The sequence below is a fragment of the Pollicipes pollicipes genome, unplaced genomic scaffold, assembly GCF_011947565.3.
Source record: "Pollicipes pollicipes isolate AB1234 unplaced genomic scaffold, Ppol_2.1 Scaffold_3087;HRSCAF=3621_pilon_pilon_pilon, whole genome shotgun sequence".
NCBI lineage: Eukaryota > Metazoa > Arthropoda > Thecostraca > Pollicipedomorpha > Pollicipedidae > Pollicipes > Pollicipes pollicipes.
In genome coordinates, this window is record NW_023596225.1 from 4,965,187 (window position 1) to 5,037,065 (window position 71,879).

General features: G+C 50.3%; 2 protein-coding genes and 1 long non-coding RNA gene across 5 annotated transcripts; 2 read left to right on the forward strand and 1 right to left on the reverse strand.

Moving 5' to 3' along the window:
• Positions 1-1,363: 1,363 nt before the first annotated feature.
• LOC119089600 (calcium and integrin-binding protein 1) lies at positions 1,364-14,314 on the reverse strand. The gene is made up of 6 exons (XM_037212362.1): positions 14,268-14,314; positions 11,550-11,662; positions 5,193-5,295; positions 4,643-4,790; positions 4,055-4,170; positions 1,364-3,314 (listed from the first exon to the last, which is right to left on the reverse strand). Exons 2-6 carry the CDS (start codon positions 11,636-11,638, stop codon positions 3,201-3,203), a joined length of 570 nt encoding a protein of 189 aa, XP_037068257.1. The 5' UTR covers positions 11,639-11,662; positions 14,268-14,314; the 3' UTR covers positions 1,364-3,200.
• Positions 14,315-25,303: 10,989 nt separating this feature from the next.
• LOC119089711 (uncharacterized) lies at positions 25,304-31,233 on the forward strand. 2 transcript variants are annotated; one of them, XR_005093185.1, is made up of 5 exons: positions 25,304-25,392; positions 27,031-27,267; positions 28,187-28,359; positions 29,025-29,125; positions 29,980-31,233. It is a non-coding gene; the product is annotated as an uncharacterized LOC119089711 (long non-coding RNA). The 2 variants fall into 2 exon arrangements; XR_005093184.1 differs by lacking the exon at positions 29,980-31,233 and having other exon boundaries at positions 29,025-29,430.
• Positions 31,234-44,220: 12,987 nt separating this feature from the next.
• On the forward strand, positions 44,221-70,829 carry Tdh (L-threonine dehydrogenase). 2 transcript variants are annotated; one of them, XM_037212219.1, is made up of 9 exons: positions 44,221-44,285; positions 54,615-54,770; positions 58,552-58,665; positions 59,092-59,241; positions 64,201-64,349; positions 64,651-64,765; positions 65,055-65,160; positions 69,657-69,817; positions 70,453-70,829. In XM_037212219.1, exons 1-9 carry the CDS (start codon positions 44,276-44,278, stop codon positions 70,617-70,619), a joined length of 1,128 nt encoding a protein of 375 aa, XP_037068114.1. In that variant the 5' UTR covers positions 44,221-44,275; the 3' UTR covers positions 70,620-70,829. The 2 variants fall into 2 exon arrangements, with proteins under 2 accessions (XP_037068114.1, XP_037068115.1); XM_037212220.1 differs by lacking the exon at positions 44,221-44,285 and adding an exon at positions 49,209-49,470.
• The last annotated feature ends 1,050 nt before the right edge of the window (positions 70,830-71,879 follow it).

Below are 71,879 nucleotides of genomic sequence, written 5' to 3' on the forward strand. Positions count from 1 at the left end.
TGCCGGCGAGGGACGGTCGGTCTGGGTGAACTCGTAGGTGGAGTCGCTGTTTTGTGAAGCATTTTCGCGGGAGGCGTCTGCTTTCCGGTCGGGTGTCTGTGAACGCCACGTGCTGCGAGCGGGCAGTGCAGTCCAAGAGTCTTGATCGGCACAATCAAACCAGAGTGAGACCTAATCGCCAGTGACATCCAACCGACGAAGCAGGACATAATTCTTCGTTTCAGCCACTAAAGTCAGATTGGCCGGGCGTGCTGGGGCGACGAACTCACGCGCAGAGTTCGCCCTATGAGCTGATCAGTGCTGGGTCTCCGTGACCCAGCGTCTTCATCGATCGGGCGGTGACTGAGCCAGGCGAAAGGTGGCCCGTTAGCGATAATGTACCTGCTACTGCGTCGCAGTTATGCCAATTTTCCAACATGGGGAGGTACAAACTCACCGCTGTTATATTGGGCGCGTAGTGACTGCGACTGTGGATTTGCCCATAAGCCAAAATAAAAGCAGCAATCTTTGTCGTGTGCCTAAATCTTGACACAGTTACAACAAGCAAGCTTAATGCAAGCCTCTAGACTAATTGTAACTTTTTGGAGCATGAACTTTTATGAATAAAAAATGTACGCAACAGTAAACAAGAATCAGGGTTTGGCAATCAAAAGTTATCCATATCCGAATCACGTGTGATTGATGTGTATCTGATTCGTATGCCTTGACTCAAGGAATGAAAGAGAGAAAATTATGAAAATAAGAACTTTCAGCATGGAAACCAGTTCAACTGTTCTTAATACTAAGTTGGGCCCTTAATTGTACCAGTTGGACTGTGTTTCTGTCAGAAACCTGCGGTCCCGAGTTCGACTACACATTCGAATTTAACCATTTTGAAACCAAGTTGGACTTAATTGTTTTTGTTCAATTGGTTAACCTGAGCATTGGTTTAATTCTTCCGTAGCATGAGTCGACTCACTCTGGTCCGGGACTTAAGCGTGATGAGTTTGGGATTGGTTCCGCGCCCGGCAGACCTCAGACCTGGTATGTCGGCGACTAAGCGAGCCACCTAGCGGCCGGCACTGCCCCGCCATCTGTGGTCACTTTCAGACTTTTGTCACCGGGGTGGCGAGCCACAGGGGCCACGATGTTCTGCAGCCGAAGACCAATAAGATTGCAGTATGGTGTTGAGACCATCGCCACCACCAAATTCTGGGCGCTGTTTCAAAAATCAGCACTAATCTATAGCTGTGTAGAACACAAATAGCGGTTTGCGGAAAGGCGAAGAACAGAGAACCATCAAGGAACGTTTTAGCGGTTGGCCTTCGTGTCTGAACTCAGACGGCCTTGGACTTTTCCCTGCCTGATAGGCAGTAAGCGGACAATCGAGACTTTCATATTTATATAACAAAGGTATCACGCACCAACACACATGCAAATATATATGGGTAAGAGTGTAGACATTTACTATACGTCAGTCTTCGACATGTGAAACCTTGTGACCAGTTATTATCATGCATCTAAACGACACGTGCGAAACAATAAAAACGACACTGGATTTCACTCTCTGGATTTAACAATCGAACGTTGCTACTATGCATGTCGTGACGGCACAAACGTACGCCGACGCCGAGGCACGTAGCATGCCGTGACGACACCGAAGCACGGATCCTAGCCGCGCGGACCGCAAACGGGCAGTTCGTTGACATTCTAAGCAGCTTATTCGTCAGGGGCACGCCGCATAAAAACATCAAACCCCCGCCCCTAAAAATGCAGCACGTGAAAATGTTCTTAATATAGTACTCGCGGCAACCCGGCTCTATGGTACACATTGCGCACGGGTTTCATATGACACTAGTTTCACCCGACTGAAAACGGATAAGTGCTATGTTTTCGGACAGTGTTTAAATATTTGTGGGCGGCAACTTTTGCGTGGCACAGAAACAAAAATCACCAAAAACAAACAAGCTGTGTGTTAGGTAAATCACGATCAGATCAATGCTACGGAGCTGCGGCGCTACCTCCCGAGGTGCACGTGCGCGACCACCTCCTACCTGATCTTGAGCGGCACCTCCGGGCTATGATCGCGGATGATTTGTGCGGATCCGGACCATCAGATGTTTGTCCGATCGTGCTTGCTTGCCTGCCGCATACAGTGCCTGCTTGATCAGACCCCACGTGTCCTCTGCTGATGGGGGCGGGGGAGTGAGGGATGGGTTTATCACTTAAGGTACAAACTGCACGCTAGTGTCTTTAAACAGCTCCAGCGTCTTACATGCGTTTGTCTCCTCCCTTGAATCTTATATCAGGAAGGACATCTCGTCAAGCGAGTGTGTGAGAGCCTGAATTTCGCGGCGCTTCAATACCAGTATAGGTGTAGTAGGACTCGCCGTCCACTACGACGTCCGTGGCCTGTCTGCTGAACACCGGCCTTCGGCACAAGCCACAGACGTCAGCCTTTTGAAACCTTCTTTGATGTCCAGAGACCTTCAGTGCCTTTGCTCGCTTTCTGTTCTTCAGTTCCTTAGTACCTTTTTGGTTCTTTAGTTGTTTTTTTTTTTGTTCTTTAGTTCCTTTGTTATTTTCTTGACTTATGGCTGCGATTTGGGAAGACGTTTTACTTTCAGCCGCCGTGATATGCCAACATTGCCATTAGCAGCCTTCACTAGCTTTCTCCTTTGTCCTTGTGTCATTTTCACTGGTTTTCAGCCAACTTTCTGGCATACTTAACATGCTCTCTAGTTTCTTCATTCTTTGCGATATGGCAGCACTTGTTCGGGCCAACCCAATGTCTTGAAAGAGGCGGGCAACAACAGCTTTGGAAACACCGTAATTTTCTTGCACACGTCTTGAGATATCATCACAAACCACGTGCTCATTAAATGACGCGATTTTCTTCATATGAAGAGGACAAAGTGGCATGCCACACAAGCAACTTGTCCATAGTTTATCCGCCGTCGCACATAACAAAAATGGTGATCCTGCGAGGCATACAGCTTCTGCTTGAGGAAGTCAAAATGTTCCCAAAAGCATAATGCTCCCCCATTTTTAGTATGAACTTGGACAATGAAAGCATAACGGATGACTTTAGCTTCGTGCTTGGACATCATAACGCAGCCACAACGATACAGTCCCACGTAGTTGACAGGCTTTCATCTGCGCTCTGATACCTCAAGTTATGTGAAGGGCTTGCCGTGATCACCAGTGTGCGCGCTTAGTGCTCAGATTATCTCGAAGGAGAACGCCTGCGCGAATTCTGGACAGCGGGTGACCACATGTTGGAACTCCTGAGCGCTGATCGTGCCGTTTCTGTCGATGTCGGACTCTTCTAGAATCTGAGGGTACACATAATTTGTCGGGAGTCACTTCACCGAACATTGGTGGGGTCTTAAGAAGAGGTACCTGGATAGAATGTGGGGCAACGTAAGTCTAAATTGAAAATCAACAGTGGTCGAATGTGGGGTTGATCAATGTCGACAGTCGCATCCGTTTAACCATGACTCCCTGTGCCTTCCAGGGATTTCTCAGCAACATCATCGTCGCACATTTACTCGATCTGATGAATGTTAGACATGAACATATGCCCAAATATTCGCAATTAGACCACAGGCATTGGTGTAAAATCTCCATCATAAATTTATGCACCTCTTCACCTATTTTCTCTCAAATCTTGCTTGTACCTGTAGAAGTAAGATTTGCAAGATTCTGCCCGTTGGAAATGTAGTATCAGTGGCATATAATGTCATTTCTACTTTGCTGCAGTGGGTATAAAGTGTCGTACAAGTAAAAAATATCATCTTGTAGGGGGCGTGTATGCCATGCAGTCTCCAGTGTCGGACGCCTGTTGTGTTTTGTAAAATAAGTCACCTGACGCTGTGTACCGCAACCCCCGCCCTTTAGTCGCATCCAAGGTGTTGTCGTTCGCTTAACAAGCAATTTCCTTGCTTCTATCCTGGGCCAACCCAACAAAACAGTCTTGAGCGCATTGCCGCGTTTAGATCGCAAGGGCTACCACGGCCAAGGTCACCGCGGACCGTCTGCCGTCACTGCGCGAGCCGCGACACAGTGCGCTCACCTTATCGATGACGGCGGCCTTCTCGCTGCTGGCCATGCTGGACGTCTGGGTGCGTGTCAGCCGGTCGAGCACGTAACTTAGATCGGACCTGTCCAGCACGGAATCGCCGTCGAAGTCTGGAAGGAAGAGCAACGGTCTTCCCGGCGGCTCGCCACTGGATGTATCTTTGACCGTATTATGCGCATGTTGACAAACTAATTGTTGACATGTTGACATTGTTGTCAACATATTGGCACTCATGTTGATAAACTTGGATGATGGCCACGTCACACGTGGCTATCATCCAAGTAGATAGAAAATGTGTGTTTTAGGTCGGTGATAAAAATCGGTGTTTTAGACCGCTACCTTATGGCAAATGGTCAATTTGTTGAAAAGCCCCAAAACGTCAATGTGTTAGTTGGATTATTCGGAATGACAAGATGTTTTATGGACCAGAAATTATATGTAATCCAGCAAACAAAACCTAGCAAACTTTTCAGTGGGCGATTTTCTCTTACTTTCACAATGTGAAACATAACACCGTCTTCAGCTGAATTTCGCTTATGCTAATTAAATGCACGTGGTACATGTGGGGGTATTTATACGGACCATATAGGCGGAAGGCGTAGCTGCTCTTCAGCTCGTCTGGGGCCGAGCGGCTGAACACCGACAGCATGTCCAGGAAGTCCTCGAAGCTGAGACAGTCGTCACCCTCCGAAGAGAACATCTCCAAGATCCTCTCGCCGAAAGGGTTGCACTGGAATCAAAACAGCACAGTGATAGTGCTGCCCTGCAGCCGCGCAGGAGGTTCTCCTACACGACGTAAAACATATGACGTGTGGGCCATTCCATCACGAACTAGCACTGCGCACCTAATTAAAAAGCCAACGTGACAGGCTTGCTGGCATTTGTCTGCCCTCTCCGGGCCTCACACCAGCTGATGTCCCGCGTTCTGATGTCCACGGCGAGCAGACGCCGGTGATGCGCCTGGAACTGGACCAGAGCTCACGCCGCCGCGGCCGCTCACCTGCAGAGCAGACGCCGGTGATGCGCCTGGAACTGGACCAGAGCCCACGCCGCCGCGGCCGCTCACCTGCGGAGCAGACGCCGGCGATGCACCTGGAACTGGACCAGAGCCCACGCCGTCGCGGCCGCTCACCTGTAGCTCCGGCACGCGCTCTCTGATGAGCTGGCTGGGGAGTCGAATCCGACGGTCCGTGTCGACTGATGTCGGGTCCATGTGACGGAACAGAGACGACGCCCTGCGAGCAGAGAGGCAGGACCAGTCTCCGGCACTTTGCAGGGTTCAGTTCACGCCAGGTGTGACGACTGCGACGCGCAGAGGCACTTTGACCTCGCTTCTGTTCGTCATGTTTTTTTCGCCTGTCATGCTTTCAGATTCGCAACGTAATCAGGGTTCCGGATGAGGGTCCAGAATGTTTTCGAAGTTGAAACATCTAGCACATGGACATAAGACAGGCCTGTTTCTTACATCATCTAGGAGCTTTTAACAGTGTAAGCTGGGTGCGAGGTAAGTGGACACTGGTCTTGACTAAAAATGATGCACTGTATTCGCTGACGTGTTTAAAGGCTATGTTATGCCTTATCAAAGCTTTTTTTATAGGACCTAAAAATCCAGCGAAAGGATAACTAAGAAACAACGGCCATGTTCAGCTGAGCGATGTACACTGCACAAAAAGCTTTAGCTACCAGTAAGCAGTGCGTTTGTGAAAGATGCATGGGCACGGGTGCCGATTTTTATTCTTTTGGATTGACCTCTGGCCCCTCAAAGCCCAATTCAAACCCCAACTGATGGGTTTTCCCGCCCCCCCCCCCCAAACCTACTGAAGTAAGAACAAGCAGAACATCAAAAGTGAAACATCAAAATAATGTAAATTCTAGAAGCTTTTTGTCATTGTTTCATAGGTAAAAGGAGCAGAGAAAATACAAGCTGCGATGTGATGTCCACTTGATGGCAGCTGACGGAGAAAGTCATGCTTTTAGACTTCCGCATTCGTCCTGTGTTTACTGGAGTACACTTTATCTTTCTGCTACATGCTGCATGTGTTTAATTATCCCATTCATGTGTTCTGTTGACTGTGGTGTAGTTTTGTGCTGTTGCCTAAGCATTTTATCATTATTTACATATTTTTGAGATTCTGCAGACTCAAACAAGCTCCGTTTGAATAATATTCTGCTATTACACCTTATCGGAGAAATAAAATAAACTGGTCAAATTAGCACCCCAAAACGTGACGAATTTCCTAGCCGCTTTGTTCTGAACAACCATTGCAATGTGCTGACCTCCACTTCGACGTAAATATTTAGCGGACCAGTTACGAATGCTTAATGATCGATACCACCCGACTAAACCGACAGCGGTAATCATTGAATAATGATCCTCAAAACAATACTAGCCTTGTCGAACATGTCCAATGCGAGTGCTACGCTGCAACCTGCAGCCCGCCTCACGGATTCCAGCCGAGGTTTCCGAGGCGGCTTGCAATAGCCACACATAATAACTTACACTCTTTATTCCCGAGACCGTACACATCTAACGACGTCTGAAGCCACAAATATCGACCCTACGTCGATTACTGAACCTTGATTTCAACCACCGAAGCCCAGCAAACTAGTAATGATGCTCGACGACAACATCTCCCGGCGAGATAGAGGGAGAAAACACATTGGTGCAGGGGTTTAGTTTTCTTTTTAGCCATGGGAGCCCAATTTTTGAACTTAGGGAGAAAAGCGGTCAAATCTTGGGAAAACCTGCTTTTGTGTATTTTAGAGGCATATCTAGCCATTTTCACTGCTCAACTTCCAAATGTGCTTTGAAAAACTACACCCCTGTGATGAAGGCTCAATGACGGTGACCTGCCACAAAGTCGCCACCACGTTACTTACTGCCCAGCCACAACACAACTCCAAAGTGAAAGGCGTCAGAGTCAGGAAGCAGATGGATCAAAGTCACTGTAAGATGATCACCAGCTCACACCAACCACGCGGCGGTACCAGATTTCTCGAAGATTTCGACCATATTGAAGACGAGTTGCAAACTACGTCGCATTCTGGTACTGCTCAATGTACAAATTAAGATACCTAATGAAGGGCATTGGGATCTCCACAGCCGCACTTTCGGAGCTAAGAAAAGTTGTATTTCTGGCACATCATTCCGACAACAGCATTTAACAAAAAACAAAAAACAATCACGAAGGATGCATACGTTGCTCAATGTTCAAAACACAAGAACGTACAGCATTCAGACAATAGACAAGCACGCTAATGGCAAATGTCAGGTGCATATCTTTAATCGTCCTGACCACTTCAGCTGTGCAGTCGGTTCATACATATGCCAATCCTGGTGGGAGGTCCGTGAGTCAACCCTGACTTCGGTAGCGCGCTCCTATGTTAGCTCCCCCTCAGGCGATGACGGCCACTGGAGAGTGATCACCTCGGCCAGGATGAGCGCGGCGCCGACCAGCGCCTGCGGCGGTTGGGTAACGGATATGGCCCGTCCTCGCGAGGATCCGTCGGTACGGTCTCCCATTTGGGGGGCACTCCTTCGCTCTGAACCCTCAGAGCAGTCGTATGATCTCCGGGTCCGAGATATCGGTGTAGGCCTCCGTATGCCTGCGTGCTGTGGCAGGCACCCTGACACCAAGCGCGTGGTCGAGACCGTCCCGGAAGGGCACCAAAAGTAGGACCTCTGCTTCGCGCAGTGTTCAGCCTACGCTGGCCGCCGATCTTGAGTGATCTCATCTGTACTTTGCTGCGCGAGGACAGCCATGCTCCTCGTGCGTCGACCTCGTCACGTGCTGGGACATTTTATTTTTACTCACCCGAATTGTATTAGCACCAACGCTTAAGTTACCCAGTGGCTACGAGCAACTCTGGACGTGGTTGTCACCAACTCTCCTTCTTGGTTCCCCAGTGGGACTAGTTCCTGACCATCGCGAAACCTCTGCTTGCCAAGCTTGTACCATCTCAGGATGTCCGCATTCCCAACCCGAGAGCTAACGCTGTGTCGGACACGATTAAAGAGATCGCGCCGCAGTCGAGAAATGTTTCAAAAGTAAGCTCGGGTGAAACCTCGGGACCAGAGATGTGCAAAGACAGCACTGGTTACTATCACCGCAGCGCCAACAAGATTCAAGAACCAGCATAGCAAGAGGGGGTATAAACTGCAAAGAAGTGCCAAAACCACACCGTCAAAACATCACATGGCGAGCCAGACGAAGGGGCGTCGCCTACAGAGCGGAGAGTGCCTCGGCTGAACCCCCCCCCCCCCCTCCCCTGGGGGCCGTGGGTGTGTCGGCGATTGATGCGGGCCGCCGTTCTGAGGCAGGGGCGGAAGGTGGTGTCGTCGAACGTAGGGAACGTGATGCAGAGAAGACGACATAGAGACACGGAGATCGCGCACGGGCAGCTCAGAAAATGAGCAATAATGATAGCTTTAGGAAAATAAAATCACAATTAGATTTCAATTAGACAAATGAGATAACGATTACATTTCAATTAAACAAATGAGCAATAACTGACAGCAGATTGGCGTGATAACTTTAACAATGCGCTTTGAACTGAACTGGTTATAAACAAGAAATCCGTACCTTCTAAATGCATACTAACACATATTTTGGCCGCAGGCTATCTCACATATGCTTTGTTATGAAAGTTAGACCACAAGGATATCAAATAGCCTAGATCGACATACGCTGTAAGATTACATCCACAGGCTTGTTTGGCCTTTAGATGGCAGGCGTCATGGTCGGAATGCGTTCCGAACACTCACAACGAACCGTGAAGAGCTCAACTGCAACTGCTACTCCACAGTTCCAACAGCGAGCTAGCAAGCTCTGCAGCTCGAACGTTTGCCCACCACATGCACCGCTATCATTTGGGGCTGTCACCGCTATCGCTGTGACCTCACTCAGCACAGTCGCTTTTGGCACTACCACGCAGCTCTTTACTAGCTTCCGTGAACGGAGCCCAGATAATGTCCGCAGCTTTTCCAACTAGGTCGCGAGTGGAGCTTGCTGCGCAAATCCTGTGCCAGACATGCAACCTGAGACGAAGCGGAGGGGACGGGCCGCTGCGATGACTCCGGAGAGAGGTCTGAATGACGGTGTGCCGGTACGCCTGGTGACCCCGCGGCGGCACGGACAACAGGCGTCGGCAGAGCGGTTCTCGAGAATGCTGGCAGGTGAGGCAAGGAGTCCCGATAGGACCACACTTATGAGCATAAAGCGCACTTATTCCGGTGAATTTGCCGCCGTTGAATTGGGTGAAATGTTTTCAAGGGGCGGTTTCAACACCAGAGCCTGGCTACGAAGAGGCTAAAATTCCCAACTGCGGACAGTTGAAGTATTTATTTACAATGGTGCCGCGATGACCACGTCCAGCCTCTGGCGAAATCTTGTCAAATTTTTCTTTGGTTGTTGGTTTAGATATCCCCTTCTGCAGGAATTTAAATATCGTCTCTCTCGAGGCGAAACCAATCGAGAGCATTTGCTGGCATGCTGCTTGCACATGATTAAGCAGACACATTCTCTAATTTCACAGAAAGTTCGCCCGACAGAGCAACAACTGTTTTCATTAACAATGAATCAGCGCTTAAAAACCATAAGTCAATTCGTAGCGAAAAGGCCTTAACTCTGCTTTCTGTATGACGAGAGTGGGGGTAATCGATTCCTTCCCACTTCGTGTCGAGAATGTCTACAGTTGCGGAAAGATCACAATCAAATTTACATGGTTTTCCTTGCTTTTGTTCTCACATGTTGTTCCGAATTTTAACATTTTTCTTGATCGGCTTCGTTTCTGCCTCCCTGTAAGGCATGTTTTTAGAAGCCAGTCTCGAAAATTTTTGATGCTTTAGTAAAGACGAGAACTGACGTGAAATTTATGAAATGAACTCGCCTTCGAGGATATTTCTAGTGCTATTTGAGTATTAATGTTCACAATCAACATGATGGTGCTATACATTCATATGGATGCTATACATGGTATTGTATAATGCATGTAAATGGCAGAGACGGTTTCAGGGTTAGGGACATGGAGGAGGTAAGCAGTGGCTTCAAAACTGGCAAGACATTTCATATTGATTTATCGCATTTTCAATTTGGCGTACACATCGCCTACCGATGCTTATCTACGAGAGAGCCAGGCCCGGTTTCGGACAGAGCTAAATGTACGGCTGGACGTTAGCGAGACTTCGGGTCAGTTCGGCACGCTGTGCAAACAGCATAGTCTTAACCGATGTACACAACTTGGAACTGGTGTTTGGTTGCAATAGCTGCTTCCAACTGGAAGGCCCATGCGTTGCATTGGTAGTAACACTAGATATACATAGGAATGACGGTGGCGGTTTCAGGACGAAGAAAATGGGAGGGAATAGTTACATGAGAATAGCATGTGTCGGGACGGAAGCACACTTTCTAATACAGGATTTACATATTTATTCCATGCACAGGTTTCGATAGCCAGCATACCACGTATTGACTGCAGGGGAAGGGAGGGGGGGGGGGGGACGGATTCAGGGTAACTGGATTACCTTCACCGGATGACCCAGACATCCTCCGGTGTAGATGCCGGCGGATACTGGATCCCGCTGCAACACCACTGTTGTGGTGGACAAGCAGGAGGGCTAACAAACACAAAGTGCGCCGGCAAGGTCTCTCAGCCAGCGATAGTCGGAGTCATGCGACGGTGGCGGCGCGCCGCGGCCGCCGCCCTGGCAAGGGTTGAGTTACCCTCGGTGGGCCTATGACAAGCTTCCAAGTGGCGGGGATCTTGACAAAGCAGTCAGAGGGAAGCATGCGACCATGCTGGTCTTGAGGTCTATACGGCACCTGCTCCGCTCTCAAAACGACCCGCTATAGCGTGCGAGGCGAAGATGACCTAATCCCCCCCCCCCCAACTGAGCATCTCTTTGCATAAATTTCATGGCGGAACTATCTGGAGTCCAAACTCCAAAATAATACGCGGAAACAGCAAAAGATCTGTCCCCACAGAAAAGAAGAACATGTTTTCCTACATTTTATTTTGGGTATGCAGCCATTTAACAAAACTTGCAATCTCTTTTGGAACATAGCTTTCCTTTTGACCATGATTCCATTGCCCTCGTAAAGGATATCAGTGGCGTTTTAGAAGCGTGAGCCCACAAAGCCTCCCACACGGGATGTCAGACTTCCGAAAGGCGAGCAACGGCTGCTGATTTCAACACATTTCTTTGGTAATGGCACGAGTTTACGTGAGCGGCGAAGGACTAACCACAACGCCCACACCGCTGCGGTGCGTCACATCGGCCTGGCCTAGGAGCGCTGACCAACTCATCCGGTCGTCATGACAATGATTGCTATGCTATCTATTGACACACGTATCTGCTTAGGCCAAGAGCGCGTGGCAATCTGGGGACACCAAATTCGGTATTGGTTTTCCTGGTTAGGAATAAAACCAAAAATATTCATTTGGGGTCCAAATCCGTAACTACTCGAACAACTTGCCCTTGAATTCTCACCTGATCACTTCCCTTTTCTTCAGGTAGGTCAGCTCGGCGTACATATCAACCTCCTCATTCGTGAGAAAGGAGGAACTGGTGCTACCCATGACGCCGCTCGTTGTCCGCCACCTCTGCGAAGTGCCTGCAGTCAGACACCACCTGCCCGGCCCGCACGACTCCTGGAAACAAATATCTCTCCCTGCACTGGCGAGCCTCTGGTGGCGCGGATATCTTCACCGCTCTCTGGACCGCTGCTCGGCTCGGGCGGAGAGGACCAGCCACGTCCTCACTCCTCCGCGGAGTCTTCCCTCTGCTCGCCTCGCTATCAGGGCAGAGGACAGCCAGCGCGATAAATGATTGGCCATATCGCGACCCCAGTGACGTCAGACGCTCTCAGCGACCACCCGGCGCGATGGCCTGTTTACTCTACCGGAGCCGTATGAACCCATTATTTATCACTGGGATAACTGAATACACAGAGACGGGTAGGATATCCACACCAACAATCAAAAGGAGTCGGGCGGAAAGTCTCAGGTTCCGAGACACACACCTTAAGAACGAACATGCTACCCGGTGCACGCGCGCTCAAGAGGAGGCCTTCGAACGCGTGCCGGGAAATCCCCCACATTGTTGAAGCCTCAGACGCAGATGTTAACCATCTTGTCAAGTCTATCCTTGCGCATTTCAAGCGACTGGGCTTGCTGCCTGCTAATTGACGAAAACCTAATAGCACATTCTGTGAATCTCATCTTATCTAAGCTCCGCAGCCAAGACCAAGAATCATTGCGTTCAATCTTGTGCTCTTTCCGTGGTACCCCGTGCCCTTATTCCACCGCACCCACATTAGGACGGCTGTACACAGTAACAACCACCGTAAAAAGTACTCATTTACCGGCAGTTGCGTATGACACATGCCTGCTAAACAAATTAGTGTGAAACGGAGGCGACATGATCGGCGAACGTGCGACACTCACTGTGTGAATGTCTCTCTGCACACATTGTATGAATGCCTCTCTGAATTCACTGTATGAATGTCTCCCTGCACACACTGCATGAGTGTCTCTCTGCACACACTGCATGAATGCCTCTCTGAATTCACTGTATGAATGTCTCCCTGCACACACTGCATGACTATATCTCTGCACACACTGCATGAATGTCTCTCTGCACACACCGCATGAGTGTCTCTCTGCACACACTGTATGAGTGTCTCGCTGCAAACGTATGCTTTCGTACTAAAAAGCCTGCTTAAACTTGGAGCGACCCGCTGCGTTTGTTTGTCCTCGTTATGCCTGCGGTAACATGACATGGGACAACCCAGTGATATGTCGTATTCTGTATCTTATTTCTAACTTATGGATCGCAATTGTTATGGCCAAAACTCCTCACAATGCGAACGCAGTGCTTAACTTGAGCAAACGGAATTTTCTGGACGTCATAGGAGCACGGCTGCCTGGAGTATGAAAATCCCTCTTGCTCCCATTGTAAACAGTGGGTCACCTTCGCGAACACAGTGACTACTATAACATCACCTGAGCGGACAAGGTCGTGACGTGACACTAGCCTTATGTGACGTGACCTGCCACCGTCCGCTGTCCACGGTCAGCGGGTGGGCGGGCGATGGGACAGTCGCATCAGACGGGAGCCGCGGCCTGCTCGGCCTGCGTCGCGGCTGCCTTCATGGTCAGAGCTGGCTGATTGAGAGTGACGCTATGGCTTGACAGCCGGCTCAGACTGGAGCCGCGGCATGCTCGGCCTGCGTCGCGGCTGCCTTCATGGTCAGAGCTGGCTGATTGAGAGCGACGCTATGGCTTGACAGCCGGCTCAGACTGGAGCCGCGGCATGCTCGGCCTGGGTCACGGCTGCAGCCATGGTCAGAGCTGGCTGATTGAGAGTGACGCTATGGCTTGGGAATGTTTACAACAGTGGGTGGTCTTAAACAGTGCGTGGCCGCCTAGTTCTAGGCCACCCAGACGCGTATGACGTACTAGAAATGTCGCACGCATTCCGCCTATTCAATACCCATATTGCGTTTGTCGTTATATAAGTATGACCATTGACTTATCTGTGCCAGTAAGACGTTAACACGAGTCGCTGCGTCAACGGACAGCAGTTGACTCTCAAACACTTAAACGCGTTAAATTGCAAGTTTTAAACACGACCGCGTTTTGTGCTGCATAATGCAGGCATTTGGGTAGCTCTACCAGTTAGACGCAAACAAGGGTGGGAACCGAATAACTTAGAAATAGCTCCGTAAACGAGGAAACCGATGCAAATAAAAAACATTCCACTACAGGAAACATACAAGAACACCGCTATAAAGGGCAAAAACACGCACTCAAGGATCGCCAGTTTAGCTCACACGCATTAATTAACAAGACACCTTGCGGCGAGTTGAAGCACTACAAGAAAGTCAGCCCGTCCGCTACGCAGTTTTGACATGGCCAGTCTGGTAGTGGCTCTGACGTCATACAACCTTCCATGACGTAATCAAACGACGACGTATTAAGGAGTATATTTACTTAATGGTGAAACCGTGTTGTCTTAGGACGCCTTTTGCGCTTAAAAAGCTACCAATAGTTACAGGGGGATTTCATATCTGATCTTTCATATCTATCCCATCACATCTAATGTTCGCCTCAAAATCTTCCAATGCGGAGCATTCCCTTAAACGGGCAAGATACCCCGAATGGATAACAACAGCAGACGGCATAGAGCCGCCCCCGAGCTACCCACCTTGTGCCACGGAGCGGGCCGACCGACCAGCCTCACTTCACGTTGGCCACCTGTTTGTTCGATGCCGCAGGTGTGAAACGACTGAAACGCGACACCAGCGCATGCGCTTGCGCCAAACAATGCTCGACTGGGGGCCGCGAAACAATGCATCATACATGGCCGGGTCAGAGGAGGCCAAAGGCGGAGGAAGAGGGACAAGAGGGGTCTGGCCGGTGTACTCGTCTTCAGCTTAAAATGTCCACAGTTCATTAAGTCCACGATTCATAACGTTCACTGATCGAATCGGACTCATGTAATCTACCAATGCGTGAAAAATGCAAATAGGTGGTATGTTCCTTTTAAGATGCTTATGTATCTTACTTGGTACGCGGGAAGTCATCTTCTTGTGTTCAGCCATAGAAAACTAGGTGTGCTACGTAATTTCGTATGTACATGCGTGAAGCACGTTCATTTTCTTCATATCATGGTGAATCCAGTCATTTTAAGACTAAATACATCGGAGAATAATGAGGTTGAATTACCTGTTAAATGTCGTCATAATTATAGATGACACTTAATTCCAAAAGACATTTTCGGTTAACCCGCTGGTAGATGCGATCAGATGATGGCTGATCGGTAATGCATTGTTTTTGCTTTGACAATCATGAAGGAATTCAAAACATTCTTGCATGCAAAAAACTGTTTAGAATGTGATGAATAAGTGTAACAAGCGTCTCAAATTGAATAATCAATGGAAATGACATATACGACACCGGCGGTGCGACAAATTATGTTCGGAACAAAGCATTGCACGCGGAAGTTCAGCGGCACATGTCCGACTCCTGCTCTAAGGCTAAGGAACGGGGTGAAATCGTCATCGTGTAGAACCCCTTACTTGTGTAAACGGAGCAATTTAGCCAGGCTCGTACACGCGAGCAGGCAAAACACCCTGGCGTTCGCAAACACTTTTGGGGCTTTGCGCAACACAGTAAGGTCCTTCTAACCTCATGGGAAGACCCCACGACCAATGTGGAGGGCCTGAGGCGACCAAGGGTGCCTCGGCCGATAAACAGTGAGGTCCCCGTCAACGGCGCACGCCCTCCGATAAAAAGGGGTAAACCCAAGACCGATAGAGACGGCACTTGAGCGATCGAGGGTGCCGCGGCAGACCATTAAAAAGGCACCGGTCAACGGGGTCGAGTTCTCAGAGCAAGCGAGAAGAACCCAAGGCTAATGTGGTGCGCCCTGAACGATCGGGATTGCCCCGGCAGGCGAACATATGGGACCCGGCCAGAACAGGGGCGCTCTGAACAGACGGGAAAATAACCCAAAACAAGTGTACGTCATTGAATGCCCCCGAGTGATCGCGAGTGTGTTCATGTGTGTTCATGTGCGAGAATACTATCGGCTGAGATGGCGATGACCAATTCCTTGGGTGTGCTGCACAGTTCAATTTCACTCCCCGGAAAGGCCCGCCTGCAGTATTCCCTGGTCAGTATTCCCAGCCGGCGCCCTACGCTGGCGATGTCCACAGTCCAGCTGCAGCTGGCTTGCAGTCCCGACTCCCCAGCCGCGGTGGTTCTCCCGATGGAGCCGACGGCTGGCGATGTCCACAGTCCAGCTGCAGCTGGCTTGCAGTCCCGACTCCCCAGCCGCGGCGGTTCTCCCGATGGAGCCGGTAGCTTTCGCTCGGGCCAGCCAGCCGCCAGACTGCGGCCGCCGGCCGCCTGTTTATTGATAAAGCAGCACGGACCGCGCTCAGATGGGGCGTCGGCTCCTCACGCAAAGCTTCAGGTCACGAGACCGAACCCAGGTCCGGCTGGGAGGCCACAGGCCGATCCAGGGCAGAGGTCCGGGGCGATCGCGTCGTCTATGTGCTCCTGGGTCGGGGCTGGTGTTCTGAGACCCGGTGTGATATGCAGTATTCTGGTGTGAAGCTCGGTGTATTGCGCAAAAGCTGCTATCGTAACCAGTCATGTACACACAATTTGCAAAGGAAATGCCTACACACACACACACACACACACACACACACATACACACACATACACACACACACACACGCACACACACACACACACACACACACACACACACACACACACACACACGCACACACACACACACGTATACATATATATATATATATATATATATATATATATATATATATATATATATATATATATAACTGGAGGATCATCATATAATCATCAAACCTAAATGCAAAGCCAGTCTTAATTTTTGCGTTGATACTGACTGAAGTTTTTTAATTTTTTGCCTTTCCAGGTACCTGGTTGGCTCCTTTTCAACAGCCCTCTGAAGAACTTAGAGGAGTTTGTTTTACACGAAGAGGATTCATACCTGGACCAAGGGGAGACCATGGCACGGCATGTGTTGAGTCTTAAGCAATTTCTTCAAAATGAGCCATGGTCTGTTGATGCAAGCCATGACAAAACATAAGAGAAGAAATTAATATGAGCTACGATTTCTTATAGCCTCTTGTTTTGGTAACATCGTTGTTATAAGGCCGAGAATGTGTATCTGGAATAAAAAAATAAATTTGGCACGCCCATATGGGCTTTTTGGGGGACGCCTGCCTTACGGGGCGGTTGGAGGCTTTCAGATTTGGGTGTGGGGTGGGTGTAGGTATTCCAGATTTCAAAAAAGTGGCAGCTTTAGTGGGTTTAGCTATTTTCCCCCCGCTAGATAAGCTCCACTCATTTTACAAAATTACACCACTGCTATAGTTTTACGCAGCATTGTAAAAGGAATAAAACGAGATTTTCAACAATATGCTCGGACTGCCATTCTCGCCTGACGTGTTAGTATTTACACAGCGTTTTGGTTATTTAGCCATCGAACGCCGCCAGCTGTTATTGAGTCATGAGATGGACTGGACAGTGTTCGGCTTCCAACCACATGCGCGACACAACCCGAATTCTCTCCTTGGAAATAATGAGTCTTGAACCGGGATCTTCCCTTCAAGAGTCCAGCATTATGTGAACTAAGCTAGCCTTAGGTACAAGCCTGCTACTCATATCTCAAATAGATTCACTGGTAAGGACGCAAGCAAACGCCATACAAGTGGCACGGGAATTGACAGGCTGGAATTATGACAGACGCATTTTTGCGCATTGATGCTTTCGTTGCACTATGGGAGGTTAAAGAGATATTTGATTTTGTGATAGATAGTTCGTAGAGGTCGGGGCTATAGGATAAGTTGCATCATGTCCAAGTAGTTTCAGGGCGATTTAGTCTTTACTCCTAATTGCTTGCAGCGGATGGCAGTCCTGAGTCACGCAGTTGACGTACAACAGTGTCTTCTATCCTTCGGTGTACTTCTGGCTGCATGCGCGCGCTCGTCTTGGGATTAGCGTGACGAACACGCTTTTGGATGTCATTCAAGGCTCTAGGGATCGGTGGAAATGTGCGTTTAAGATCTCGCACCGTAGCCAGACTATTTTGAAAGCCATTCTGAGCGGTGAGGCATATATGTACCACCGCGTATGCCACACAATATTTGGCGCTGGCAACCCAAGGACTTCGGGGAAGCATAAACTTTCCTTAAAGGCGGTACGTATTGTATCAGCTGTGCATGGGGCACTTTGTATCTTTCTTCTGCCTCTACAAAGTTCTGCACTTTGTAAGGGCAGAACTTTGCCATGTCGCAGTTAAGATGAATGTTGAAATAGCTGAGACGAGTGCATCTTATTTGCTTATCTCAGTGCATTCAGCTTGTTTGCGGTGCAGCCTACGCAACACGCCCCATGCGCAGCCGATACAACACGTACCGCACGACGTCTTGGAAGAAGCCACCCCGAAATCCGCGGGAAGCAGACGCCAAATGTTTTGCAGCATATGCGACTGATACACTTCCCCACCACTCAGTATAGCATGCAGTTGGTCTAATTATGCGGCATGTCCTTAAACGCTTATCAACACCGATGGTTGTACTTTCGAGCGATACGAAACAAATATACATATAATGTCGCGCTCATCCCTAGACGCGTGCACATTTGCAATCGGAAGTACACTGAAAGGTGGAGGGCGCTTCTAGGTTTCATCCAAATGACTCAAGACTGCCATCCCTCGCGTAGATATGGAATAAATCAACCAGGCACATCTTGGACATAATACAACTCACCTCGCTCACCCCTACTTCACGAAAAATCTCTCCATGTGATACAATGCAGCCCAAGATGGGGCTGGCTGTATCATTTGAAGAGAGCTCACTCAGAAGCCATTCAGAAAAAAAGAAACGATGGTGTGATTTCCAAAATCTCAACACCACACACACAGCTTTATCAGCAAAATCTCAACACCACACTAATCGTACTTTCATTAGCTATGGCATGAGGAAGCTCAGAGCAAAGGCTAACACCAACTCCCCTTTCTTTCCCTTGTAGAGGAACCAGGCGCGTAGCTTTGCAGAATGTGTAGGAGAGCTGAACAGTGGTAAATGCCCAATCTGCCCGCAAAATATGCCAAAAAACAGATGCCTGACTGGATTTTGCCCACTTTCCTCCCATAGTTGGGCGGGCTAAAGCCCAAGTTTGGCGGGGGGAAGGGAAAGGGCTGACGCCCTCCTAACTAAATAGGAAACTACATCTCTAGGAGGAGCTATGCTGCGTGAAAATGTTAACTTCACGCAATATAGTTAACTTCAAATTATTAATTCAAATAATAGAAGGTCATCTCTGCCAGAGATAGGACCCCCGCTCCGGCAGAGTTCTGGCAATAGTTCTAGGCTGGCACTTCTGTAGCCCTATTGTAGTCCCAGACTAGACGCATTCACCGACAGTTGTTTTTCAGTATTAGGGCTGTGTATCCCTGGAATAGCCTCCTCAGCCTCTGGTGCTTTTACGCAGTCCCACGCTTCTAACATCTCAGAGCAGGTCCGATGATTTTACACATATCAGGGAATAATATACAATGAAAGGAGTGTTACACAATTTATAGTATCGGTGTCTTATTTGTAGGACGAAATTTTAGTAAATTTGTAAAGAGCGCTGGTGGATAGGCTCACCCAATGGTGCAAGCATGTCTCAGAAAGGGGGGGGGGGGCTTCCATAACAAAGTTTTAGGTCGGCTGCCGCACACCGCCATAGGCTTAATTTCTACGTTTCCGGAAAGTGGAAAAGTGGAGGTGCCATGACACCCATGCCCCCACTCCTACACCCGTGACGGCGCTGGATAGAAATAACTAAAACAAACACGACGAAGGGGAGAGGGGTGTACATCACATGTAAAACGCGAATATGTGCCTGTTCTGGTGCAGGTGCATTTTTGCACGTTGCGGTGCAAAGCTTTAAAGGAGTGTTCCACATTTGTACATGGGTTTGAACTGAAATGGCCATTTTGAAGATAATTCGGTGCATTTCACAGTCCTGCCCTTCCTAAGACCTGAAATCCTCTAATTTCTGAGCTGCACGCATGGAAAGATTGCAGATTATCTTGTGCATTTCGTGCAGACTATTTCCAGGCCATTTAAGCACACATGACGCCATAGCAACGCCATTCAGATCACGTCATCGCATAGGTCATGCGGCGTCCAGGACCAGGAAGAATATTATCGTCGAGACGTTTAGGTCTGGCGTCCGTGAGCACACATTTCGACATAAATTAAATCCATAGACACTCAACCAATGTAGGGTATGATGTGCAAGGTCAATGACAAATCATGCTTTGTGCTACATTATGCAAACAGTTAGATACTTTTGCTAATTCTTACGGAAATACAGCTTGTTATCGAATAACTAGAAACGCCATAATCGGGTACGCCAATGCAAGCAAACTTGTTACACCTGCGGATAAATGTGCAAGAACCCCACTAGAACGGGCCCAAACACGAACATATGACGATCTTTAGCACAGCGAACACTTCCAGCACCGCCACTGCCATCTCTCGGCGAGTTTTAGTACTGCATGTGAGTCCGAGTGTGGCAATTTCGCAAAGCTAGTTTGGCAACACCTAACGTCATGCAAACTTTCCACGATGCAATCAAACAACGATGTATTGAAGAACATTTGAAGTAAACAGAGAAAGACACTACAGATGTTTTGACGTCACACTTCAACCCGAAGAGAAACCTCCAGTTTGAAGTGTATACGTTCCAATCTGCGCACCAGGAGAATGAAGAGACTCTGGATCAGTTCACAATCCGTCTGCGAATGCTCGCGAAGTACTGTGAGTTCACCGATGTAGATCGCAAAATTAAGACTCGCATTATTCAAGCCTGCAAATCGACCAGTCTCAGACGTCGCGCACTGCGCGAAACAATGACCCTCACCGAGCTGCTGACCATCGGAAGAGCGTTGGAAACTTCGGAGGCACAGGCCGCAAATATCGAGCGCGGTGCCGATATAGCAATCAACCGTGTCCAAACCTATCGTCCGCCGCACCATCAAGCGCCTACCAATCGACACAAATCCTAGTCGACGCCGCAGCCGTCGACCACATGTGGGCTGTGCGGAGGAACATACCCGCATGACGGTGGTCCCACCAAGTGTCCGGCACACGGAAAGACATGCTACCAGTGTGGCAAAGTGAACCACTTCAGTCACATGTGCCGCTCAGGAGCTGCCAGATCGCACATGCCACAGACCAACCGAACCCCGAAGTACAATCACAATCGCATGAAGAAGAAGTCTTCTGTGCGTCAGGTCACTGAACAGACGGAGTCATCTAGTGATGATGAATACATTTACGCTTTGGCTACGGGTCAGACACAGCCTCGCACAACCGTGCAAGTCGCAGGCACATCAATCGGTGTCATTATCGACACGGGGGCCAACAAAAACCTGATCGACAGCATCACATTCCGACAACTGTGCCCACCACCCCAACTCGCTCCCACCAAGACAAGGTCATCCGCCTACGGAGCCACCGACCTTCTGCCGATAACAGAGGTATTCACGGCCCCAGTGACGCACGGAAACCGCACCGTCACGGCCAGCTTCTCCGTCGTGGAAGGAGCACACGGATCGCTCCTCAGCTTTCAAACGGCGAAGGACCTCAACCTGCTGGAAGTCATTCAAGAGGTGACAAGCAACCCTCCAGGCAGAACGCTGATCGAAGACCTGCTGGAAACCCATCCCATCACTGAAGGAATCGGCAAACTCAAAGACCATCGAGTGGAACTCCATGTTGACCCAGCGGTAAAACCCATCGCTCAACCGCACAGGCGCATACCGTTGCACACACGGAAGGCTCTGGAGAAGGAACTCCACTCGCTCCAGGAACAGGACATCATCGAACCTGTCACCGGACCGACGCCGTGGGTATCCCCAGTCGTGTGCGTCCCCAAACCGAAGGACCCGACAGCTATCCGCGTGTGTGTGGATATGCGCCGTGTGAATACCGCTATCCAAAGAGAGAGACACCTCACTCCAACAGTAGACGACATCATCCACGACCTAAACGAAGCAAAGGTGTTCAACAAGATCGACCTACGTTCAGGATATCATCAGCTGGTACTCCACCCGAGCAGCAGACCGATCACGACCTTCTCAACTCACAAAGGTCTGTTCCGCTACAAGCGTCTCAGCTTTGGTGTGTGCTCAGCCAGCGAAGTCTTCCAAAACGTCATCCAGCACACGCTCAGTGGCATTGAAGGAGTCCGCAACTTCTCTGACGATATCATCGTCTTCGGTTCAATCCAAGCCGAACACGACAGAGCCCTGACCAAGGTCATCCAAAGACTGCATGAAAAAGGGCTGGCCATCAACCATGATAAGTGCGCCTTCAACCAGAACAAGCTGACCTTCTTCGGCTACACCTTCTCATCGGAGGGAATGTCAGCAGATCCCAAGAAGGTATCGGCGATTGTGAACACCAAGGCACCAGAGAACCCATCGGAAGTGTGAAGCTTCCTCGGCATGACGAACTACCTGTCACGGTTCATACCGAACTACGCCGACCTCACGAGCTCGCTGCGAGATCTCACCAAGTGGGAGTGGACCAGCCATCACGAGACCTCCTTTCAGCGACTCAAAGAAGCTCCGAGTAGCTCTGGAACGATGTCCTACTTCGATCAGAAAAAGGATACGTGCCTCATCGTAGACGCCAGTCCGCACGGACTCGGTGGCATCCTGTGCCAGACCACAACTGAAAATCCTGAGGACATCAAGGTCATCGCATACGGAAGTCGTGCTCTGACCAACGTGGAAAGCCAGTATTGGCAAACCGAGCGAGAAGCCCTCGTCATCGTCTGGGGCTGCGAACACTTTCATCTGTACGTACGCGGTCAGGAGGTGGAAGTTATAACGGACCACAAGCCGGTGCGACTCATTTGGAGCAACCCCGCGTCGAAGCCTCCAGCAAGGGTCGAGCGCTGGGGTCTGCGCCTGCAACCGTACGATCTCGAAATCGTCTACCGACCAGGAAAGGACAACCCAGCCGACTACATGTCACGCCATCCACTAACCAGCGATTCAAGCGACGGAATCACCCTGTCCGATCAGACGGAAGCCTTCATCAACTTTGTCATGAATTCTGCTGTACCAAAAGCCATGACTCGCGAGGAAATCCAGACCTACACCGCAAGAGATGGAACTCTCCAGAAAATCCTCGAGCTGGTGAAGTCGAACCAGTGGCACACCGCCACTCACCGACCTCCAGAAACCGGTCAAGACGACGTCGACTACGACGCCCTGAAATGCTTCGCAGCCATCCATGGAGATCTGACTTTCTCGGAAGACAACACCGTCATCCTTCGTGGAAATCGGCTGGTCATCCCCGCTGCGCTGCAAAGCAAGGCCATCGCCCTGGCCCATCAAGGACACCAAGGCATCGTCAAGATGAAGAAACTCCTGAGAGAGAAGGTGTGGTTCCCGCGCATCGATACACAAGTGGAAGCCACCATCAAGACCTGCACTGCATGCCAAGTCACCGAACCAGTTCGACAGAAGGAACATCTTCAGATGTCGCCGCTCCCAACTGGACCATGGAAGGAGCTGTCTGCTGATTTCTGTGGACCTTTTCCATCGGGCGAATATCTCCTTGTTGTAATCGAGGACTACTCGAGATTCCCGGTTGTCCGTACGACAAAATCAACCTCTGCTCGTACCATCATCCCCATCCTGGACGACATCTTCTCAATGTTCGGGGTTCCCGATGTCATCGGAACAGACAACGGACCTCCGTTCAATGGACATGAGTTCCCCCAGTTCGCGAACTACATCGGCTTCAAGCACCGCAAGATCACCCCGTTGTGGCCAAGAGCTAACGGAGAAGCAGAACGTTTCATGAGAACGCTATCGAAAAGCTGTGAAAGCTGCTGTCGTCGAGAAACACCCGGTCAAGCAGGAAATGAACAAGTTTCTACGAAACTACCGATCGACACCGCACACGACTGCTCAGAAGAGCCCGGCCGAACTACTGTACGGTCGCACAGTGAAGATCATGCTGCTGTCTCTGATGACAACACATCCGGAGGATGGAAAACTCCGCGAGACGGACACAGCCGCGAAGAAGAAGATGAAAGAACAAGCTGGCCGTGGAGCCCAGACAACGAATCTTCAAATAAGACCAAGTTCTGATCCCCGAATTCAAGAAGGGAAAGCTGACACCTCGGTTCTGCCCAGCGCCGTACAAAGTGACCGGAATCCAAGGCGCCATGGTCACCGCACCACGGGGAGGTCACCAGGTGACGAGAAACGCGTCGATATTCAAAGCGTGCCCGCACCTCCATGGACAGGACGCTGATCACTCCGAAGAAGAGGACGAAGAACAGGCGATGGATGACATCCTCGAGTCCATGCGGCGCCACACCCCTACTCCCCGCGCCGCTACTGCGTCCTCCCACGCCACGACGTCGTCCCCGGCGCCAGTGTGTTTTCCGACCATGCGTCACCGTACGCGGCGCCAGCCCGCGTGGATGAAGGACTATGTGTAAGCAATCATCTGAAGAAGGGGAGGATGTAGTGCCTATGTATTGCCGAAATGAAAATCATTCACATTCCCCTGTATTATCATACCCTCCCGGGCTACCATATGAAATGAACCCCTATTTGACCTTGAATAAACTAAGTTTCCCCACCGACCGTTACCACGCGTTTATGGTTACCACACGATTTATGATTCGCACCGAACCAGACCATACGCGAGCTGATCCAGCTCCATAAACACCACAGTTACGTATGCATGTTATGTATATGTGCTGTATTCTGTGTCCGCACGTGGTCTGAAGTGTCCTGTATGGATTTAGTTGGCATGACATTTCCGTGCGTCTCACAGTATCGCGTCTCGCCCTAGTGCGCATCCGGGTCGTATGTCACGTAGCTGAGGCCGTTGCTACCACGCCGCAGTCAGGTGACGTGTGACGTCTGCGCGCCTACGCCCCCCGCCCCGCCCCGCCCCCCCTCCCTCTGCCGACACGCGCCGCGACGGCTCGCACCGCGTCACGCCACGCCGCCGACCCTGCCCACCGCCAGAGCCTGCCCATTGGTTGAGCTATCGCGTTGATGTCAGCGCCACGTCGCCATTGGTTAGCGGAGGGGGCGCGGACTGTCGACACCGTCGCAGAGACCCGCGCGGTCTAGGTGTGGCTCAGAGCCGCCTCCGTAACACGGTAGCTGGTTAATGTAAATAAACGTCACCGAACCTCGCCTGACCATTGTTTTGACCAGAGGAACTTCAGTTTCGAAGAAACCCCGAGTTTCCGAGCTTGGTTTGCCGAGCTCACGCGACCGAGCGTGCTTCGTCGTGCCGTCCGGTTGGGAGGGAGGGGGGACTCCCTGTTGGTGACTCCGTGTTGGTGAAGCCGCTGGCGCACGGCCAGGACGGAGACCACTGTCGCCAGGGCTCCATTCAGGCGCGAGACTGTTGTGGTGGGGGGGGGGGGGAAGGGGAGGGAGACTGGGCCACGTCGACGAATGACGTGCAGCGTCAGGAGCCCTGTTTACATCAGAAATTTAATATGTTACCAGATTGACACCAAGAATGACCAGCTCAGGGTTTTTTTGGTTTTCGTGCATCCGCGGTGCTGGTAACGTGGCGCTTTTGAGTCAAGCTGTGCAACGTTTTGTCATCGCTTTGAGCCGCGTCGGACAGCGTGAGTTGTCAGGGCCATCGGCGCAGGATTGCGGAGAGAGGGATCTATATTTCTGTAGGGTGCCTTATCCGGTCATTGGTCTAAACTGGGTGAGTGATTGTAAGCTGGGAGCAGGTCATGGGGTCCACAAAGGGTCAGGCTGCCTGTCAAATGTTGTTGTCCTTGCTAAGCTTTTCTGATCAGGTTAATGTGGGTCATAGGTTTGCCTGATGTCCCTGTAGCGTGTTTCGAACGAAGCAGTAACATTAAGCAAACCAATTTCCCATTGCTTCCAACCTGCATGCGTATTTAAGTCGGGCGCCGAGGTGAGAGCCCCTTCAACAGAATGAGTACCTTGGCTGCAGGACCTAGTGTGTGGTGATTTTAATGTCAAGAGTATCTTCACAATTGTATGGAACAATATATCAAAATTTGGCCTGGAGGTCAGCATGCCAAAATTCAGCCACTGGCCCTAACATGTATTGGTGTGCTTTTTACTTAATGTGTACTTACACCATAGTCAGACAAGGTCAAGTGATGCTGCAATTTCAAATGGTTATTGTATGAAAAAAGTGTTCAGAGATATTCAGGATAAAGCATTCTTTGCAGCATCACAGTTTCATGAGGTGTTAGCTCTGCATTCTCTGAAACAGCTGCTTATGGTGTGCTGAGCCTTGAATGTTAAAGACTTGCAAGTTATGAGTGGTGGACTTTGGGCATATTACTGTCATATTGCTCATGTTTGACCAGAGTGTATTTTTCACAGCCAGGCCTGAAAATTGGCCAATCAAGCAGTGCCAATTTGTAGAACTTATTGCTGGGCTGTGGTAGAGTCCTTATGATTGTGAACTACATGATTGTGTGTTTTGAAACTGATTTAGCCCTATTTGTGCTCCATTCCACTTCTTATTTATCATTTTTCATCATATAACAGTGAGGTGTTCATCATTTCATTGGACTTATTGCTGTTGAATGATACAGAAAGATGCAACACCTTGTGTGGAGTGACACCCTTGAATGAAACTGATATTTGGCTGTGGGGACATGATGGATATAATAACTGAGCATAAATAACTGAAAATTTTATAAATAGCTTTTATATAGCACTCTTCAGGTGTTTGCAATATCATGTGTGGTGACCAGTCTCTTTGTTCCTCAATCCTTACTATTGACATTGTTTCCTGTTCTTGATGATGTATGCAGAGTCTTGATAGCAGAAGGGCCTCTGTGCCAGCCCCCCAGAATATATGCTATCAACATCCTGAGAGCCAGCAGTGGGCTTTAACACTTAAGCTAAAAGAATACAGTAGGCTCAATCTGAATTGCTCCCTCCACACTTCAAAAGTCTTCTCATGCCCATAAGGTATCTTGCACAAAATTTATTGTCATGACACCATCCTGGTACAGTACTGCAACATGTCCATTACACTATAGGTACTGATCAAGGTAAAGGTACTTGTCCTCACTGGACAGTTATGCAGGGCGAACTATGGGCATGCTTGTTTTATGCAGTGTAACCTATTAAACTTCACTGGCAGAGGCAGTGCAAGTTTTCATGGTCAAAAAAGTTCACAGTAAACACAAGTAAAACATTTGTCATCAAAAGCTATGAAATAATTGTTCATATGATGGTGTCAGGACATGATGTGATAAATCATGTGACCACCCCACTTAATATAGCATAACTATGCATGGCTAAGATACTCCATTGCCCACATCATGCAACAGACCATATCATGGCTTTTCAGCATCATGGATGATGAGGAAGCGAGTGCACTGGCTGTACTTTTGGTGGCACTGCTGTCGATGCTGGCATCGATAAGCTGACAGTGAAGACAACATCAACAGATGATAGCATGGCGGATAGCTCCCCAAAAGTTTGAAAGAGGTACCAGAGATGCGTGAGGAGAAGGAAGGGAAGCACAGACTGGTGGATCAAGATCGTTCTGACATCTGATAATGACACTTTCCTGGAAAACTTTAGGGTACATATATTGTGTTGTGTTGTTTTTTGGTCATGGTAATGAAGGAAACATATTGAAACAACCATGCCACTGTATCCCACTTTCTGGACTGTGTCATGCGTGTCGCGCTGACCCATGAGCTCCCTGCCAGACTTCCTTGTGCTTGCTGCCAACCTTACTGTTGTCGACCAGACCTGTTCTTCGCCGGCCCCTTTCACACAAGTTTCCAACCTTCTCTGCACTCTCTGCCGAACTCAGTCGCACTCGCCGCCAACCTCTTTTGTAGTCACCACCGACCACATGCAAACGCTTCCACCATTCCCACCGGTCATACCACTCGCCGCATGCCTCCACCCGTGCCACCACTTCGGCACTCGCCGCCGACCTCCTACGAGCTCCCCGCCTGCGTTATCTGCGCTCGTCGCAGACTTTCCCCTTGCATAGGTTGAGTATGGCAGCATTGTGACATCAGTTATGTTTCTAAAGATGTAGCAATCACATGTGTACCTAGTGTCTCGAAAGGATTCCAGGATCTAATCACATCAACACAGAATCCTATGAGATACTGCCCGCACCCTTGGAATTCATGCACGTGTGTGGTAATGGTCCTGATTTTGTGGCCTGGCACTTTGTGCCAACTTGGAAGTGTCACACACACTGTGTTAGGTCTTCCATACTATTCATCGGTATTCACATGTCTTTAAGCGAGGCATTTATCAGCCAACATGACTTTTGCACATTGCGGCAATCACAACAATAAAACACTGATTTGGAATAAGGTATTCCCATGATATGACTTGTTACATGCAACCAGTTGCCACTGGAGTTGTGAGTTGGTGATGTTCCATGTGTTGCAATACCTGCCTGATCATGGGCGCTGTTAACCACTTCTTCTTCACCCCGGATGTCGCACGTAACGTTTCAATACGTCTGTCACAAGGTTGGGCCAGTTCTGGCACCAAATCCTGCCACTCCTGGACCTGCCGTGGAACTAAACTGCCGGGTGGTCATCGCCATATATGTTCTCTCCACTACCATGGAGTTCAGGAACATCGGGCACCTGTTCGGTGTTCATAAGTGGACAGTCTTCTCATTCTACAGGAAGTTTGTCCGGTGAGCTATCAGAAGCGCACCGGTGCAAATGTGGTGTGTGGCGTACTACGACCCATCAAAGGCAAACATTGGGCTTTGATATGACTACTTTGATCTGTATCGTCATGCAATGAAATAAGCTGGCCTGTTCATTCAGATACGTGTTTCTCAGGCACGCTCAACTGCACCCACCTGAGGCACGTTCAACTGCACCCAACTGCTCTACAGAAAAGTTTCTTGTTCGCTTCGGTGTAAATGCCAACAGGCTAGCGGCGGTGATCGTTACCTGCGGAGCTCACGGTGGCGGCCGGGATCAGTTGATGGCGATCAATCGATCATTTTCAGGGAATCTGTTAATGGCAATCTTTCTCTGGAGAGCTGGTGACGGCGGCCATTCCCGGCATAGTTGTTTGCGCTGTTTATCTTGACGGGGCTGATGATGGCGAGTGTTAGAGTGGAACTGGTGATGACTGTCATACCCATTAGCCCTGGTGACGGCGGCGGTTCCCAAAATAACTGGTGACGGCGATCATTCCCACCAGGATTTGTAACAGTGCTCATTCTCTGTAGGACTCGGAACGGCATTCTCTTCGAAATGGCTGACTAGCAAATGGTTGTGCTTTTTACTCATCTGTCTGGCCAAGTTCTGCATGCGCCACAAGTAATAAGTCATCGTTAATTTACAGCGCTCTGATAACAGCATGCCTGCATGACTTCATTCGGCTGCCATCGGACGAGGAGGCCGCCGCCTCAGCCCAGGAGGCCTGGGAACGGACGGGATTCCCTGGTGTGTGGGCTGCTTCTGGACGGCACCCATTTGCCCATATCGGCACCAACAGAAGGGTACCATGACTACACCAACCGTAAAGGGTGGCAAAGTTTGACATGCAAGCTCTGGTGGACAACAGGGGAAGGTAGATGTAAAATGGTGCCTGCCACATTTCATCCTAGGATGAAATGCTTAGCCTACCAAACGTGTCCGGATGCGACAAGTTGGAATATCTGTGTCCTAGAAAACCAAGAGGGTTGGTAGCACTGAATGTAACGCTGAGACCCTGTTTCACCATTGGGCTAATAAACTGCAATTCGTGAGGTGATGTACAATATGAACATGCCAGCAGAGTACTGATCCATTTCTATATTTTGAATCAACGTGATATGTTCCATAGAGCAAGGTCTACATATACATCTGGATACCCTCTTTATTATATTTGTATTTATACTGCTTTCAGTCGTCAGAAATGAATAAGTCCAGGTTACACAATGTTTAGGGCAATATCTGCACCACTGTTATTGCTGCATACAGAAACAAACTGACTTTCCTCATGGTCAGATTCCTGGGCGTCACTTGTATGGACTGTGACAAATTTGTAGCAATGGCTGTAAAGTATGAGGAATTGGAATGAATACGGCCAGGCAGTGTTCATCCGAAAATGTTGTGGAGTGAAATTTCTTTGTAGTTACGATTGCCAGAACATGCCTCATCTCCAACAGCATGTGTACTGGTGCATCTTTTATGCTTGAAGGATTGCAGCTTTTTCGCTTGCATCGAACTTGCCTCGCAAAATCTCATTCAGCAAGACTGTCTGACGGAAGGTGGCTGATTCGTGGGCATTTTCTAAGCCATGCTACATTTCACAGGGCACGGCGCGTGTGGGCGACTTGGCTGTGCCGCCAATGATAGCTGGCGGCCCAGCGTACCCACTTCTTCCCTGGCTGATGAAGGGTTATACCGGAGCCCTCACCGAGCGGCAGAAGCATTTCAACACCAGGCACAGCCATGCACGCGTCGCTGTCGAGCATTGCTCAGGCCGTTTTAAAGGGAGATGGCGCCGGCTCCTAAAACGTTCGGAAATTTGCTATGAGGTTATCCCAGCAGCTGCGTTTGCATGTGCGATACTTCACAACATCGTGGAGGAGCGGGGTGAGCCATTTAGGGACGGCTGGTTGGAAGTAGCGGCCGTGGACGAGGCCCAGCAGCCACCTGGCGATATTGGCCGCTCAATTCTGGGAGCTGACGGGCGGCAGACAGCAGTGACCCGGGAACTGATCGCGGGCTTCCTGTGGACACGATGAAGGACCCTTTGATTGTGTGGCGCAAAGCCTGCAGTGGCCCTCCCCTCGTTCGTTGTATATATGCCGTAAATACTTTTGCATTGCACATGAAGGGCAGTCAGTAAACTGAGATCTGTGAAAGCTAACATTTCTCCCTACTTGGTGTTAAACACACCTATAACGTCGTGGAAAAGCCGTAGCTAACGACATCAAGCCGAGTGTGGCGCATGGCATCGCGGTCTGCAAACATGATGATCACTTATTAAATGTTAGCTAAAATTGTTGCGGTATGTAGGGTACCATACTGTCATTGTGCAGATGCTGACTAACCTCTAGCTGAAGGAAGTACTTAAGAACAATGCGTTGTTGTCAGTAAGATAATTTCTTTCTTAAATTATACACAAACACGAGTACGAATGTACGACACAGAACACAAATACGAAAGTACACAAGTACAGGAGTCCGAAGCAGGATTTACAGGTTTGCGATACTTGCGGGCACGTACAAGATTTTTGCAAATGGTCACTATAATACACAATACACATTACTAAATACGATACACGACACGCATCAAATGATACACGAAAACTATATCACACGAGTTACAGATACACATTTACACACAGATACAATATGTACACACGGACTATACATACGCGGAAGGTGCAAGACTATCGGTCGTCTCGACGCTCCACCCTTGCAGCGAGCAAGCGCACACACTGCTCTGCCGCGGCCGCGATGCGCGCCGTCACCTCCAATTCCAGAGAACGCTACCGCTCCTCCATCTCCACCATCCGCCGGAGGAGCATTTCGTAACAGTCGTCGCATCCCGCAGCGCCACGCCCGCCTCTCATGCCGGTCCTCGCGCGCCCGCGTCTGCGTCTGCGTCTGCGTCTGCGTCCTGCGTCTGCGTCCGCGTCTGCGTCCGCGTCCGCGACCGCACCCTCGCGCGCCCGCAGGAGCAGCTGGCTCATCCTGGGCGGCGGCTGGCTCAGCCTAGGCTGCGGCGGCTGGCTCAGCCTAGGCTGCGGCGGCTGGCTCAGCCTGGGCGGCGGCGGCTGGCTCAGCCTGGGCGGCGACGGCTGGCCCATCCTGGGCGATGGCGGCTGGCTCAGCCTGGGCGATGGCGGCTGGCTCAGCCCGGGCGACGGCGGCTGGCTGCTCTTGGACGAGGTACAACGGCGCGACCTGAACTGGCGGCTAGGCCGACGCTGGCCGGTAGGCTGGGGCCTCACTTGATAGAGACCTGGACGCCGCGGGCCGGTGAGCTAGGGCCGCACCCCATAGCGACATGGCCGGCGGCCTCGCCGACGTGGGCCGATGAGCTGGGGCTACACCCGACGCGGGCCGGTGAGGTAGGGCCGCACCCCATGGCGAGATGGCCGGCGGTCCTGCCGACGCGGGCCGGTGAGCTGGGGCCGCACCCGATGGCGAGATGGCCGGCGGCCCTGCCGACGGCTGCCCCGACGCCGGCTCCGGGCTGCTTAAGAAGAGCTCTTCCGTCAGTGTGATGTCGGAATCGGAGTCCGTGTCGCTGTCCCGCGGCAGTGGTGGCAGGTCGGGTCGGCATCCCGGGTTCGGCGTAGATTGCCGCTGCCCAGCCTGCCTAGGTAGCCCGGATGGCCCAGCCACAGCAGCTTGTGCCGGCCGCCGGACCACGGTGAGCACAACGTCAGTGTTTCTTTCACTTGCACTGCGGGCGCCAACTGAAAGGACGACAGAGAAGCATGTACCAAATGTAAGCAATGGATATATTTCCAGGTGGATATATTTCCAGGGAAACGAGCACAATGTGATTCAAAACAGAACCGTGCAGAATTTGGTACAACATCCACAAACATACCAACGTGTTTCATTAAAGAATCCTCTCACTCCCAGCCACTACTCTTTGTGCAGCAGTTCAACACATTCCGCAAAGGTGTCGACATCATGACAGAGGTGGCATGACTAGCACGCAATTCCAATTTCTGGTCGTGGGGAAATTGACTACGGCACAGTACATCATTGGGAACTGGTATACAAAGGGAAATAGTACTATGAAAGCTGGCATTCAGTTTCAATCTACTGCAGTTTTTCTGTCCTGCCAGCTTTTCGTTAATTTACACAATATTCTTTGCATAGTGACTTACAGAACACGTCCTCCCGTTCCGGCGTAGGGGCAGTGACGGCCATGCCCACAGCCAAGTCCATATCCATGTCATATGGCCTGGTCCGGCCGGACCGCTGGCCGAGAGCATGTCGAGGCCAAGCCCATGTCCTCCATGGCCTTTCGGTCCGTGACCGCTCAAGCAATGCTAGCAGACACATTGAAAATAGCCGCAGCAACGAACGAACAACGCACCGCTATCGACCGGCCTAGCGTCACACTAAATGTGGCGCTTTTGCGGCTTAACTCTGGCGTAAACGCAGCTTTCAGCAACTCATGGCACAAAAAAATAAACTTGACCAATCAGAGAAGAGATTTCAAAGTTCAAGATCGATACAAATTGCCATGTAGCAGCGAGGCCGTCCATCCTGGGACCGCCAGGCTATCATATGGAATTTGGTAGCCTGGCAGAGATTCGCTCCAAGCTACCATATTTTCCATACACAAATATAGTGCAAGATGCTATAGTTATTGCAGTCAGTCGTACTGCCTGGGTGCGAAGTAAAGAGCACAGACACACTTGCAACACAAATTTTGATAATTTCCAGTGCTTTCTTAAAGGCAAAACTGAGATTATTATTAGCACATTTTTGTTCCAATCCGGCAATTATTTATTTTCCAATGCAAGCAATGTTAACAGGGCTACTGTTATGTGCGTTGCGTGCCCATATGTCTATCACACCAGTCAGCCCTGCGCTGAAAGTGGACCTTTTACATGATGGCATCGCGCCATGAGCGCCGTCTCGCGCGCGCCGCCGTGCCTCCAGCTGGGCACCAGAAGATCGTTCTCCTCTGACGGCCAGCGACGAGCCCTGTTCTCCCGCGGAGAACACACGCAGGCGCAGGAGGACCCGCCCCGCATCTTAATCACAGGTGAGGCTAGAGGACGGCGCTGCACGAGGGCGGTCCGACCGCCGGGATGGTCGCAGGGTTTTGTGGAGAAGCAGAACGGCGGGCGTCGTACGATGTTGAGGGGAGGGGAGATGAGGGGAGACGACCTGAACGGCCTGAGGAGACGTCACTCGTGAAGGGGAGACGACTTGAACGGCCTGAGGAGACGTCACTCGTGAAGGGGAGACGACTTGAACGGCCTGAGGTTGAAGCGGTGATTGGATTGGATGTGCCGAAGAGGCTGCCGTCAACACGCGGAAAAAAAACAAGGCTCATTTCGAGTGCCGACCAGGGCACACATGCCATTACATGACGCGTCCGTCATGTCGTGACGTCACGTGACGCGACCACATTTGTCCTGTCGTGATGAGTCATTGGCTATGTTCTATAGGAATGCACTTAATTTATGGTGCAGTCACTCGTAGTTCGCTTCCGAATTCGGGAAGTGCGGAAGCTAGGATGAAAACTGTTATGGCCAATCACATGCCGCGCAGTCAGCCATCATCTCTGGAGCTTTTTTGGCGCCTTTATCGATTGAAGGCCAGATCAAACTTCCATGCTCTTAAGTCTCAGTCCGAGCTGCCAACGCCCCAGGCTGCCTTCCCCATTAACAACAGCTGTCCACAAGTTGCAACCTATGACGTCAAAGGTAAGTGCGTCACAACAGCTCTCACGGATTGGAGAATGGTCGCTTATGTATGCGTCGTTCTAGGGAGCAACTCAAGTAGGTACTTTGCCAATGAGGAACACAGCCCTGGTGGTTGGCTGACCCTAGCCCTGTTTACATTGGAAAATAAGTGGTTGCCAGATTGGAACAAGAATGTGCCAATAATGATAGGGCGCGTGTAAATCGACTCACGAGTGCATCTACACAGAACAGTTCCTCTGCTTAAATCCACTACGAAGTGGATTTACACAGAATGCCACTCCTGTGTAAATCGACTCAGATCTGAGTTGATCTACACATAAACGCACTGTTGTGTAAGTCCACTTGTGAGTAGATCTACACAAGTGTGGCTTCAGGAGTAAATCGACTCAGATCTGAGTGGATTTACACAGGAGCGTCATTCTGTGTATTTACACTCCGGAGCGGATTTAAGCAGAGAAGGTGTTCTGTGTATATCCACTCATGACGTGATATACACAGAAGCGCCATTCTGTGTAATTCCACTCGAGAGTGGATTTAAGCAGAGAAGGTGTTCTGTGTAGATGCACTCATGATGGATGCAAACACCTGTGAATTACATCGTGTTGTGATTCGCGCGGGAGACAGAGCGTATTCAACGCAGCGAACTGGCGAACTGATGTATGACTTACCGAGTAAGGGAAAGGTGTGATTTCAGAAATCAAACAAAGGCACAAAAGCTGAAAATATGCATTTGCCCATGCATAGCTCATTTTTGCATCACTGAAGCTACACATCTGCATACTTTATTGAGAACATATCGTCCAGAGATACGAATATATATATATATATATATATATATATATATATATATATATATATATATATATATATATATATATATATATATATAGTATGCGTACGTTTGTGCGTGTGCGTGTGTATGTACCAGGAAAGGTAGATGCTGAACTTGTCATTTGCTTACAAGGCACGCCATGCAGCATCGCATGCTTGTCACACGGTGGTTTGCAGTGTGCGGCTTTTATTCAGTCTTGATAACGGGTGAGGGGTGCGGAGGGCTCCCAAAGGGGCTCCTTGATGGTGAAACGCCCCCCCCCCCTCATACACTCAAATTCGTCGGCTTTGGCCGTTGGACTTTCACCGGCATGATTTTATGCGTGTTTTATGCATTTCTAACTTTCTTCACTGGGGGCAGAAGCCATGAAAGGTACTGGAAAGCAATTTGATGTCTGCATTTTATTGCAGGCAATAATTAACAGAAGGGAGGTGATGTTAGATGACATACAAAATAACGCATCGGTGTTACTCCTTTTAAATTGTTAAGCCGGTTCTATCCAAAGGGCTTTGACCTCAGAGCTTTGCCAAGTTTTTGTTCTGAGCTCTGCAGAGATATTCATGACCCCGCGCACGTTGAGTGTAGATGGAAATGGGATCAGCAATTTTTTTCACCTTGGATAACCCATGTTCGTCTGGGGATGTTAAACGTTCTGTCAGAATTTATTAGTGACGCAACTTGTGTAACAGTGTTTAGGATACGCACTTCAAGTCTTGGAAGCCTAATCGAATGCTGTGATTGCATCTCCTCATGCAGTAATGCATCCCCGCCCAGAGTTTCAATACGGCAAGTGTATCCTCGATTTCAGAGGTCAAGTTAGGTCACTTCCGGTGAACCTAAGGTCTTGTAATTAGCATCTGTAATAGTACCGAGCATTTAAAAGGCAATGGTAAGAAATGCCCGACCGTAGCGGTTATATTTTCGAATGGGACTACTTGAAGTCATCTTTGGAAAAACAGACTTAATTTAAGTAGCGCTCCGCTGGGCTGGAAAATCGCAATGATTGGGCGTTGAATAGCGGGGTAGGTAAAATGGAAAAATGCATGGAAGACTTCGTTAAGTCCTCACTAAAAAAAAAAAAAATTGGAACCGTAATCGGCAAACCCAAACCTGGGCCGTACCTACGTTCATGCCTATGCAACCTACATTCTGAATACAATTCGGTACCTTAACTGAACCTAGTACTGTGAAGTAACCCAACTGAAGCTACCCAACTGATTCACACGCGGCACCAATATGGGTGTGTTTGACATCCAGACCAGTCTTTCCTCTGTAAATTTGAAGTCGCTCAACTTGGGGCGGACTTAAAACCGAGAACTTCACTTTTGCGGAACGTTATGGGAAACACTTTTTAGGTTTAGGACACTTGCAGACGTCTGTGCCGAAAGAACCTCACGGTTAAAAACAGACATTGGCGGTATCTAAAGATGGTACCGCCAATAATGAAATGCGAGAAATATTCTCTTCGCTCTTCTATTTTCTACCTTCGGCTCTTCACAACTATGTCTCACGTGAAATCGCTAGCATTTTCGTACGCACATCAGCTTTGCCTGCTTTGTCAAAGACACGAAAAAGTTGTGTGCATGCAGCTGTCGTCCAACCTCGGTATCCATTATCTTTTAGCTACATTACAGTACGCGTGCAGATCTTGTCACTCAACCGAAATGCCCTGGACGATGCCGTTGAGTGAGCTGTGCCCGGATTGTGGTTAAGCACGTCGTGGCCGTCAGGATCGTTAACTTCAGCCGTGCCTTTAATTGTATCGACCATGGCGTGGTTCTGATAAAGCTGCAGTGATATTGTATTGATCCGAATTGGTTTGGGAGTTACCTTGCTGGTCAAAGGTGGATGGTGAGAAGCGGAATCTTTCTTTTCTGTCGATTTACGGTGTCCCTCAGTGATCCTTGGTGGACCCTATCCTCTTCAGTATTTTTACGAATGAATCTCTATCTTGCCTCCTTCACGAATATCTAGTATCCTGTGCCGACTTGTGCCCTATCCAGTCCCATGTTCTCATCTTCTGTACTGTCTCTCGGCCTGGGGTGTGGCTGCAGCGCGTCACCTAAATACAGTGCAAGGGTGATTAACCGCGGGGCCAGGATCGTCATCGATGCTCTTCAGCAAGATCCAATGGCGGCGACTGTTCAAGCGCTTGGCTGGCGCGGTGACCTAGTCGTCCCCCGTGGCAGCCTCGCTGTGTTCAGGGCCCTAAATGCTCGTGGGTTCTTTTGGAGATTCGGTCCCTGTTCACCACACGTACAGCTTTACGCCAGCGTGCCACCCGCGCGGCAACGATGGGCGCCATGGGTCTGCCAGCCCTCACCTACTGACAGCACGCAGGTCTTTTTCGTATTTACGCGGCCTCATTCCGCTGGCGCCGACCACCACCACCTCTTACGCCTACAATGTGCCTTGCGTCAGTCTGGGCAATGTAGACTGCCCTGTTGTGTGATCATTGCTTGTTTGCCGCTTCGTGACATATTCTGACGGCTTAAATTTTGACACATAATTTATTGTTGGCTAAGTTGTTAGAACGAAGGGACGATTGATAATGTGCCAATCTAGTCGCGCCGTTTTTTTTAAATATTGCACTCATACTACTGTTGCAATTGTACCGAGTCGAACAACCCAGCTGTCGGAATAATTTGTGATTGAAATGAGCGTGAACATGACCCAGCCACGCATTCGCAATGAGAGGTGTCACTGGAGCTGCCAGAGGTCTTACGCATACCGATGAAACTCAGAAGAGATTTGGTGGGCTTCATCAGGCGTATTTGTGGAAACGTGGGATTTTCACAATGCGCTATAGTCACTTCAGCAGCGTTGGTCAGCTTTAAATGTATTTAAGTATTGAGGTCAATGACCTCTCTGGGATAACCACAGTCTTTGGAAGGTACGCGACATACAGTTCTGGCCAGGCAGCCGTACGAGCTTATCACAGATGCATGCCATGAGAAGTAGCAACCATGTCACAACAGCGCAGGTATTTTGCCGCAATGGAGCGGCCAGACATACCACGCTATGTCAGGAAGACTTTCTCACATGTCAATAAATACCGTACACAAACAAAGGCACACCCTGAGTGCTGAGATGCATGGAAATCTACCACCAGGCGCAATCATCAACGTTCTTCTTGACTAGATTCAAAGCGTGCGAGCACAACCAGTGTCAAAAAACATAATCAGTAACAACCATGGTTGAAAAGTGTTGAACGCACTAAGCAATTATGTAACAGCGGCACGGCATATTGATTAAGTAGCCAAAGCAATGCTCTCAAGTTGGTATTTTTAAATATACAAAAATTAAATATATAAAAACTTTCATGAACCTTTCAAATGAACCATGAACCTTTCATGAAACTTTCAAAAACTTTCAAAAACCTTCATGCGCGCACAATAAGCACATACGTTCAACCCTCGTGGCTGGCGCACCGCATCCACCCGCACCGACCCCCAACACGTCCGGCACTCAAAACCGCCCGTCGGCGCAGACACGGTCGCAAACGCAGGCGAGTGCGCATGCGCAAACGTGACGTCATAAATCTGACTCGATTTACACAGTTGTGCAGTTGTGTGTAAATCGACTCGGATCCGACGTGATTTACACAGGAGGGTCGTTTTCAGTATATCGACTCATGAGTCGATATACACGCTCCCATAATGATAATCTCGGGTTTTCCTTTGAACAACCATTGGGAATTATCAAAATTTGTGTTGCAAGTGTGTTTATGCTTTCAACTTCACATCCAGGCTGTACAACTGACGGCAATAACTTTGACATCTTGTACTACATTCCATATGGTAGCCTGGCCGTCCCAGGATAAACGGCCTCGCTGCCATATGACAATTTTATCGATCTTGATCTTTGAAATCTCTTCTCTGATCGGTCAAGTTTTTTTGCCAGGAGTTACTGAAAGCTGCATTTACCCCAGAGTTAGGCCGCAAAAGCGCCACATTTAGTGTGACGCCGGTTATTACGTTGGTGGGCCGTTCGATCGCGCTGCGTCGTTGCTGCAGGTATTTTCAAGGTGTCTGCCAGCAATGCTCAAGTCGTTGCAGAGATAAAAAAAACTGACATGGATTTCCCCAAAAGCAGGTAAGGTTTTTATCCTGGGTACTTCAGCTGATTTGTACTTGTTGATTACGCTTGGTGATTTGTACATGCGTTAACGGTTGCATTCTAACCACGGCAGGCGTCCAAGCGTATAATTTAATGCACTATTAAGGCAGGCTGCAAAATGTTGCAAACCAGTCCTCAAGATATTTGGGGAAAGTTTGGTCCTGCCTCAAATGGGGCAGTTGACTAGTCTGCTTGGCTGAGAGTCTAGTGATATTTTATGAGATGGGCAGTCTTTAAGAATTTGTGAATGACCCAATTTTCTCTTACTAATTTAACAATTAGTCCTGCTGCTCCAGTAAGGATGTGTCGCAAGTGCGCTGAATGAATAATTCACCATTCTGCGATACACATTTACCACATTTCGGACATTGAAAAATTCATATAGCATTTAACAAAGTCAACAAAAATGTGTTGACCGTGGAACCACCATCATGCTGGCACTTGCCTACCTATTGTCTGTTTGTTCATGGCTGAATTACCTGTTTAGCCAAGAAGTGGAACTGGCATGGGCAAAATTTCATTCACGGTTGCCAAGATTGTGGGTGCCTGATCACCTGAGTTGAATTAGTGGATCTCTGACTGCATGGTGGCAAGTTATTTGAGCAGCCATGTGCTCAGCCAAATGGCATTTGTAATACATGGCGGTGTAGGTATACATTTTTTAAATATAAATTTATCCCGAATGGTTTGTATGGGGGATTTCGGATTCAGAGTACCTGCTAAGCATAGCTTGTTGCCTGTACCCCGAACCCACCACCTAAGCGTGTCGTCCAGTTCAACAGCTAATTTTGCCTCCGCCCTTTCGCCGGACAGGAATGCGGAGGGTTTTACGTGCCGCACAATGCTGCCACACGGCCGCCTCGGGTCTGGGTTGAGCCTCGTTGGCCAGTTGCCAGCTGGCCTTTCCGTTTCAGTCGGGTCAAACAATGCGCCCACTCTGGGACTCGTACCCTGTGCCGCTGGATTACGAGTCCAGCATCTTTCCCCAAGACCACGGAGGCGGCACATTGGTACCTAATGTTAGAAAAAGCATTGTATGTCATGTGTCGTGTTTAAGGCGGAACATCATGAATAATCATAAAACAGGTAGATTCATGCTTCTACCTTCAAATTTTAATAACTATGATAGCGAGCTCCGGACGCCGCACACACTGCCGCCTCGTCTCCCCAGCACCGTTTTTGCGTTATCCTTGCGTGGTTACAATATTTCTGCTTGTCAAGAACCATAAAAATGTACGCGGCCACGGCAACAATAATACTGCAATGAAATATGTTTCTTATCGCGTGTAGGTACGCTTATTGAACAGACAGACCAGAATAGTCCAGAACATAGCCTAAACTAGCCTAACATAAACTCTATCCCCTTCAACCCAGTGTCCCATTGGCATCCATGTGCCACGCCATATATATATATATATATATATATATATATATATATATATATATATATATATATATATATATGTACCGTATCAAGAAGTTTTGTTTAGCCGCCATATTCTCATTTTGCTATTTATTCCCCACCCAAATACGTCATATTTGCCCAACACGTCGACCAATCTACGAACAGTACGGAAGACTGTTTGGATACGCGGGAAGCATATTTCATTGGATCCTTGTTACCTTGGCCCCGTACATTTTTGTAGTTCTTGATGCGCAGTAATGTTGTGATGACGCCTAGCAATGGCGCCGGGGTTGCGGTTGCTGCGTGTTTGCGGCGCTCGGATGTTCGCTATCGTAGTTATTTAAGTTCCCAGGCAAGAGGTTAGACGACCTGTTTTACGATCAATCACGATATGTTCTGCCTTCAAAACGACGATTGATGTACAATATTCTTTTTTTAACATGAGGTAGCAATGTATACCATCACCTATGTGGTTCTATTAATGTAACAATGGGCTTATATCTGTCATATCAACGTGAATACTCAATGATGCAGTTACGAAGACTAAATAATCGACACCACCAGACTAAACCGATAGCGGTGATTGTCCAACCATGATCACCAAAACAACACTAGCCTTGTCGAACATGTCCAATATGCGGGTCCCATGTTGCTGCCTGCAGCCTGCCTTTCGGCTTCCAGCGGGGGTTTCTGAGGCAGCTTGCAACACACACACACACACACACACACACACACACACACACACACACACACACACACGCACACGCACACGCACACGCACACGCACACGCACACGCACACGCACACGCACACGCACACGCACACGCACACGCACACGCACACGCACACGCACACGCACACGCACACGCACACGCACACACACACACACACACACACACACACACACACACACACACACACACACACACACACACACACACACACACACACACACACACACACACACACACACACACACACAATTTATTCCCGAGACCGTCCATACCCAACGACGTCTGAAGCCACATAACATCGACCCTACGTCGATTACCGAACCCTGAATTCAACCATTGAAGCCCAACAAACTGGTAGTGATGCTCGACGATATTTCCCGGCTAGACGGAGGGAGAAAACACATTGGAGCAGCGATTTAGTTTCCTATTCATCCATGGGATTTCAATTTCTGGACCTCAGGCGAAAGGTGGTCAAATCCTGGGAAAACCTGTTTTTGCGTATTTTAGAGGCATGTCTAGCCGTTTTCACTGCTCAGCAACAGACAACTCGCAACCTGAATCGTGTTCTTGCACTGCTCATTTCACAAAATAAGATACCTCGTGAAAGAAGTTGGGATCTGTAGAGCTGCCATTTCGGTGAATTTAATGGATTTGGATGGATTTAAAAATAGTTATATTTCTTGCATACCAATCTGAAAACAGCATTTTTGGAGCAAACTCACAACATCTGCATACATTGCTCAAAATTTCAAAGAACATACAGGATCGAGACAACAGACATGCTCACTAAGGACAAATGTCAGGTGCATATCTTAAATCGTCCTGACCACTTAAGCTGTGCAGTCGGTTCATACATATGCCAATCCTGGTGGGAGGTCCGTGAGTCAACCCTGACTTCGGAAGCGTGCTCCTAGGTTAGCTCCCCCTCAGGCGATGACGGCCACTGGAGAGTGATCACCTCGGCCAGGATGAGCGCGGCGCCGACCAGCGCCTGCGGCGGTTGGGTAACGGATATGGCCCGTCCTCGCGAGGATCCGTCGGTACGGTCTCCCATTTGGGGGGCACTCCTTCGCTCTGAACCCTCAGAGCAGTCGTATGATCTCCGGGTCCGAGATATCGGTGTAGGCCTCCGTATGCTTGCGTGCTGTGGCAGACACCCTGACACCATGCGCATGGTCGAGACCGTCCCGGAAGGGCACTGAAAGTAGGACCTCTGCTTCGCGCAGTGTTCAGCGTACGCTGGCCGCCGATCTTGAATGATTTCATCTGTACTTTGCTGCGCGAGGACAGCCATGCTCCTTGTGCGTCGACTTCGTCACATGCTGGGACATTCTATTTTTACTCACCCGAATTGTATTAGCACCAACGCTTAAGTTACCCAGTGGCTACGAGCAACTCTCGTGGTTGTCACCAACTCTCCTTCTTGGTTACCCAGTGGGACTAGTTCCTGACCATCGCGAAACCTCTGCTTGCCAAGCTTGTGCCATCTCAGGAAGTCCACATTCCCAACCCGAGAGCTAACGCTGTGTCGGACACGATTAAAGAGATTGCGCCGCAGTTGAGAAATGTTTCAAATGTAAGCTCGGATGAAACCTCGGGACCAGAGATGTGCAAAGATAGCACTGGTTGCTGCCACCGCAGCACCAACAAGATTCAGGAACCGGCATGGCAAGAGGAGATATAAACTGCAAAGAGGTGTAGCTGGAGTTCCCCCGTGGCGCAATAAATAAACACGAACTGCGTATGAGTACCAGAGGTCACCTTACGCGACGCTTTGGTGATTCCCTCGCAGATGTAGGGACCGTGGCGTTCTCTCAGTGAAGGTGAGAATAGCCAGTGTTTGTCGGTTAATGCCTAAGGTGACCTACTTCATCTTTGGGTTACGTCGTATTGGAGTTCTGTACATTGCCCCTATCTTATGGAGTTCTGTGTACTGCCCCTCGCCACATTCGTCGCAGCACCACGCCGCGGGAGCCCACTGAACTTGGCGCTGTCGAGCTCTGGCCACCACCCACAGGTCTCAAAGCGGGCCCGTGTGTTATCTTTAGCGTCGAGATAAAGGCGGGGTAGCTGCACTTTCCGGTGCTTTAGATTCCGCGTCTCCGCACGGACCGTGGCACACCGCCAAAACATCACATGGCGAGCCAGACGAAGAGACGTCGCCTACAGAGCGGAGAGTGCCTCGGCTGACCCCCTCCCCCACTCTCCTGGGGGCCGTGGGTGTGTCGGCGATTGATGCGGGTCGCCGTTCTGAGGCAGGGGCGGAAGGTGAAGTCGTCGAACGTGGGGAACGTAATGCAGAGAAGACGACATAGAGACACGGAGATCGCGCACGGGCAGCTCAGAAAATGAGCAATAATGATAGCTTTAGGAAAGTGACATCACAATTACATTTCAATTAGACAAATGAGACAACGATTACATTTCAATTAGACAAATGAGCAATAATTGAAAGCAGATTGGCGTGATAACTTTAACAATGCGCTTTGAACTGAACAGGTTATAAACAAGAAATCCGTGCCTTCTAAATGCATACGAACACATATTTTGGCCGCAGGCTATCTCAGATATGCTTTGTTATGGAATTTAGGCCACAAGGATATCAAATAGCATAGATCGACATACGCTGTAAGATTACATCCACAGGCTTGCTCGGCCTTTAGATGGCATGCGTCATGGTCGGAATGCATTCCGAACACTCACAACGAACCGTGAAGAGCTGAACTGCAACTGCTACTCCACAGTTCCAACAGCGAGCTAGCAAGCTCTGCAGCTCGAACGTTTGCCCACCACATGCACCGCTATCATTTGAGGGCTATCACCGCTATCGCTGTGACCTCACTCAGCACAGTCGCTTTTGGCACTACCACGCAGCTCTTTACTAGCTCTCCGTGAACGGAACCCAGATAATGTTCGCAGCTTTTCCAACTAGGTCGCGAGTGGAGCTTGCTGCGCAAATCCTGTGCCAGACATGCAACCTGAGACGAAGCGGAGGGGACGGGCCGCCGCGATGACTCCGGAGAGAGGTCCGAATGACGGTGTGCCGGTACGCCTGGTGACCCCGCGGCGGCACGGACCACAGGCGTCGGCAGAGCGGTTCTCGAGAATGCTGGCAGGTGAGAGACTTATTCCGCTGAATTTGCCATCGTTGAATTTGGCAAAGTGTTTTCAAGGGGCGGTTTCGACACTAGAGCCTGGCTGTGGAGAGGCTAAAATTCCCAATTACGGACAGTTGAAGTATTTATTTACAATGGTGCCGCCAAGACCACGTCCAGCCTCTGGCGAAATCTTGTCAAATTTGTGTTTGGTTGTTGGTTTAGATATCCCATCCTGCAGGAATTTAAATATCGTCTCTCTCGAGGCGAAACCAATCGAGAGCATTTGCTGGCATGCTGTCTGTACATGATTAAGCAGACAGAATTGACAGGCAGGAATTATGACACGTATTTTCGCGCATTGATGTTTTCGTTGCCCTATGGGAGGTTAAAGAGATATTTGATTTCGTGTAGAAAGTTCATAGAGGTCGGGGGTACAGGATAAATTGCATCATGACCAAATAGCTCCAGGGCGATTTACTCTACTCCTAATTGTATGCAATGGATGGGAGTCTTGAGTATCTCAGCTGAACAACAGTGCCTTCTATCTTTCGGTGTACTTCTGGCCGCATATGTGAGCTCGTCTTGGGGTGGGCGCCACAAATAGGTTTTTTGTGGTATCGCTAAAGCTTTAGGGGTAGTTGCACGGCTTAGGTCTCCCGGCGAAACCAGAGTAATCTGAACGCCGTATTGGGCGGTGGGGAAGTCAATGTACCGCATATGCCACACAATATTTGGCGTTGGCAACCCAAGGACCTCGGAGAAGCATAAGCTTTCTGTATAGGCGGTACACATCATGCATATCAGTTGTGCATGGAACACGTTGCAGCAATATTGCAATATACCGATGGTGATGTCATTTTCCATACCAGTCAATGATTAACTGACATGATTGACATAGTTAATTGTCATATAAACGATAAGTAGACATTTGCAGTAGCTTTCCATATGTAGATCCATCATTTTTACCTGAGCAACCCAAACCAATGTAGCAGAAGTTGTAAAACAAACACCAGCTGATGGAAAAGGGCAGAACTTTGTCATGTCGCAGTTACGTCGAATGCTGAAATAACAGATAGGAGCGTATCTTTTTTGCACATCTTAGTGCTTCCAGCTTGTTTGCGGCGCAGCCTAAACAGCATGCCCGGGCATAGCTGATACAGCATGTACCGCACGACATCTTGGAAGAAGGCTCGTGCGACCCCGGAATCCGCCGGAGGCAGGCGCCAAATGCTTTGCAGCATATACGACTAATGCACATCCCTACCACTCAGTGTAGCATGCGAATTGGTCTAATTGTGCGGCGCGCCCTTTAACGCACATTCACACCGATGGTTATGGTTTTGAGTGACACGCTATATATATATATATATATATATATATATATATATATATATATATATATATATATTTGGCCCGCTCATCCCAAGACGCGTGCACATTTGCAGCCGGAAGTACACTGAAAGGGTAGTGGGCACTGCTATGTTTCATCCAAGTGACTCAAGACCGCTATCCCTGGCATAGATTTGGAATAAATCAACTTGGTACTGTCTGAACATGATTAACTTATCCTGCCCTCTCCTTCTCCACGAAAAATCCTCCCCTTGTAATACAATGCAGCCCAAGACAGGGCTGGTCGTATCATTTGAAAGGGGCCATTTACGAAAAAAAAACGATTATATGCTCTCCAAAATCTCAGCACAACAAATACACCTGAAGTTTATAGCTATCTGCACATATGTTCACTTAAGTCGTATTCTCATTAGCTATGTCATGAGGAAGCTTAGAGGAAAAGCAAATATCAACTCCCCTTCTCTCCTCTATGGGGGAACCAGGAGCGTAGTTTTGTATAGCGAGTAGGGGGGGGGGGGATGCGGGTTGAACAGTGAAAAATGCCCAACCTGCCCCCAAAATATGCCAACGAACAGATCTTCCACTGGGTTTTTCCCACTTTCCTCCCAAAGTCGGGTGGGCTGAAGCCCAAGTTTGGCGGGGAGAAGGGGGGGGGGGGGACTGAAGCCATCTAACTGAGTAGGAAGCTACATCTCTGGGAGGAACTATATTGCGTGAAAATGTTAATTTCACGCAATGTAGCTACTTTTAAATTATCAATTCAAATCGCGGCAGATCATCTCTGCCAGAGCTAGGACCCTCCGCTCCGGCAGAATCGTTCTAGGCTGGCACTCCTGTAGTTCTGTAGTTGTGCCAGACCAGACGCATCCACCAACAGCCGTTTCTCAGTTCTAGGGCTGTGAATCACTGGAATAGCCTGCTTAGCCTCTGGCGCTTTTGAGTAGTCCCACGCTTTTAATATTTGAGAGCAGGTCCGATAATTTTACACATATCAGGGAATAATCTACAATGAAAGGCGTGTTACGCAATCAATAGTATCGGTGCTTTATTTGTAGGCCGAAATTTTAGTAAATTTGAGAGGAGCTCATGCAGTGGTGCAAGCATGTCTCAGAAAGAGGGGCTGCCATAACCAAGTTTTAAGTCGGCTTCCACACATCGCCATAGGCTTAATTTCTACGCTTCCGGAAAGTGGAGGTGGCATGACACCCATGCGCCCGCTCCTGCATCCATGACGTCACTGGATAAAAATATCCAAAACAAACACGATGTAGGGGAGAGGGTGTACACTAGGGTGTGTCATCAGTAACAAAACCAAGTGAAACAAAGAAATTCTTTGGCGCTGGAGTCCAAAAGTGCACAGCATAGCAAATTCCCCCCCCCCAAAAAAAACTTCTATTAGTGAAGCGCGAGCCGATCGAAATATTGTCGTAAACCGGCGCCCGGCGTTGCAGTCACCAATGCTGACCGGCGGCGGCCGCCGCCGGTAACACCAAACCGTGGGCGGCAAGGCAACTTCGCCTATGGGAAACGATACTACTGAGCGTGTCTCAAAGCAATACGTGCGAAAATGCGCCATCCTAAGGTCCAATATGAGGTTCAGACATTGGCCACTTGATGGCTATATGTTGGAAACCTAATGTGCTGTGAAGTATGAACTTGTACGAGCACGTTTGTTAATACTGCTTTTTGACTTCCACTTCTCTAAGACGGCCCATGTGCTGCAAACAATACCATTCATAGCATATGACTCAGAATATATTATCTAGTGTACAACTTCAAGCAAGCACCAATGTCTGCAGTCTGCACCAAAGGCGTGGAGAGGGGTTAGGATAACCGAACACACATCTCGCTCCTGACCGAGCCTGGGTATTCGATGCACTGACTGAAACAGCAGCTGCTGAGAAACCGGAAACCCGTAACGCGTGTTGGCGGAGGTCGCACAATAGCAAAAGTACAGTCACAACCGGGCTGCTCTATTGCCGAAGCTCCAGCCCCAGCCGCGTATATTCTCGGCTGTGTGGCGCAGGCCCCACTCTGCTCTGCGGCGTTTGCCCGGGCACTGCTGCACTAGCCCCTGCCAGGCTGGTCGACCTGCGGTGGTGCCGTCTCCGTTCTGCGGGCTGCACGTCTTAAACGTTCCTGCCGGCGTGCTGCTGAACCAGAAGGCATGGACACAGTACATGCTGCTTGTAGGAACGCCGAGTGCTGGTCCAGCGGTGCGCTCCTTGGTCTCTCCTCTCGAAAGACTGTCCTTCATCTGCGCAGCGAGCGGACGCCATGATGCGGCGGCGACGGCTGCCGGACTGGGCACGATGTGCAGGTTCAATGACAAATCATGCTTCGTGCTACATTATGTAAATAGTTTGCCACGTTTGCTACGTTTGCTAGTTCTTACGGAAATACGGCTTGTTATCGAATAACTAGAAGCGCCATAACCGAGTACGTCAATGCAAGCAAACTTGTTGCACTTGCGGATAAATGTGCAAGAACCCCACTAGAACGGGCCCAAACACGAACATATGACGATATTTGGCTCAGCGAACACTTCCAGCACCGCCACTGCCATCTCTCGGCGAGCTTTAGTACTGCATGTGAGTCCGAGGGTGGCAATTTCGCACAGCTAGTTAGGCAACACCTCAACGTCATGCAAACGTTCCATGATACAATCAAACAATGATGCCTTGGGGAGCATTTGGACTAAACAGAGAAAGACCTTGTTGTGTAAAGCAGTCTTTTCTCCTTAATAGTACATCAGTAGTGACGGTGAATTCAGCTTATTTCATCACGCCTGTTGCTTGCTTCAATATCTTCAATACGGAAGATTTCCTTTTATTGAAACTGAAATGGTCAAGGACTGGTGAAGCATTTGGCCTCAATGAGTGTGAAGAGACGCCCGTGTGTGTTTGTGTCTGTATGTTATCTGTTATGTATGCATGTCATGTATATGTGCCGTGTTGTCCGCACGTGGTCTGAAGTGTCCTGTATGGATTTAGTTGGCACGACATTTCCGTGCGTCTCACAATATTGCGTCTCGCCCTAGTGCGCATCCGGGTCGTATGTCACGTCGCTGAGGCCGTTGCTACCACGCCGCAGTCAGGTGACGCGCGACGTCTACGCGCATACGCCCCCCGCCCCCTCTGCTGACACGCACCGCGACGGCTCGCACCGCGTCACGCCACGCCGCAGACCCTGCCCACCGCCAGAGCCTGCCCATTGGTTGAGCTGTCGCGTTGATGTCAACGCCGCGTCGCCATTGGCTGGCGGAGGGGGCGCGGAGCGTCGACGCCGTCGCAGAGCCCCGCGCGGTCTGGATGTGGTTCAGCGCCGCCTCCGTAATGCGGTGGCTGATTAATGTAAATAAACGTCACAGAAACCCTGCCTGACCATTGCTTTGGCCAGAGGAATTTCCGTTTCGAAGAAACCCCGAATTTCCGAGCTTGGTTTGCCGAGCTCACCCGCGACCGAGCGCGCTCCGTCGTGCCGTCCGGTTGGGGGAGGGGGCTCGCTGTTGGTGGGTCCTTGCAGAGCTCTGATTATGCACACGTGTGTCGGGCGCGCCGCGGCCGACGAGACAGAAAGCCGCACGAGCCGTCTGGTGACCAGGTCTGGCGGCGGGTCGCGGCAGATCTGTCGCGCAGCCAGCTGGGGCGCAGCTGCGTGGACGGGCCGGACTAAACAGCGTTGTCGAGCCGGGTCGTGACGACCGTCAGTTCGTCGAACGCCGCTGAGCTAGCGCGTCCCCCCGTCTGAGAGGCGCGCGGGTGTGACCGGATCTGGCGGCAGTTACGTGCCTTAGGCACGTGCCGTCGAGTCAAGTGAATTTTATTGTTACATTTGTCGTCGAGTTTACCAAGTAAGTATGCTTTCAGGGACCCTTTTCGTTCATTTATTGTGGAGTCTTGAGACTTGTATTACCACAACATAACCTGGTGATGTCCCACATTCTTTGGCGGATATAATTAGGAACGCCCCACGTTGCGTTTTTGGGATGAGAGCCATTGCCTTTCAACCAGAGTTAAGAACCAAAGTTAACACTTAATCGCGGATTAACAGTGATCTCGGTGTTGGCAGTGCCATTTTGTACAGCACGTGTGTATCCCGGAAAATCCAAGTATTCATGGATCCCGCTACCGTTCCCGAATACACAATCCGCAGCACTGAAACAAATTTATGACGTCAATTGAATCTCCATAAACTGCCCTACCAAATATTGTAGATTGAATGAGGCGCAGCACAATGCTAGATCATTGTTTGTTGATTACAAGAAATGCTTGTTTGATAGTACCATTAATATTTATTTGTTCTGCGTGTATGCTCGATGTAATGGAGTTTAAAGAGAGTATTGTGTAGTGTTCATGCTCAATGACGCAAGCATTTCACGCCTCACTTGTTAACACGGGTTTACCATTTTAGGAGAGACCAATACCGTTTAGGGGACGAAAAAAGTGACACCTGGCCAAAAGCCTTCTCTCACAAGCGTTTCAAACCGACGTTGAGCGCCATCGACCGGTAGCTCAGAGAACAGCACCAGCTGTGCTAGTATTGATTAGCGATCGTCTCGCCCGGTCAGACGCGTTACGAATGTTACCAAGGCGATGATCATTCACAACACATGTATTAAGAGCCGCAGCGTGTCATCGACTGACTCCAGTGACACAGGCGTCACAGCAGTGGGTGACGTGACGCAGGGCTCATGCGGTCGCGTCACCATCGCGGCCGTCCGTCCGTGCGGTCTCGCGCGACTGCCGCCAGCGTCAGACCAATGGCATACGTAGATGCAGTTCCAACAGCTTCTTATTGGTTATTGGTCTCCGCCGCTTACGGATACGAGAGATACCTCTTTAAGCTACGTTTTTTTTCGGACGATGCCAGCTAAGACGGCACTTTCCTGGGATTCATGGGTGGATGTTTACATGGGTGGCTTCTGCTGTTTCCGGAGGGTTCAGGACCCCTGTCGTGCCTGGGCGGCAAAGTTGGGATCGGTTACACTGTATAGGGCGTCTGCATCTGAGGCAATCTATGACGTAGTCCTGTGCTCTTCCGGGAATAGCTATGCCTCCCTCTGTCCCGAGAACAGTTCTGCCCTCTCCTGCCATATGGACAATGCTGCTCCGATGTCCTGAACCAGAGAGTGCTTGGACAACTGGCGATATTGAAAACGGAGGTGTGATAACGGCTGATGCTGCGATGCGTGCCCCGCGTGATTTATCGCCAGCGGGGCTTTGGTATGACGTCGAGACGAACTGTTTATAATGCGCGGCGAAACATGGCTTAGAGCCTTACGTGCAACTGGTGTATGCGTGATGTCTGGTGTAGTTTCATCAATGAGAAGTGCATGCATACAAATCTCACTAAAAAGGCATCATCTGCAACAGATATACCCTTACGTTCACTGCTGGCATTGCTACATTGAAAAGTCACTGCATTGCTAGATGTTGCATCAATTTCAAAGATCTAGCTTTTCCAAAATCACAGGGGAGTGATAACTTTGATAAGGTTTTAAATGAACTTTTTGCCCACGACTTCCGCGGACTCAACGTTCAAATCCCAAAACCCACGGGGGAGGTGCCAGTGGCCTTAAGCCCCTCGGTGCACAGGAAACTCCACCAAGACACCCCTAACCACAACTGCGAAACAATATCCCGGTCGATCACAGCACTTCACATTTTCTCAGCAGTTACGATTCTGTGTCCAACACGGAGCACCCTCTACTTCAGACCAATCGGACGCACAGACCGCGCCCACCTCTTGTTGAAAAGCAGCCCCAACAGAGTGGTGTCGTCTATTTCCGTCGCCGACAGACATCGGCCCGCGTCTCGTCGGCCGCGCGCGTCCCCGGCCCGCATGCCCGGCGTCAGGGGCGGACCGCACCCCATCGATCGTCGCGCAGGGTGCTGGCTGGCGCGACGTCGCCGCACCGGGGGCCGGGCTTGGCCGGACACTACGCCGTCTGACGTCATTCGGGGGGCGCGGCTGCCAACGCTGACCAACCACGTCGCTCTGGCGGCTGGCAGCGGCCCTGGTCACAGGGCGCGCCGCATGAGCACCGTTGGAGGGAGGGGGGGGGGGGGCGGTAAGATCAAACGGCTGTTGTGCTTGAGACTGGTCCGGCACACTATTGGATCTTCCACGGCATTCGCCGGCCTTGGCAGTGCTCGCGAGCGCTTCCCTCTCGGGGCACGTCGCCTAGGAGCCCCGTGGTATGACTGCTGGCAGTTCTTAGTCCCTGCTTTGAGTTGTTCATGACCACGGACTCTCCAAGCGGCTGTTTCGCTTCTTACCAGTATGAGTTAAGCCGTCGTGTTATCATGAACACGGATGTCATCATGAACAAGGATTACATCTATATCTCCATTCTCCGGGTTTTTCCGAGGAATAAGGCTATTACTACTGTCTTGCCCATGTGAATAATGTTCCTCGCAAATGCACTGAACAACGTGCGTGATTTTAAACGCGGTTTATATTAACTGGAGATTACAACTTGCAGTGGAACGTGCCACGTTCATTTCTAGATGATGTACATGATGATGAGACGACCTGGTCTTGTTGAACCGTGCATTATTGGGAATGGCCACCAAAGTAATATTACCTCGAGTCGGTTCTCGCCTCCTAGCCCTAGGTGTGTCTCAGTGAACATCACCAGTCACCTGTTTGGTTTGGATTGAAGTCCTTTTGACCATTTGTGGCTATTGCAAGGCTGTGGGAGGTAGGATAGCGCCTAGTGGTGGGCCAAGACTAAATGTACACAGCGACCCCTTTTCGGGGTATGTGCCTGGGGCTCGGACAGACCTCCACCAGAGGCGCATAAGCCCACTCATGGCTGGAACATACAGCTTTCCCCGGAATACGATCTTCACAAGGAGAAAGAAAGGATGGGCTAAGAAGGTCGGGTGTGAGCCGCGTTTGTGCTACATTTGAAAATGGTGAAGCCAGGTTCAGATGTGATGAAATAAGTTCACTTGCATCAAACCGGTATGCTTTTAAGCGCAAAAGATTGCTCTGGGCAACAATTTAACTTTTTAGTTAATGGGCTTCCCAGTGCGTTGTCGTTTCATTACGTTATGGAACGTTTGTATGACGTCTGAGCCTCTGCCAGATGACCGTGACCGTGTGAGAGAGAGAGAGAGAGAGAGAGAGAGAGAGAGAGAGAGAGCAGAGAGAGAGAGAGAGAGAGAGAGAGAGAGAGAGATAGAGAGAGAGAAGAGAGAGAGAGAGAGAGAGAGAGAGAGAGAGAGAGAGAGAGAGAGAGAGAGAGAGAGAGAGAGAGAGAGAGAGAGAGAGAGAGAGAGAGAGAGAGAGAGAGAGAGAGAGAGAGAGAGAGAGAGAGAGAGAGAGAAGAGAGAGAGAGAGAGAGAGAGAGAGAGAGAGAGAGAGAGAGAGAGAGAGAGAGAGAGAGAGAGAGAGAGAGAGGAGAGAGAGAGAGAGAGAGAGAGAGAGAGAGAGAGAGAGAGAGAGAGAGAGAGAGAGAGAGAGAGAAGAGAGAGAGAGAGAAGAGAGAGAGAGAGAGGAGAGGAGAGAGAGAGAGAGAGAGAGAGAGAGGAGAGAGAGAGAGAGAGAGAGAGGAGAGAGAGAGAGAGGAGAGAGAGAGAGAGAGAGAGAGAGAGAGAGAGAGAGAAGAGAGAGAGAGAGAGAGAGAGAGAGAGAGAGAGAGAGACGAGAGAGAGAGAGAGAGAGAGAGAGAGGAGAGAGAGAGAGAGAGAGAGGAGAGAGAGAGAGAAGAGAGAGAGAGAGAGAGAGAGAGAGAGAGAGAAGAGAGAGAGAGAGAGAGAGAGAGAGAGAGAGAGAGGAGAGAGAGAGAGAGGAGAAGAGAGAGAGAGAGAGAGAGAGAGAGAGAGAAGAGAGGAGAGAGAGAGAGAGAGAGAGAGGAGAGAGAGAGAGAGAGAGAGAGAGAGAGAGAGAGAGAGGAGAGAGAGAGAGAGAGAGAGAGAGAGAGAGAGAGAGAGAGGAGAGAGAGAGGAGAGAAGAGAGAGAGAGATACATAGAGATATATATATATATAGATATATATATATATATATATATATATATATATATATATAATATATATTATCTATTGACCTCGAGCACTACATCACCACATCACCATTGATCTTGGGTCTGGATGATCTTGAAATACTATACACGAAATAATCGGCACAAGTTCGCGGGCGTCTCACTCAGAAGCAAAAGGGTTTTAATTTCTTAAAAGAGCATGGCTGTGATTATCGCTGAGTGATTTTCGAAACGTTTATTTTAGTTCAAAACCACTTACAAATGTGGAGCACCCCTTTTAAGCACGAAGCCTTCGGAGCTCTGTGAAAGAATGAACTGCTGACTTCCCTGCAAGGAGTTTCATACCCGGCGCCGTGGATTTGACTGGCACGGTACTGATAACTCGCCTACATAAACCGCGTACCCAAAAGCTAGTGTGATATTTGACCTTAGTTAATACTTCGTGGACTAAAAATGTGGTGTCTTTTCCATCTGGCAGGTACATTTCCTTACCAGCGGACATATCTGTGAACTGCGCCGGCGACTCACGCAACGGGACCTATTCCCAGACCCGTGTATTATTCAAGACTCAGACATGCATGTGATCATGACGTCTGATTGCCATATGGTGGAGTTCGAGAATATCCCCATGTCCCATGCTGTGCTCCCCTTTAGATAAAAAGCCAGTAATAATACAATATCTATCGGACTAAGGCGCCATATTCGTATCCGTTGTGGTCTCACGTCATGTGTGTGTGTGTGTCTTTACGCGTGGATCTTCTGGAAGTAGCGTATTTACTGAGCAAAAGGCAGACAGTTGATTAAATGAGGGCTTTTTCGAGGGATTTAGTGTTGATCTTTTACCGAATTTGCCTGATTGGCGACGCGATTATTAACAATCAACTAAGAACCAGTCACGAACGACTCTCGTCGGCTCCAGCCGCCCGCATCACGCTGTCATCTACGTTGCCTGCCCATGAGTCTATCACACAAGTCAGCCCTGCGCTGAAGGTGGATCTCTTACAGGTCGGCATCGCGCCATGAGCGCTGCCTCGCGCGTGTCGCCGTGCTTCCAGCTGGGCACCAGGAGATCGTTTTCCTCCGCCGGCCAGCGACGAGCCCTGTTCTCCCGCGGAGAACACACGCAGGCGCAGGAGGACCCGCCCCGCATCTTAATCACAGGTGGGCTAGAGGACGGCGCTGCACGAGGGCGGTCCGACCGCCGGGGTGGTCGCAGGGTTTTGTGGAGAAGCAGAACGGCGGGCGTCGTACGATGTTGAGGGGAGGGGAGATGAGGGGAGACGACCTGAACGGCCTGAGGAGACGTCACTCGTGAAGGGGAGACGACCTGAACGGCCTGAGGAGACGTCACTCGTGAAGGGGAGACGACTTAAACGGCCTGAGGAGACGTCACTCGTGAAGGGGAGACGACTTGAACGGCCTGAGGAGACGTCACTCGTGAAGGGGAGACGACTTGAACGGCCTGAGGTTGAAGCGGTGATTGGATGCGACGTGCCGAAGGGGATGCAGTCAGCATGCAGAAAAAGCAAGGCCCATTTCGAGTGCCGACCAGGACACGCATGCCGTCACATGACGCATCCGTCATCTCATGACGTCACGTGACGTGACCACGTTGTCCCGCCGTGATGAGTCATTGGTTATGTCCTATAGGAATGCACTTAATCTATGCACAGTCACTCGTAGTTTGTTTTCGAATTCGGAGAGTGCGGAAGCTAGAATGAAAACCGTCATGACCAATCACAGGCCTCGCCAGTCGGCCACGACCTCTGGAGTTTTTTAAGCACCTTTATCGATTGAAGACCAGACCAAACTTCCATTCTCTTGAGTCTCAGTCCGAGCTGCCAACGCCCTGGGATGCATTCCCCATTACCAACAGCTGTCCACAAGTTGCAACCTATGGCGTCACCGGTAAGTGCGGCACAGCAGCTCTTACGGCTTGGAGAATAGTCATATGCGTCGTCATAGGTAGCAACTCAAGTAGGTACTTCGCCACTGAGGAACACGGCCCTGGTGGTTGGCTGACTCTGACAGTGCACGTCGTTCGTCGACGTGGCCCAGTCTCCCTCCCCCCCCCCCCCCCCCCCCCACCACAACAGTATCGCGGCTGAATGGAGCCCTGGCGACGGTGGTCTCCGGCCTGGCCGTGTGCCAGCGGCCTCAGCTCTCGGATGTCGTTAGGTGCTCATTGCCATACCGATGTTGGGACCCCACAGCGCAGGCCTGGTGGTCAGGCCCGCCACTCCGTGCATTACGTCGATTAGGGAGCTCGGTAAATATCATCTAACATTTATGAGCAAAATAATATGCATCCAAATGTGGAGCGGAAGCAGTCGCTTGCGCTGAACGGAATGCGCTCCAGCTGGCAAATGGTCGATTGATCTTGAAATGAATCTTTTTGCTAGGTTTCGATTTGCCCTGCTGAAATAGCTTTGTTTTTTTTGGTCTCAGAACGGACAGAACATATTTGCACTAGTAGCACTTTTGACCCTTGTCCTCACCCGTGACACGGCATGGGCAAAACGCTGTGCTAATGGAAGTACTAGTATCGTATACCTCTGTCCCATATGACGGATGCCAAAATCAAAACCAGGCATAATTGTAACAGCGCAAAGATCATTGTCCTAGAAATGATGCACAAATAGTAAACGCGCTAAGAGAATTTGATTTGACTCTAAGCATTTAACAAGAATAGAATTGCCTAGCAAATCTCTTTAAAAGAAAAGCTCCAACTCTGAATCTGCTAAAAACACTTGGGAACGGTAATATAGAAATACGTACGGACATCGTACAAAGCAAGATATTGGCAACTAAATTTACTTCCTTCCGAACCCCTGAACCTTGGTTACAGCTGCGAACATTCATACCGTTATTAGGCGATAGTGGCTTTTTTCAGCAATCGATGGTAGGTGTCATAGACCGTACGTACCTACATGCTCCGCCAAAAGTTTTTTTTGCAACGATGGGTTGCGCCCGGCACCGTAGCTTCCACCTCAGCAAACGCTTGAATTCGCCGCACTGAGGCACGAGAACTTCATAAAGATGTTAATCCCCAGCGCATAAAACCACAGCCAGGGTGACTACAACTGACTGAATGCTACAGAGATGGTATGTGTTAAAAATAAGTCATTTCAGAACATCAAATTGCTGACCAATGCAATGTAGCGATTTTGGGGACAAGGAAGCTTAGTGTATTTTTTTATGGAATGTAACTGAAACCTGTGTAAATTGAATAGTTGGACATGTTAAGTGATGATAACCGTGCGTCCAATCTGCGAATATTAAAAAAAACACGGGGATCTTGTCTCTTAAACCTTGTCTCTTAAGGAAGCGAATTTTACAATGCTTTTCAATTTGGCTACCTAACGGTGTCTGTGTACTGTTAACTTACGACCATATGGTGGAAATACCGTTGCATGGATCAGACATATCAGTTTCGTAGAGCAGGCATACTCACAAGAGGTTCAAAATGCAGACAAAACACAAAAGCATAACCAAAGCAGAACACCCAACTCTGAAAGCTCATAGCCATGTTACACGTTACATATTCGGGCTATTTATACTCGCCCGCCTCACCGCTGTTAAAACATGCAGAGCCCCAAATGTAGGCCAACGAGCCATATCTGCGACAACCTGCGGTGTGTCTGCAGCTCTGCAGCAGCAGACGTCCCACCCAAACATCCTCAGAGGGCGGGAACCGGCCCTCAATGACCGGCTCCCGCCTCAAGGTCAATAGGTCACCCCAGGGAGGACGACGTGTATGTGTACGTGTGCGGCGGTGCCTGGTGCACGCTGCGCATCAGGCGGTCCGCGCGGCCAGTGCGGCGCGGGGCCCCTGCGCACGCTGCTGCCTGTGTTGCCCACACGGGCTCGAGTGTGGGCTCCCTGTCCCCTGCTCTGCGTCGGACGGTTTGCACTGGGCGAGAGCGGCACCGGGCCGGACGTCGGGTCCGGCTCGTGGCGGTCTCGCAACGGCAGCCGACTCTGTGCGGGCTGATGAGCAGATCCGGATCTAACCGCATCGATTGGCTGATCGGCTGCGCATCAGTATACTGGATGACCTGGCATGGCGTTCCATTTAGCCCTCGCACACGAATTTCATAGCCTGGCGTCCCCCGAATTGTAGCTTACACAAGGCGGATCTGGCAATGAAGTTTGGAGGACGGAAAGGGGAGCAAGCTCGGTATGCGGCGCAAACCGTCCGGACACCGAACCGAGAAGAGGAAAGCTCTGCTTTTCTCAGTATTTGAGCTTGTTCGCCGCCTTGTGTAATCATTTCAGTTGATGGCCCTTCTGCACCCACCTTGCGATACAATGACCTTATCGCAGACTGACTGATTCACAGACCCTGAGTCACTTCAGACTCAAGACACACAGTCAACGAAGCTAACCGCTCACAGACCAAGTCACCTTGATACTGCTTCATGCTCAAAATAAAAATAACCTTGCTGCATGATATACACACCTGTAATTTGAGCTATATGTGACCCCTCGACGATACGAAAATTTTACGAAAATGTGGGGTTCGCGCTCCACCAGGCCCAACAGGTCTTGGATTGGCCGACACCATCGTTCGTGTATATATGTAAGTCATATTAGGTAAATATCATAATGTATTACAACCATATTATACTTTCAGGCAGAAAATATTTTGTCAGTTGCCTTTATGATGCCTTGCATGTCAATTTTGACCTTAAAAAACTGTCAAACTGCCTAAAACTTGTCGCTAGACGACATGTAGCCCTGTGTCGCAGAGTCCTACGGAACGTCTCAGGCAGTGGATTATCTTGTTTTAGAGTAAATTCCTCCCAAAGAATCACCATAGAGTCAAAAGCATTTTGACTCAAGTCTGTAGTTCGCACCCCACCAGGCCCCTTCCCTGTGCTGACCCTCCCCCAGCGCTGCCCCTGCTGCAGCTGCCCCATACGCTCCGCTGCTGCCGCAGGCGGTCTGGGCCAGCTGGGCACGGGGCTCGCCAAGCTGATGCGAGCGCGCTACGGCCGGGAGAATGTCATCCTCTCCGACATCATCAAGCCCGAGAAGGAGATCGTCGAGAGCGGTACGTGGGACGGCCGCAGGACGCGCGCCCCCGCGAGAGGGGACGGGCTTGGTGGAGCCGGATGTGGCCTTTGCCTGTGAAAAGGTCAGCTTTGGTCGTTGGTGAGCAAGGTCACGGCTGACAGCTCCGTGCCCCGGCCGTCGCTGGTGCAGCCTCGAAGCGTGCCGGCAGCACGGGCGGCGTGCTGCTGTCGTGTGCTGTGGAAGGGTTTTCGGTGGTTTGTTTATGGCCGTAATTTGCGTTGTTTTAGTCGGTTTGCTTGTGTCGGGAAACGTCGGCGAAATCTATGCGGGTGAAAAATGTCCGGTGCAAAATGAGGTTCAATGCGATTCCATTTCCAAACTTTGCGGAATTTCGACACCAGATCCACCCACATACTGGGCCTCTCTGCTGACGCCAGCGCGCCTGCGTCTGCCGCGTCTGCAGGGCCGTACGTGTTCGCCGACATCCTGGACTTCAAGAACCTGCAGGAGATCGTGGTTACCTACCGGATCGACTGGCTGGTGCACTTCTCGGCCCTGCTCAGCGCCGTCGGCGAGGACAACGTGCCACTGGCCATCCGGGTCAACATTGAAGGTCAGCTGCCGGCCGGGGCCCCGCTCAGCCGCGGTTGACACCGGCTCGAGTTTGTAGCAGCTGCGCGGGTCGGCCAGGAAAACCTGCCGGCCGGGGCCCCGCTCAGCTGCAGTTGACACCGGCTCGAGTTTGTAGCACCTGCGCGGGTCGGCCAGGAAAGCCTGCCGGCGAGGCACCCTGGGATCGAGGGCGACAGCGCGATGGGCTGCACGAGAGGGGTGGCCGGAATCTCACGCTGGAGACTGTGCTGCTCGCCCTCTCTGCAAAGTTGTGCACTGAAAGACATTGCGATGGCATGGATTGGACCAACGAGAAACGCGCTCGTATCTTTGGCCTATTATGGGAATAGAATTGTAGCTGAAAAGCAGCTTAAGAAACCATAGCAACCCTGGGGAAGCTCAAATTTTGCCGTTCTTGCGCTTTGACTAACTCCCTGACGTTACGATCGGTGGAACTGGGCGCTTTGGAAACCATGCCATAATGCGGGCACGATTACCGGTTCACTACCCTCCATAAGGCCTATACTAATGCCAGAACGGCAGAATTGTTACGGCTCAAACAGAAAACGTCTGGTAAAAACGATACCGAGGGGAACAGGAGGACGTACTGTAGCTTTTTACGCACTCACTTCATAAATGGTTTCGATCGATACGATAGTAGTATTAGCCTTGTTCCTCGGAGAAAAGCCAGGAGAAGGGAGACATAGTTGGGTTGATATTCCGATAACATGCCTTTATCGAAACAATAACAGAAGTGTTAAGAATAGCAGCTAACAATAGTGAAGCAGTTTACAATAGCAGCGAAGTGTTAACAATGGCAGTTGGCACTTTTGCTATTGTTTCGATAAAGGCATGTTGCCGAAATATCAACCTAAATATATCTCTATTCTCCTGGTTTTTTCTCCGAGGAATAAGGCTAATGCTACTGTCTTATCTATGTGAATAATGTTCCTCGCCAATGCACTGAACAACTTACGTAATAGTTTCGATCGGCCTAATCCAAAGCTATAGTGACAATAAGGTACAACCCTCCGGTCTCCGCGAGTGTCAAACTATTTTTTGGGAGTAACGGCGAATTCGGACAATATACTCTCGCTTTAATCGGTCATAGGAACTCATGTCGTCACAGAATAAAATCCCGTTTGCCATGACAATAAACCCCAGATTTTACATCGTGGCTGCATGTTCAAGGGATAGCTCGGGTCTGTATTGCGCCATGTTCAAGGATTATGAGTTAGAAAAGAGTCAAATCGGACACGTGTAGAGGCGCACAACCTGAGATGCTATAATGGCAAAAACGATTCGCTCGCAAATGTTGCTGTTCAGAACGGATGGTTTTCATGTAATAGGCACAATATATTTTTTACGGCCAACCTGACGCGCCAAGGGAGTGTTTGCTTATGGTAGAAGGGGCATGGTATGAATAATGTTCAGGAGACAGGAATAAAGCAATAAAGAGGAAAATGAGGCTAACATTATACTTAAAATATCGGTAAGCCTGTGCTGATACGTGCTGTAATAAAGCGCTGAGGAAAATAAAGATGAGCATTTCCAGTATCTAAGTGCGCGGGTCGAGTGCGGAGGCATGGATGCGTAAGTGCATGACATGCAAGCATGGCAAGACGTGCCAAGTCCTCATCATCCATGACAAGGCGAGGCATAACATTGCGTGGCGAGGCCTGGTCCATGTCACATGTGCCGTGGGGAGACGGATGTCACATCATGCCACTCCCAGTTGTGATCGCGTTTTAGTTTATATCATTAAGTCGGCAGACAAAGTTCAGGAGCGTGAATGCTCCATAAATTCAGGACTTATGGGTCTTTATGGACTAACACGAACAAGACCGTCATCTCACAGCCCAGACATTGAGGCCAGCAGCCGTTCGAGTCGGTGTCGGGGACTGGCCGCAGACCCAGCGCCATCCAGCGAGCGGACACTCAGCCATGCCAGCCTCTAAGCTTGGACCTCTGCTCGACACTTTCGACGCACGAACGCGTTCGGCTTAAAAAAACTGGGTGAACCAGAAAGGTTTCTAATTATACTTTTCGTAGAACGGGCGGACAATCTGATTCCAAACGGCAGCTCTTGAGGACCGACAAGGTTGTCGAATACTGCCACGGAGGCCGGCGTCCTGCGCTGCAGAACTGACGGCGCTGGTGCTCTCGACCGACGGCCGGTCCTCCTGGCGACCGACCGCCGTTGCTCCCGACCGACCACCGGTCCTCCTGGCGACCGACCGCCAGTCCTCTCGACCGACGGCCGGTCCTCCTGGCGACCGACCGCCGTTGCTCCCGACCGACCACCGGTCCTCCTGGCGACCGACCGCCAGTCCTCTCGACCGACGGCCAGTCCTCCTGGCGACCGGCGTCGACCCACCGGCCGGTCGCGACGCCCGGCGTCTGACACGTCGAAGCCGTCGATCGCATGAGACAGACCTTGGCCCGGATCGTCCGCTGACGCACGGAAAGCCGAGGATCGATCGCGAGCGCCAGGAGGGGCTCATCTCCCAGCGGATCCGTATGTGAGAGCCGCCATTCAATCATCAGGATGGAGCGAGTGATTCGTGTCTGTGGGATCTACTAGTGCTTGCTTGATTAGCCAGGGGCTGACCTACAAGGCTCAAAGGCGACGAGACAAAAAGGTGTATGAACAAGTTGTGAAAGGTGTAAGACAAAAAGATTGAAAGCAATGCGTAGGCGAAGGTCAAGAGCGAGGGAATCCCCTCCTTAAAATGATTTTGTTTATCCCACATGCGTCCAATACTTCTCCGGAAAGCAGCAGGCATAATATAAAAACCGCTGTGTTCCGTTCCAGCATCTAAAGAACAACGGAAATTTTGTCACATCTGCAATACTTTGCCCGGGTGACCAAGCCTTACCATTACGGCCGACATCGTTACCTTATTCGAGAAAACCGAAAGAATCGCTTTCGGCCCTCTTGTCTGGGAAACTAGAGGCACGGGGCTCGATTCCCGTGGTATTTGCCCTTCCTGTCAGAATGCGAAGCAGGTGACGTCAAGAGCCCTCAGTTTCTAAGTGTATCTTAAGGCTCCAATAGCAACAGCACGGTAGGTGTTTCCATATTTGAATTTACTGCCACTCTCTCTTTGGGCGTCGTGTTCGTTTTCTCCCAGATATGCGATGCACTCTAAAGGAAATGTTCCATATTCGAAGGTAATGAAGCGAGCATCAGATATGATGAAATAAGTTCACTTGAACTGTTATTGTACCTTTGAGTTGAAATGGCTGCTCTAGACAGCAAACTTCATTTTTTTTAGGAAGTATGCCCTTGAATGCGTCATTGCTTGATTGCGTCATCGAACGTTTGTATGACGCTCAGGTGTTGCAAAACTGGCCGCGCGAAATTGCCACCTTAGCACTCACTGGTAGTACTTAAGTCTCCTGAGAGGTAGACGTGGCAGTGCTGGAGATGTGTGCTGAACCAAATATCGTTATGTGCGCGTGTTATAGCCTCTTTTTGTGATATTCTTGCATATTTATCGGGAAGCTTGCGATGTTTACTTGCATGTACATACCCGACTGTGGCGCTGTTCTTAAGTCATTCGATTATGAGTCATGTTTCCGCAATATCTAGCATCCATGTCCAACTTTTTATGATGGAGCACAATGTGTGATTCACGATTGATTTTCACGATCTCAATCTTGATTTCACCTCAACTCACCATTGATCAAGAGCTAACTGACGTCCAGCACATACGGATATCGTGGCCACGAACGCCATATATGAATGACTCGACGACTATATGCCTCTTACCCTTGCGCGCCGCATGGCCAAGGGTTGGCAAGGATTAAATGACGTTTCGATGGCGTCATGCATTCCTAAGTGACCTTGAAATACTCTGCACAAAATGGTTCGCACCTTTTCGCGAGTGTGTGGCTCAGAAACTAGAGCGTCCACGTTTGTAAGAGGGGCAAGGCTGTGGACTGCTCCGAATGCCCTTCAAAATGAATATTTTAGTTAAAAGACATCATGCAAAGGTAGGACGCTTCCTTTAAGCCGGTTACAAAGGTAGTGAAATCTAACGGCGCAGAAAGCCATTACGAAAGGCAGACGACAACATGCCGACCCGATGTGATAGATCGCCACGAAACCCGCATTGTTCGAACCTCAATTGCCACTGCTGATGATCTGACACGTCCTGACCTTGGGCTGGATCAATGGCCACCAAACCGATGTTGATAGCGTTGTTTATTTATTTCACAAACAGTTCCAGGCTTCCATCGTGCTACGGCAATAACTGATACACAAACTACCACTAGAAGCGCCGTGGATGCCGCCACAAGACTAACGAGACCAGCATGTCGCGTTCATTAGGGATCGGCAGTGATCGTCATGCCTTGAAGCTAAGAATGTTGCCCCGGTGCCCTGAAACCACAAGAGATCGCGCGCCTTGGGTGCGACTTGTTCCGATATACCCATCAGTCATATTGACCTATCGTTACATTTTCGTGTCTTCCTGAAAACTCGTGGAGTCACCCCGATAGCGCGACACGTCAGAGGGCGAAAAATCAGTCTGACAGCGTAAGTTCCCCAGCGGTGTGCTGCGGACTCTAAACAAAACGTCGTCAGCTGACTCAGGGCACGTAACTGAAACTTGGCTGGAAAACACTGGGGCGACTGCTCCAACTCGGTCGAGTTTAACTACGAGCACGGTCAGCACCACTGGAGTTCTTCCAGGAGAACCTCCGCTCAACGACAACATATTTGTCCGTTGTAACCAATGACATTGAATTTTTAACCATCTGAAAGACTAAAACAGGCTCTCTGCGTGTCCAACAATCCTCCACCACAGGCTGGTCCCCACTGCAGCCTCCTGATTGATGACGGTCCTTGCCATCGTTCGGCCCGCCGTGCTTAGCACTGCTACTTAGCCGATGGTCAGCAGCCGGGCGGGCGCGTCTCCCAGGCAGCACCGCCTGACGACAAACGTCTTTCCAGGGCTGCACAACGTGATGGAGCTCGCCAAACAGTACAAGCTGAAGATATTCGTGCCGAGCACGATCGGCGCGTTCGGGCCGACGTCGCCCCGCAACCCGACGCCCAACCTCACCATCCAGCGCCCGGAGACCATCTACGGCGTCAGCAAGGTGGGCGGCTACGTCTGGCACTGGCAGGCGGGCGGGCCGGAGTCCGAGCGTGGCCGCTCGGCGGGAGCTGTCTGGGATGGCGCGCCGTCGGCAGTGTTTTATCAACACCCACCCAAGATAGCTCCGCACGCTTGGAAAAAAATAGGTTCGAATGCATAAACAAAGTTAAAAGATATAACAAATTAAAGAACAGCAACGACAGATTATCAGGCCGGGTCCATTCTTGCATGGTTTGGTCCGCTTTCTATTAGTGCTTTTTCCGAGATCCCATTAAGTCTCACAGGAACACTGCTGACTTCAGGTCCACGCCGAGCTCCTAGGAGAATACTACCACCAAAAGTTTGGCCTCGACTTCCGGTGTCTGCGGTTTCCGGGCGTGATCTCGAGCGACACGGCGCCTGGCGGTGGCACAACAGGTAACACCGACCGCAGCAGGTCACGTTCGGCAGGCGCGCCCGACGCGCCGCTCCGCACCCTCTGGAACCCAGCCTCTGGCTCCACGGGACTCCCGTCGGTTCGGAGCGGCCGCGCCGTCGGCATCGAGCCTGATCGATGTGAAGACAACCCGGTGAACCACAACTGAGAGATGACGTTTGCCGTGATGTGGAGGCGTCCGCGATGCTGCAGTGCAGCTCTGCGTATGCATTAGTACTTGACGTACCGTCCCCGGGTACTTCACTGTCAGGCTGTCGCTCTGGTTGGCAGACTACGCCGTGCAGATATTCCACGACGCCGTGACGACGGGCAAGTTCAGCTGCTACCTGCGGCCCGACTCCAAGCTGCCCATGATGTACATAGACGACACGCTCAGGTACGTGCTCCCGTGGCGCTTCGCGGTGCACTTGCGTACACTGGCGACGAGGTTCAGTCAGTTGGCCCACAGTGCGCTAAGTGTATTTATGACGCGTATTGGCGCAGCTATACGCTTGATTACGGTTTTTTCTGAAAAAGCTTCCCGACGGGTGTTGGCCTTGCTATGATCGCGGCTAGTGCCACCATAACTCTGCAGTGAAGATAACTGCTCAATGCCAACACCTTTTCTTTCCGAACTGCTGGTGTTGTTGTTTTAAATTGCCTATAGAACTACAACAGGCACCATATGCGTCAAACAGTTGCCCGCCATCGGCTACCCTTCGCTATTATTTGCTGTGGCTCCCTCTATCCGAATAGGAATCATGCTACTTCCCTAGAACGAGCAGAAAGGTCGGATTATCAAAGGTAGTTTTAGAGCGTACAAATCCAGTGCAGCTGAGATGTTGCGGATTTGTGCTATGAACTCCGGTCGTAACGCCATGGCCTAAAACGCTGCCGTAATTAAAGTCCCACTACCACGCGCCCATCTTGCCATATTTGTTTTGTAAAATCATTCCTTATGGTTTGCATGGATGGCCTTGGGTCCAGAGTACCTACTAAGAATAGCGCGTTGCGTGTACCCTGAACCCACCGCCCAACTCGTGCCGTCAAGTTCAACGGATAATTGTCTATCCATTCTTTCGCCAGACAGGGATGCTGAGCGCTTCACGTGCCGCACAAAGCACCGACACGACCGCGCCGGAGTCCCTCATTGGCCCGTTGACAGCTGACCTTGCCGTTTTAGTCCGACCAAACAACACGCCCGTTCTGGGATTTGTACCCAGTGCCGCTGTATTACGAGTCCAGCATATTTCCGCGCGACCACGGAGGCGTCGCATACGGCACATACTACCCATGTTAAGGTCAAAATTTGACGGGTTCGTTGTAGCGATAAAGAAAAAAGAAATGGCGAAAAACTTAACGAGTGTATATGTGTGCATCCTGAAAATGCCTACCTATGTAAAGAAAAACTGTTTAGCAGCATTTATCCGCCTAACAAAACCGCGTGACTTTAGAAACAACGCCGTCGAACTTAACTTGTTTCAATTGCGCATTCCAGCAAGGGGACGGGCATGGGGATGAGGCTGTTGAGCTACGCACGACGGATGGTTTACGCACTGGTAAACTTTGTTCTGTGTCGGAAACTTCTTCCATGATCCTATTTAAGAATATAATGAGACGAGAGCAATAGGCCCCCGTCAATCGAGCTTCATTCAGCAAGCCTGCTTGTAAGAACATTGCACCATAGCCTCATAACATACACCGTTTCCCCAAGCCGACCCATGCCGGTAAATGTGATACAATATTCGGGGGTAAAAAGCCACTCTGTGTCATGACGATTGGGCGAGCAGGTGGACGATAAAACCGATTATGGCCTAATGTATACTTGTCTGAGCTCGCCCGTACTTATCCGAGCAACCACTGACATATGCTCACTGCTAGCTTCGACGGCGTTTGGTCGCAGGCTCGCGGTCCCAGTGACGCATTCTGCGCCACGAATTGGAGGTCGGATTGGAGGCGGATTGGCAGCCGGATTAGAGGCGGGCGGGCAGTTAGCGGTAACACGCTGTCGTGGCGCGTTTATCCGTGAGTTTAAGATCTGTGCGTTTTTGCTGGAAATCCATCCACGAAGTAAGAGTGAGCATGAGATGCTTATTTGCATTCACATACTCGGTTATGGCGCTATTCTTAAGTTACTCGGTTACAGGTCTTGTTTCTGTAATACCTAGCAATTATGTCCAACTTTATGAGTTATCTATCACCAAATGTGTTTTGTGATTGAAACATGCACATCTTGCTCTTCATTGATTGGAAGCCAATCGTGGTCCCCTATATTTGGAATTCGTGCCCACGGACGCTAGATCTAAACGGCTCGACAAGTATTTCCTGGCCTTGACCGCCACATGGTCTTTGAGGTGACAGGATTTGAAGGAGGCTGCTATGGCGGCACACACATCAGAAATGGCTGGACATAGTCTGCACAAAAAAGTCTGCACATCTTTACGTGCGTGTGGCTCAGAAATTAGGGAGGGTTCGGTTTATGAAGGGCAGGTCTGTGAGCTGCACCGAATGATCTTAAAATGGCTATTTCATTGGAAACCATATACAAATGAGGAACATCTCCTTCAAAATGGAAATGATAACATTGATGCTGACCCATCACAGTAATAATCTGAAAATGGGTTGGCTCCCTCCAGCAGAGGCGTTGCCGGGCGTTGAGGCCAGCCGATGACTTGCAGGGGGTCCCGACCGGTACTTACCGAGCGGCAGACCGGCGATCTGGGGATCCAAACCGCTCAAACAGTAAGGCCGACGCTGCTGCCGGGATGTCCGTGAAGTTTCGCGGGCATGTCGCCAGCAGCGTGGCTTGGCCCTCCACTAGCGAAATCCCGGTCATTTTTGGGACGTTCCTGCGCACTTGGGATTTTCTGTACAGCAAAGCATCTAGATACCTTCCGTCGATCGAGGTGGTAATTGCTGTGTGGAGCTTGCCGCCATTTCCACAGTCATGTTGCTTGGTCTTTGTTATTCACGGACCGCGTGCAGCTATCATTAAGGGACGAAATTGCAGGCCCCCGCACTCCTCCCCTCCCCCCCCCCCCCCCCCCGTCTAGATAGCGACACCCTCGCAAATCGTCTATTTTCCTTGTTTTCCCGCTTGATCCCAATGATTATAATTAGCTTATATGCGACTTGCTTGCCTGGCAAGCCTGACCGGAAGTGGAGAGAGAACTGTAGCAGAAAGCCACCCTCTGCTGGGACGCATCAGCTTCATAGGACACGGCTATTTGCACTATACTCTGGAGCTGGAGCTGGGTGATGCTTGTTAGCATGCCATAAATGCTCTAACATGGGGCAGTGACACGCTGCAGCTGTACAGAAGCTGGGTAAAGACATCACAATAATATCCAGAAGCTAACGCACCTGAGAATACATTATGTGAAAAAGAGGACAAATGTTGCGCAGGAAGAACGCGAATAATGCGTCCCATCCGGAACAGATGCTTGATAGCTCAACAATGCTAGACAAAAGAATGCAAGGATATGATAGCGGGAGAAGCCTTTTAGCAATCTTATATCTCTCCTAAGCTCTTGGAGGCTCCAAGAAGCTCACCATTGGCAGGCCGGTCAGGGGGATGGGGAAAGAAGTGGCTTCTGAATATAATTAACTGAGCCACAAATTTGTTGCTGGCACTGTTGAGCTGAGTGGGGTTGCAAGGGCATAGTTTCACAAAATGAGTTGAGAGGGGGGGGGGGGCACTCAATAATAAAAGATGACCTAACCAACCCCGAAAATGTGCCAACAAATAGGTTTCTTCCCAGATTTGAGCCATTTTCCCAAAGTTGGGGTGGTTGAGCCTAAGATGGGGGGGGGGGGGGGCGGGGACGGAGAGGCTGGAACCTTTCCAACTGAATAGGAAACTGCACCCCTGGCCTAGTGCCTAGTGCCGGGTATTTCGAAAATATGCCCGTATCCTTATGTTTCCGACGACGTCCTAGGTTTGCTGGCTGGCTAGTGTTGCTCCGATGGCATACCTTTCCTCCGTTTCTTGATCGGACCAGGTCTAAGGAGGCTGTCTATCACTGTATATAGCCTGCGCCTTCTCACGTTCGCCTTCCCACAACTCATCATATCCGTCGTCCGCTGGCGCTGAACCGCCTCCAATTACTTGGCACACCCGGCCCATAACCCGAATGCCAATTCAGCATAGCTACGTGTATCGCATTTGACGGCGTCCTGAGCCGGTCCTTCAGGCTTTTTTGCTGCAGTTCTGACATGTTCGTAGAACTTAAGCTCATGGTCCGCCAGAACGCCTGCTGTCGCCTGATACTGTAAAACCCTGAATCTTTTTTACCTTCGGGTTTACAGGTGGATGAAAGAACATTGCGAAATCGACTGCCAAATCGGACGAAGACGCAGTTTTCTTGTTCATGTCGATGATGCGTATAGAATGTTTGTCTCTGAAGAGTCTCGCTCAATCTGCCCCTATAAGATTCATCTGTGCTTATCTTTTAGGCTGTTGCCAATGCTTTATATCGACGGGCTGGTTAGCTGCCAATAGGTAATATAGATGGGTGGTTAGGTTGGCCCCAGGACAGACAGCTGAGCGAGCCCAGTCAGACAGCGCTGACCGGGACTGACCGCTGGTGGTGGGTTCTAACACCTACGAACATCGCGCAGCCGACGGAAATGTGTTGTAGCCAGGCTATAACCTGGGCACTTGCATGGGGCATCACCGATGACATAACATATGTCACCGTCTTTGACATTGTCCTGCCGGTGACAAAGAAAATATCTCCGTCTGTGACGCGAACATGTCCCTCGCTGCTGAGTACCCCTCGGTGAGCCTCGAGGTGCCGTCACCTCTAGTAACCCCACCTCGCCGGCGACCTCCAACGGGACCTCTCACGTGACCTCTCACGTGACCTCCGCACGCCTTGGCCCTCGCCGCAGGGCCCTGTGGGAGATCATGGTGGCCCCCGAGTCCCGTCTCCGCTGTCGCACCTACAACGTCACGGCCATGAGCTTCACGCCCGAGGAGCTGGTGCGGGCCGTACGCGAGCACATCCCCGAGCTGGAGGTGTCCTACCGGCCCGACTCGCGCCAGAAGATCGGTCAGTGGTGGCGCGGCCGGCTCGTGCCAATTGGCTGGTGGGGTCACTGGGGGGGCGGTGGAGCTTTGGCGTAGGCGTCACGGGTCGGTGGGATTTGCGCTTTCGCAGCGTGCGGTTTTTATCGCATGTGAGCCTTATTGACCAGTGTGAGGTGGGGGGGGGGGGGGGGAGGCGTACGCCACGATATATTTGCTATTGGGTTTACCTTTATAATGTCATAATCAGGCTCTTCCTTCATTCCGATTTTCTGTGGCGGGTAGAACGAGACTCGTCTGACGTGCGAACCATGTGTGGAGGCGAAAAAAACGATGCCCGCCAACCATCGGACTAAGAATGGTGATTTTTATTTGCAGCTGGCCTGTTCCCTGTTTGTGTCAGCTGAACAGTCCTGTTGCAAGCAATCCGCCTTCTTCTCCTGAAGCTTCTCTGTCCCCACCCACCGCAGATGATTCCTGTTGCCACCCAGTTGCTGACATGTGTTCTTCCCTGCATTTGATCTGTGTTCCTCCATTACAGCCGGCCGGTATTCCGCTCCTGTTTTCATCCCCAGCTACTGACTTATGTTGCCCTCCCGCCGCTGACCCGTGTCCCTCCCCTGTAGCTGACATGTAGCTGACCTGTGCTCCCCCTTCCAGCTGACGCCTGGCCCCAGGTGTTTGACGACTCTGCTGCCCGCGAGGACTGGGGCTGGGGTCACGACTACGACCTCAGCATGATGTGCAAGACGATGATAAACGACCTGCGTGAAGCCTACGGTGTCAAAGGTGGAGAGCATGTAGACTCGTCCGCCGCGCAGACTTGACCCGGCTGAGACGGCTCAGTGCAATGTGCAGCACCGTGCAATGGCAACGCTCAACGGCGATGCTGAACTGTGAGGCTGTATTGTCTATCGGCTGGGACCGTTTATGTTGTGCACCAAACACACCGCGTAGTATATCATCAGAAGAGCCACGCACGCCATCTAGCGGTTTGGCAACGCCCGTCGTCGTATCCGAACCAATAAACCGTCTATACCGCTTCAGGAGCGTTTTCCAGCCGACGCGTCGAGTTCTGCTGGTTTGATTTGGTTGATTGGTATTGAAGCCCTCTCGGTCAGCGATGGCCATTTCAGAGCTAAAGGGCTGAAGCGAAAGGGAGTGTTGGGGCAATACTATACCCATCTGGGGGGGGGGGGGGGGGGGGGGTCTCGACTGTTGACCCTCATCCCGTGCAGAGATCCGTCTTTGCGGTTAAGATGGACACTCTGGCGGGCCCAGCAGTAGTGGAGTTTCCTATTCAGCTCGGAGGCTTCCCCCTCTCTCCCAGCCCTGAGAAAGATGAGATAACAAATTCGGGGAGGAATCCCTATTTTGGCCTAATTGAGGTTTGCCTTGACATCTTGTGAGACTTCGCCCGGAGCTTCCGCCAAGGCGCGCCTCATGACTAACGGCCGCAGCTGCCCCGGAGTTGCGAGTATCAGGGTGACGCGGTGAGCAAGCACAGAGGGGCAGGGGGCTTTGCTGACAGCACCACAAGAACGGCGGGACCGAGGTTTGTGAAGCTCACGAGAAAGGGAATGCATGATGCGAAGCACATCTCACCCATTTATAGAGCCAGAGCCACAATTGTAAGGGTTGAATCGGAGCAAATGACGCCAGATAAGATAATTCCCACACGTGTTGTCATCCTACGCCGCAGAGACGCAGCCAGGATTTTAAGGGGGAGGAGGAATCGGAGCTCTGTAAGAACGCATCACACTGATGTTTCCCGCTCGGGCGTAAACCAATTATGCAAAGGAATAACTTAACAAACAAATGTAAGGGAGCCTAACCTCTGGACCGTCTCCCCCTCCCCCCGCCTTGCCTGTGGTATACAGAACCAAGCCAAATCAATCGGGCTACAAAGAGCGATCCGACAGCAATTGTCATCTAGCGTCAACTACGTAAATCACTAGTTCGCAAGAGTCCGCCGGCAAACGCGCGCGCTGTCGGCGCTTCGTTCGCCCGGCAGCGACGGCCGACGCATCCCAGTCACGTGGCCGAGGCACCGCTCACGGAGTGTTCGCCGGGGCGTTGTCGTTGGG

Bases quoted from the DNA above. Each gene is read 5' to 3' on its own strand.
- LOC119089600 (XM_037212362.1), bottom strand. From the start codon at position 11,638: ATGGGTAGCACCAGTTCCTCCTTTCTCACGAATGAGGAGGTTGATATG. The intron at 4,791-5,192 runs GTGAGCGGCCGC...TTTTGATTCCAG, and splicing joins AGCGCGTGCCGGAGCTACAG to TGCAACCCTTTCGGCGAGAG. The intron at 3,315-4,054 runs GTGAGCGCACTG...GTGTACCCTCAG, and splicing joins AGGCCGCCGTCATCGATAAG to ATTCTAGAAGAGTCCGACAT.
- Tdh (XM_037212219.1), top strand. The intron at 58,666-59,091 runs GTACGTGGGACG...CCGCGTCTGCAG, and splicing joins GAAGGAGATCGTCGAGAGCG to GGCCGTACGTGTTCGCCGAC. The intron at 65,161-69,656 runs GTACGTGCTCCC...CCCTCGCCGCAG, and splicing joins TACATAGACGACACGCTCAG to GGCCCTGTGGGAGATCATGG.